The sequence below is a fragment of the Leiobunum rupestre genome, chromosome 8 (genome assembly GCF_980474605.1).
Source record: "Leiobunum rupestre chromosome 8, qqLeiRupe1.1.hap1, whole genome shotgun sequence".
In the NCBI taxonomy this organism is placed as follows: Eukaryota; Metazoa; Arthropoda; class Arachnida; order Opiliones; family Sclerosomatidae; genus Leiobunum; species Leiobunum rupestre.
Genome location: NC_143391.1, coordinates 7,466,173 through 7,538,086, shown reverse-complemented (window position 1 = coordinate 7,538,086; position 71,914 = coordinate 7,466,173). Strand labels below are relative to the sequence as shown.

At 38.4% G+C, this 71,914-nt stretch overlaps 4 protein-coding genes across 4 annotated transcripts; 2 read left to right on the top strand and 2 right to left on the bottom strand.

Annotated features, from left to right (window-relative positions):
• Positions 1-4,008: 4,008 nt before the first annotated feature.
• LOC149932269 (uncharacterized) lies at positions 4,009-5,169 on the bottom strand. The gene is made up of 3 exons (XM_090157093.1): positions 4,495-5,169; positions 4,336-4,428; positions 4,009-4,107 (listed from the first exon to the last, which is right to left on the bottom strand). The coding sequence occupies exons 1-3, from the start codon at positions 5,167-5,169 to the stop codon at positions 4,009-4,011; spliced, it is 867 nt and encodes a 288-aa protein (XP_090013219.1).
• Positions 5,170-41,599: 36,430 nt separating this feature from the next.
• On the top strand, positions 41,600-45,057 carry Cdc5 (cell division cycle protein 21). Its single transcript, XM_090155475.1, has 12 exons — positions 41,600-41,756; positions 41,822-41,925; positions 41,986-42,147; positions 42,213-42,343; positions 42,412-42,740; positions 42,806-42,955; positions 43,016-43,177; positions 43,250-43,427; positions 43,494-43,844; positions 43,903-44,225; positions 44,284-44,694; positions 44,755-45,057. Exons 1-12 carry the CDS (start codon positions 41,712-41,714, stop codon positions 44,869-44,871), a joined length of 2,463 nt encoding a protein of 820 aa, XP_090011601.1. The 5' UTR covers positions 41,600-41,711; the 3' UTR covers positions 44,872-45,057.
• Positions 45,058-55,264: 10,207 nt separating this feature from the next.
• On the top strand, positions 55,265-58,563 carry LOC149932267 (growth factor receptor-bound protein 10-like). Its single transcript, XM_090155576.1, has 12 exons — positions 55,265-55,616; positions 56,068-56,212; positions 56,303-56,456; positions 56,522-56,745; positions 56,812-56,946; positions 57,026-57,118; positions 57,174-57,272; positions 57,337-57,408; positions 57,488-57,610; positions 57,682-57,851; positions 57,911-58,004; positions 58,066-58,563. The coding sequence occupies exons 1-12, from the start codon at positions 55,588-55,590 to the stop codon at positions 58,228-58,230; spliced, it is 1,503 nt and encodes a 500-aa protein (XP_090011702.1). The 5' UTR covers positions 55,265-55,587; the 3' UTR covers positions 58,231-58,563.
• A 2,989-nt stretch (positions 58,564-61,552) lies between these two features.
• On the bottom strand, positions 61,553-63,182 carry DCTN4-p62 (dynactin subunit 4). The gene has a single exon (XM_090156601.1). The coding sequence runs from the start codon at positions 63,096-63,098 to the stop codon at positions 61,752-61,754; it is 1,347 nt and encodes a 448-aa protein (XP_090012727.1). The 5' UTR covers positions 63,099-63,182; the 3' UTR covers positions 61,553-61,751.
• Positions 63,183-71,914: the final 8,732 nt, after the last annotated feature.

The following is a 71,914-nucleotide window of genomic DNA, read 5'->3' as shown; positions in this document are numbered from 1 at the left end:
TATTCGGGGTTTTGGTTCGAAGATATGAGAATTCTACGTAATGGGAATTCGGAGTTATGGGAATTCGGAAAAATGGGAATCGGCGATATGGGAATTTATGGGAATTTTGTATTCGGAGTTGTGATTTTCGAAATTATGAGTCGTTCCCTTGCTACCTAGTATTAAAAATCGAAACTAATTAAAAGCTATACTATCGCCATCTGGACTTGAGATTCTGTACCAACATTATAAACAAAATTTATCGTGCTGCCATGTCAATTTATGGAAGGTAAAGAAATTAACAGTTTGTCTTGCAAATGAAATTGTACGATAAAAATAAGATTTAGAATAAGGCTCAACAATTTATCCTAGTTTATTTCCTTTATTACTGATACAAAAATAGATTTATTATAATCATGTAAATAATAAAATGGTTATGAAGGAAATTGTACAACGTTGAATGTATTCTTTTGTATTGCCACGTGTTGAAACCATAAAATTATTTACGCTGAAGATCAAAGAATAAATTTATTTACGAAAAATATGCACAAAATTTTGTATACTGTATACAAAATATTATAACGAGCGCTTAGTTTTAGTTTCTTCAATCGAAAGATGGCGCAAATAGTAAATTTCAGAAAAAACTTACTAGCGGCTAGCCTTGGAAATAAGGTTTTTTCTAATCTGGTCCCTATGACCCCATAGATTTTTAATTATTAAATGGTCTTTGTGACTCACAATTGTGAGCAGTGAAACCCTAGCTTATTAATTATTAAACTGGGGAAAGCGACACTAGAGGATTGATGGTTTGAGGTAGAAACCTAGAATTAATAAAATAGCCGTAACCTTTATTTTTTGGGGAGGTTTCGAATAAAGAATCTGGTCACCTATTTTTTTGTTATTATTTCGAATTAATAAACTGGTCACGTTGACCAGTGATTCCCCAAATTTTTTAATTATAAATTGGTTAGAGCAGTTAATAAACACTGGTCTTTGACCACCTGACCACTGTTATTAATTTCCAAGACTGCTAGCGGCCCCATCTCAAGAACGCCACAGGTAAATCGATTTTTTTATTTTCGAGGCTAGGAACACCAGGAGGAATACTTGATTTCCGCATGTTGTCTTCGACGCATGTCAAAGAAAATCGACTGTAGAAAAATTGGTGCGCTTACCGCTAAAGACGTATTCACAAACAAGATCGGTATTTGATTGGTCGGTTTCCGTTGTTAAAGTAGGTTTTTCTAGCATCTAAGCAAATCCCTTGTAGACACCTTATTTTTGATTACTGCTAAAGATATATTCACCATGCTGCACAGTCAAATGGATATTTTGTTCCCAAGGCTAGGAACCCTTGTGGTATATTTATATTAAAAACAGGACCACAAATCCAAAGGTGGTTTATTTGTGGTCAGACATAGTATAAAAGGCACGAATAATAGCACATTAAACAATGTTATACATGATTTACACATTAATATTAATTTCGAGACCGATCGGTGTAAGTTGGGGACAATGGATTTGGATACGGGAAACAGAATCATCTAACCATGAAGCAATCGCTTTTCGGAAGGTAATTGTAATATTTTGGGTGGCATATTGCATCAGTCGTTAATTAGTTGACATATAACAAGTTAATGTATACAAAGTGGCTTTTTAATTGGCTTGATGTCCCCTTGTACGAGTATTAGAAGTGACCAAGAGGAACTTCCTTACCAAAGATTAGAACCCCAACATAAAAATTCAGTAGAAAAAACATGTAGTCTTCGAGGTGTTCAAGAAAATCAATGGTAAAAACGTTAGTTTACTTATGGCTAAAGACTTACTCGCCATTGGCCAAGAGGAACTTCCTTACCAAAGATTAGAACCCCAACATTAAAAATTCCGTAGAGAAAACATGTAGTCTTCGAGGTGTCCAAGAAAATCACTGGTAAAAACATTAGTTCACTTATCGCTAAAGACTTACTCGCCACTGGCCAAGAGGAAGTTCCTTACCAAGGATTAGAACCCGAACATTAAAAATTCCGTAGAAAAAAAACATGTAGTCTTTGAGGTGTCCAAGAAAATCCCTTTTAAAAACGTTAGTTTACTTATCGCTAAAGACTTACTCGCCACTGGCCAAGAGGAACTTTCTGAACCCCATATATATAGCGCCGAGCCCTCCGCTTTGCTGCCAGCGTTGGCTTCGCGTGGAGTACCTCCATGCCGAGGGCCCTTCGTAACTAGAACACCCTGACTGTGCGCCGCCGTCTAAAGATCTGAGGCTTGACACAGTGACGTGCATTGCGTTTCGGGATTTTGGTTACACTCAACGTTCGCGTGATATGACGTCAAGGTCGAAAGCTCAGCCTATTGGGGAAAACGAAATAGATGACCCGCGCGAACAAACATTACCCCTCAAAAGCGTTGCAGTTAATGCACTACGTTTACATGCAGGCGGATAGAACGATCTTAAGTAGAACGTTCTTCGCAAGAACGATCTAGCAGCATGTAAACAGGTTGGAACGATAGTTGGATCGTGATTGGCAAAAACGATAAAACGAGGTAGTCCAGCGCACTTAGAACGATCTTAGAAATACATGTAAACAGCTTGGATCGTTCTTGGAAAGAACTTCAGGGGGTTTAGAGGTTTTTTCCTCCTGTTTTCTATGATAAAATTAAAATGTGTAACAAAATAAATTCAAATTATATTCTAAGCTCTATTCCACAACTAAACATTGAATAAATACTTAATTAAAATTATATTTGAATTTAGCTGGTAACTTACACCTTAGATTACTTTTAATTTATCTGTGTGACAGAAACAATAACTCACGAATTAAAAGTACCGAACATTAATCTATTGATTAATCATGTCTACTTCGAATATTAAACAATACTGTCCATAAATTGAAAGGCCATGATATTTATACAGAAAATAGGAAAATAAAAAATTAATTTTAGTCTTTTTTAGATAACAATCATCTTACTCTGCGATTAAAAAACACATGACAAACAATAAAAACGTGTAGTTGCGAACATCCCGGTGTCCCTAAATTCTCATTTTAACTATTCAGAGGACTTATTCCATTGGTAGTAAGCCTAATTTATTGATGGGTCGCTGCAGCACACGGCCAGTTGTCTAGACGGTGACCACTTTTACACAACCGTCTGCGCCAGGATGTATCTCCTGTATTCTGCCCAGCTTCCATTTGTAAGTTTCGTTTGACTGAAAGCCATTTAGGGCGTTGTTGTAATCGGGTGAGGTATTCATTGTTCCATCTATGCCAAAAGTATAGAAGGATTTGTGGTCCCAACTGCCATCGTGTGAGACGGTTGGTTTTGTTAGTCGTTATTTCAGGTTCTGGGATTGCAGTTAAGGCGTCACCAATCAGGAAATGTCCGGGTGTTAAAGCCACAAGGCTGTCGGGATCAGTTGATAATGCTGACAAGGGTCTAGAATTCAGGCACGCTTCGATTTGGCATAGTAAGGTATTCATCTCTTCTAATGTCAAAGCAGTCAGTCCCTTCAACTTCATTGATCGTACTCCAAGCTCCCAGAGACCTCCAAAGGTTGACGCGCTGGGTGGATTAAAGTCCAACGAATACCTTCATTCGAGGTCCACCGTGAAATTACACTGCAACTACTCTGTGTTGTCGTGAACTTTAGAAATTCCATAAGTTCTCGATTTGCACCGTGGAAGTTGGACCCACAGTCGCTATAGATGTCGGAGCTCTTTCCCCTTTGAGCTGTGAATCGTCTCAAGGCAGCTAGGAAGGCATCTGCAGTCATGTCGCTGACAATATCAAGGTGAATCGCTCGGGTTACAAAACAAACGAAGAGAGCTACATATGCCTTGAAAGTCCTCTGTCCACGAATTTTCATTTTGCTGGTAAATCTGCCATTTTTTGCTGGAGGGTGGTCGCTTTCTGTCGGACTCATGGCATGCAACGTCGAATATGAAATCTGACCGCATCTCGAATGCCGAATACCCAGAAGCGTCTCTGAATGACTGATATAAGCAGCTGCGATTCGGCATGTAAGTGCCTTTAATGTTCATGCACGAGTATCAGATCTGTTTCTTCGGATGGAGTCGATCGGTATTCAATTTTATCTTCGAATGCGACCTCCAACTTGAAGTAATTCATCTGGATTAAGAAATGCATTTAATTACAGTAATTTACTTTTTGACGGAATTTGTGAAGATGTCTAAGGACATCTTATTTCCTCACTGAAGTCGATTTTGTTGTAGATAACGGACCAGTTGTCCTGTTAGTTTTGGACGTTCGAGTGTTTTTCAGGAATCGATGGATGTACGCCGAAACTCGGAGAAACACGGACAATGATGAGTAATTATCAAGTAAGGACGTATCTACCTTACCCAGCGTAGAAAGTGCAGAGATAGGTCGAGCTTCGAGTAGGCACTCTTCAGTTTCGTCTGGAATGACTTGATGGTGGAATTCCGTAGCCTGATTGAGTTAAGACGGCCCATTCCAATATTAATGAATAATTGTGGAGTTCAACGGTGGACATACCCTAGAGGCGCAGTCAGCTGGGATGTGTTTACCTTTGACATGATGCCATTGTACTCCAGTGACCGAACCTTGGATCTCTGATACTCGGTTAGCGATAAACGTCTTCCAACGTTGTGGTGGTGAAGCAAGCCATCCCAAGACCGTCATCGAGTCTGTCCAAAAGTGAGTTTCTAAGGTGGTTTTCTTAAGTGCGTCATGGAGTGTCTTGACTAGACGAATGAGAAGCACGGCAGAACAAAGTTCGAGCTTCGGTAATGACACTTGTTTCAGGGGTGCTACCTGGGGTTTTGCTGCGATCAAATGCGTTTGTACTTTACCATCCTGATTTCTGGTCCGTAAGTATACTGACACAGCGTAGGCCTTCTTGGACGCATCGCAGAAACCTTGGAGACTAAATTCTTGAGCTCGCTGTTGCGAGATGTGACGCTTAATGTTTAATCGTTTGATATTCTTCTGGTCTATCTGAAACGCCTTCCAATTTTGGTTAACACCATCACGAAGATGATCGTCCCAATCCAACTTGAGTTTCCTTAAATCTTGAAGTAAGAGTTTCGTTTTGATGATTATCGGGGCTAAGAGTCCCATCGTATCAGAGATCTTAGCTTCTTCAGAAATAATGGTTTGTCTGTATTTACCGTGACTGAGAATGAGAATGTATCTGTTTCCGGTGTCCATAGAAGACCGAGTGTTTTGAAGCATTCGGCGATCTACGTACTACTAATAGACTAAAAACGTTTTTTTAATAGTACTTAAATGGTTTTTACTCTGTATATAAATATATAGAACTAATATGGCAATTACGTTCAGTTCTCAATAAACCTTTGTTTTTATAAGTTCGTGTCTTAATTTATGCCAACGTCATAATTCTAACAGGTCATCGGTCCAGCGTTTAGCTTCGTATTATGCTGTAATTAGGGTATTATAGTTTAGCTTAGGTCCACTTCTACGCGTCTTCAAGACATAGTAGCAGTATATGTCGCCCTCATGGCTTCAAGCTCAACAACTCTAATTATCAGCTTTGGAAATTTAAGGTAAAGTTACTCCTGGCTCGAGACAACTTTGGGAAGTGGTGGACACGGCCAAGCCCTCAACGAACCCACCAGCGGACTGGGATAAAAGAGATCGTCAGGCACAATCAGTAGTTGCTCTCTCAGTGGAAGATGATCAGCTCGTACATATCATCAATAAGAATTCGGCTAGAGATATGTGGCTCACCTTGCAGAAACTACATGAACAAGCGAACATGACGAACAAATTATTTCTTCTCAGAAGACTTCACAAGATGAGACTAAAAGAAGGACAGACGATGCAACAACACATTACTGCCATGCTCGAGGTCTCAAACAATCAACGCGAGCGTGGAATGAAAAAGCTAACAAAGTACTTCTCGACCAAGGCTTCACGAAGATCAAAGCGGATCCTTGTTTATACTGCAAAGAAGAAAAGTATGGCACCTGGGTTTACATACTGTTATAGGTCGACGATCTTCTGGTTGCTAATAAGAATGAAAATACAATAAATGACCTACAAAGAAAGCTGAATCATCACTTCGAAATCAAAGACTTGGGCGAAATTTCTTACTACCTTGGAAACGAAGTTGAAAGAGCCAGCGACGGAAGTTTTAAAATTCACCAGGCATGCAAAATCAAACAAATGTTGTACGACTTCGGTATGAAAGATGCCAAAACATCAAAAACGCCCATGGATCTCGAATACCCTAAGTTAAAAGGCGAGGAAGACCACCTACCGAACAATACGCTCTATAGGAAAGCAATCCGAGTCCTCCTTCATATCACAACTGTAACCAGACCAGACATTGCCAACGCTGTTGGTATCTTATGCAGAAGAGTGTCTAACCCAAGAGAACGTGACTGGACTGCAGCAAAGCGTATCATAGATTTAGCTCTACATATCTAATCTGATGGAAATCTCGCATTGGATGGTTATGTCGACACAGATTGGGCTGGAGACCATGCAGACCGCAATTCAAAAAGTGGGTATCTCTTTCGCTACGGCAACAGTACCATTCTATGGTCCAGTCGAAAGCAGAGTACAGTAGCGCTGTCATCGACGGAAGCTGAATACATTGCCGCAGCCTGTGCCACGCAGAAGGTGATCTGGTTGCGACAACTACTACAAGAATTCGGTTTCCCGTCAACCAAACCAACAGTCATCTTCGAAGACAATCAAGGATGTATAAAGCTGAGCCTGTCCGAACGTACGAATGCAAGAACGAAACATATCGATGTTAAACATCACCTACTACGTGATATGCAAGAGAAAGGCATCGTTGAAGTGAAGTATTGCCCTACAGAGAACATGGCTGCCGACCTGCTTACTAAACCATTACCAAAGACCAAATTTGATCATCTAATGACACAAGTTGGATTCATAAGTACCTGACGCCGTAGAGAAGGGGTGTTCGAATAGGCGAAGATAACGACGGCGATCTACTACTACTAATAGACTAAAAACGTTTTTTTTTATAGAACTTACATGTTTTTTACTTTGTATATAAATTTATAGTACTAATATGGTAATTACGTTCAGTTCTCAATAAACCTTTGTTTTATTAAGTTCGTGTCTTAATTTATGCCAACGTCATAATCCTAACAGTAACGAGGATCCGGCTCGACGGACCAATAAAGTTGCGCATACCAGCCCAGGAAGTGACATAAATAATAACTCACGAATTAAAAGTATCGAACAGTAATTTATTGATAAATTGAAAGGCCATGATATTTATACAGAAAATCGGAATATAAAAAATTAAGTTTAGATAACAATCATCTTACTCTGCGATTAAAAAGCACATAACAAATAATAACAATTTGGCAAGAATTGTCCCTAGTGGTATTAATCTCTCGAGATGACCCTTAAAGATATCTCCGCAATTCAGAGTTATTTGCTAAAAACGTAATCCCGGTTCAATCCCGCCCGGTATAAAATTTTAATTTTAATTTAAATAATTGAGACGAAACAACCGAGTTTAATTTATTCAGAATAATATAAATTAAGTAGTTACAACAGCGAGTGAGACGTACTAAAACAATGCACAATTGAATTTATCCCTATTTACAGAACAAGTTTATCAGTTAAATATAATACGAAGCAAATTTTAATGAAAGAAATATCTACAGAGGCTATTTCAATTTTTCTCACCCAGGAAATCAATGACAGCATTAGGAATCGTAGATATCCAAATTTCCACACCAAATGTATTAACAAGAAGCAAAAACCTTACCATCAACAATGCACAGAGCCACTTAACGAAACGACCGCTCTTACATCAATACACATTGAATAAACGCTTTTGCATTATTACAACTTTTTTAAAGACGATAAGAAAACTCGTAAATAAATAACAAAAAACCCACCGGTTCTACCCTTTAACCTTCTTATCTCTGCTGACTGCGCTAAAACAAGATTTGACCTTTAAAATTTCATACGTAAAAAATGTAGACTTTAAAAACCATTAATATACTCTTCCGCTAAGCTGAGTTTATAATTTTCAAATAAATGTTACATGTATCGGTGGTTCTGTGGTAGAACAATAGCATGCCATGTAGAAGGGTTCGGGTTCAAAACCTGGGCGGCGCATTCTTTTTAATCAACAGAGAAGACGCTACATGGTAATATCTTCGATGCAATAATTTAAATGGAACACGAAATTTCGTTCTATTTTAATAAAAACCGAAATTTAATACTGTGTTAATTTGTAATAAACGCTTCCGCTTAAGCTGAGCTTATAATTTTCTGTGAACTGTTACATGTATCGGTGGTTCTGTGGTAGAACACTCGCCTGACATGCAGGAGGGCTCGGGTTCGAATCCTGCCCGATGCTATCGCAAATTGAAACTAAAACGATAACCGTAAACGATTGGTGGAAACTCTGCCATTGGAAGTTGAGAGGTTGCCATGACACTCAACACTCGGTTTGTCCCAAAAGTCAATAAGAAGGAGTTGGAGAATACGCACCTATAACAAACGTAGCGACGGTGGGCGTTAACAACGCAATCGCAAATTTATCCGTTAACGCTTACCGTCACACAGTGGTTTTGCCAACCTTTAAACTGCTGAAACGGTTGTTCGACTGCGTACGCAGTGATTACCCTTTGCCCCGAAAATGCGAACGCGTTCGCAGCTCGGTTCGCAGGCCACACACACACACACCGACAGACGGACACGCTGGTTGTATAACCCCTCCTAGGGGACTTTGTCCCCTCGGAGAGGTAAAAACCAAGATATAAAAATAAAATATTTAGTATAGTCATAACGACTATATTAAATATGGTAGAAAGAATAATTTAAACCAAATATTTACAGATTTAAATATCAAGTATATTCAAAATAAATTAAGTAATATATAGTTGCAGAGTTTTACTAAATTAGGAATTTTGGTTTCTATATTTTTAAATTTTCACGAAAAATGTCCAGAATGTGAAGATGAAGTTATAAGTAATTTTAATAATAAACTAACATGTTATATTTCTGAAAAGGTTTGAATACAGGTTAAATAACACAGGACGTTTAATCATAGAAAATGAATGTGATAATCGTAGTAATAACATCAGTGCCCCCGCCAGCAGTAGGCACAAGTAGGCACGTGCCTATGTTCAAAAATTTTAGGCCTATTTTAGGGGCCTCTAAAAGTTTAAAAAAATTGCCTCTGGGGCCTCCAAATGTGATTTTTAAATTTTATTTATTTTTAAGAATTGGTCATCTAGCCCCCTAAAAAAAGAACTCCAATTCAATTCCAATTTCCAAGAGTCCTAAATGGCCCTAACAAAACGTTCCCTTTTGAACCACCTATACTCGAAATCAATATTACTTGAGTACACAAACAAAGGCAGCGAACTCTGTGGTTTCTGCTTTTGGTAGTGTACTCTGTTAACATTGATATAGAGTATATGACAAAAGACTGGCCCGGGACGGGGAAGTCCGTCGTGCAAGGAAAGCAGCAAAAAAAACCACCTGTTCGCCTCAGTAATAACTTAGCTCCAACAACACAATAAACATAAGCTTAGTTTCTAGGAATTCTACAAAAGGGGGCATAAAGTGAGAAACTGGATTTCTTTAATACGACTTAAACCGTTGCAACGCTTAAACGAAGGGAAATCCCAGCGGAGCTGAAGTCGAAGCGTAAAGCATCGTACCAGTCACTACTTTGAATAGAGAGCGTCCTGGGGATTAGGGTTTTTTCTTTTTTACTCCTTGTCCCTTTTGCGAAATCACGTGATATCAGTGACCACTGATCGTAGAGAAAGGACCCAGATAACGCGCGTTTCTTCATTTCGTTTTCTGCTCCTGAACAAACAGGTAGTTCTCAATTTCGATTCTCTCCCAGCCAAATTTTTTCTAAGTCTCTTCCGGGACTAACTTTGCCAATACAGCCTTTTTAAAGGCTATTTAGCTGTTTCAAGCTAATTTTTAAACAGCCTTTTTCAAGGCTAATTAGCTATTCTAGCTAAATTATTCAAAATGCCCTTTTCAAGGCTAATTAGCTATTCTAGAAAAAATATTCAAACCGCTTTTTTCAGGGCTTTGATATAGCTGGTATTATTAAAAAGTCTGTTTGAAGACTACATAGCTTTAACTAAGCTTTATTTTCTTAAACCTTTTCAAGGTTATTTCGCTATTAGTATATAATAGTAGCATTTACAAATATGAGTACCAGAAAATTTTTATCTGGGTCCCAAAAATGAGAAAAATGGAAAAGGGAAGATAGTTTCGTTAAAAATCAGAAAGGTGCAATGGCACGTTTTTTGAAATCGTCGGCGCAAAGCCATAAGGGTTTAGAATCCTTGGAGACTGATAACAGTCACTGTTTTAGTAATACTGCTAAAGTTCTTCCAAACGTCAGTACTGATATGGAAATGGAACTGACTCATGAAGGAGAAATTGCAGAAGTAATTGCAAACCCCAACTCTAACCATGCACAAAATACATCAAACAACGTGTCCAATTCAAAATAAATGGGCTTACACGCGTTGAATAACTTGGATATTAGTCTAGATAAAGATTGCCTTCCAGTTCAGCCTAAACTAAAACCTTTTCCTAAAAGATTAATTGGCGGTAAAAATCGAGGTTTCAATTCTTCTTGGTATGATAAATATCAAATGATTGAATATTCAGTTGCAAAGGATGCAGTGTATTGTTTTTGTTGCCGTCATTTTTTAGGCAGTAGAAACACTGCATTTCTAAAGGGATTTTCGGATTGGAAAAACATGGGGACACAATTCGAAGAACACTTCACTTCCAACAAATCTTATCACCAACTAGCCTACAAAATGTACTTAGACTACATGGAATCCAAATCCCGTGGATCAATAGTTTGCCAGGTTAACGACCACCATAGACTAGACGTTATTAGAAACAGAGAGGTCCTATCTACACACGTGGAAGTGATTATTTTATGTGCCCAACAAGATTTAGCACTTCAGGGGAACACTTACACATCCGCCGTCAATATTGGGAATAGGGGAAACTTTATTGCAATATTAGATATTTAAAAAAAAATTTCGTGATTTAAAAGCAAGTTTAGTGAGAAAAATTATTGTTCAAGAGGTCAACTACTATAGGGTAGTTTGGGCGCTTGCCCAACGTGTTTAGCTCCGGGGGTCCGAATTAAAACGTAATAATTAGATTACTTTGAAATTTAAAATTGTCAAAATTATTTTAAGCACTAAACAAGAGGCTGTTTTACACATCAATATTAATTTAATAAGTTAAAACACAACAATAAAACAGTTCAGCTTGAAATAGCGCGAAACTAGACAATGGCCACTGTAGTCTTCCCCCTTAACAATGGGGGAGACAAGCCTAAATAAGTAGTTGATGAATTTGGGTAAAGAGGACGATAATCGTAGGGTGGAATTCTTCGATTAAAAGTAAAGTTGGTAATATTTATTTGTAAATAATATACTTAATAATAAAAAATTTATTAATTTAATAATAATAAAACTTTTATTAATTTAATAATAATAACATTTTTATTAATTTAATACTGATAAAAATTTTATTAATTTATTAATGATAACATTTTTATTAATTTAATAATAATAAAATTTTTATTAATTTAATAATAATAAAAATTTTATTGATTTAATAATAATAAAATTTTTAAATAATTATATACAATTTGGCTAGTTAAAGAACAACAAAAATTACAAAGGAGTTTTTTATGGGGGCCTCTTAATCACGCAGTTCCTACTCGCGAAAAGTACGTCCAACTTCGATTTTTAGCGTGATCGAAGCTGGTCGCGCCGAGGTAACGATTTGAAATTGTTCTGGTATTTTTCTACGGGGAAAATTTATTAGAAATTTACACACCCTTTATTCCAGAAAAATGATATACGAAATAGAAGCAAGGGGCGCCCTGGCAAGTTGAAAAAAAGAGGCAGGGCCCGACCTGGCAAAATGTAAAAACCAAGGTGGGGCGGGGCCCTGCCTTTGAAAAAAGTACCGGGGCGACGCCCTGCACCGCCCTGGCCCGACTACACCACTGCAAATAGGACGACTACATGAAAGTGAATCAGTAACGGGAAAAGTGAGGCATGCCTCTTTCAGAGCAAATTAGTGGTTTTGGTCAGAAAGTCCAGAAGAGAACGAGGAATATTTAATCGTCGGTTCGAAAATTGACGCCGATAATTACAACGAAATCGATAACTTTTTAGTTTTTACTTTACCTTATTTTGTAGGTTCTCTTCAGTTTATCTACTTTTGGTCCTTCATTACTTTTGGTAGTTTGACAGATTTATTTTAGTCAATTTCAATAGATCTTAAAAGAAATTGATTTGAAAATCTTCATCGGTTCATTGTGTAAATTGGCGCGTGCTTGCTCGGAAGGGATAATCTTATTGGCTAAGACAAATGCAGATAAATATTGCTAAGCCCACGTGATTCTATTTTATTATCAGAATAAATAATTACACGTGCGACGAAAAAATGGGCGATATCATCGAGATTCACGCGTTTTTAATTTAAAAACCCTTCCTTTTGACGGTTTTTATTTTGGAGCGAATAATTTCTTTTAGCGTCTATTGATTTAAGACGATTGTAGTCGAAACTTATTTATTTTAGTCAATACAATTAATTCAATATACGATTGTAGTCAATTTCATTTATTTAACTAAAATTCCGGTTGTTTAACTTAATTTCTTTCATTTTATTCAATTTTAATAATTTTTAGTCACGTTTTTGGCTGTTTTACCCAAAGTTTTACCATTTTACCCAATAGTCGCCGATATTAGTTGTTTTAACACTATTTTACCAAATTTTTGTCATTTGGACGAGTTTTGATTATTTTACCCAAATTTTATCTAATTGCCCAATTTTGGTCTTTTCACCCAATAATTGTGGTCAATTTATCCAATTTTTGACGATTTCAAAAGAAATTATTTGACAATACCCTATTTAGTTAAATATTTTTCAAATATTCCTTTATTTATCAAATTCATTGTCAATTTTATCCAAATTTGCATGCATTTCACCCAAAATAGTTCAAATTTAGCATTTTAGTTGAGATTTGAAATTTAATTTTTTTTATTTTTCGAGAAATGGGATTTTCAATGTAGATTTTTTAATTTTAAGTTGTCAAAAATATTTTCGGTTGCCATAGCAAAACGGAAACCCAGCGTAACCTTTCCCTTGGTGAAAATCCATGTTACCCCAAGGTCTACATACCCCCGAGTTTCATAAAAATCGGTGATTAACACCTCGGGTACACTCCCCGTAAGTATTTGTTTCGAGTTCTTATATTTCAAAAGGGAGCTTGCCTCCGAAAGCTGGCACAGTTTTGAAATTAAAGCCATTTTTGGTTCATGTATGTTTGTTATATTTAAATTTAAAATTGTGTATATTTGCCTCGTTTAACATGATATTGTTCGCCATGTTGTAAGCAACTTCGAAATGAGTTAACTTAATTAACCTGTTTGACATTTTGTTAGGTGAAAACTATTTATCAGTGCGGGACCACTCTAATTGAGCTGTCTATTCGCCGGGAATAATTGGCATTGTTTTTGAAAGTTGAAAGCGAATGTCTGGATATTGGAATGACGAAGTTATCTCAGTCCCAAAGCGTAGAACGCCACCGAAGGTTATTTGGGAGACGATAAAGACTTATTTTTCAATTCAATTTTAAATTTTTATTAAATATTTCATTTGAAATAACAATTGCTGTAGGACTAAGTTATGTCTGACTTGTAGTAATTACTCATAATTATCCACTAACTAGCCTGATATTTAAAAAGTTAAGTTAATTTCAACTGTAAACCTTAGTGTAAACTAAAACTATGCAACTCATTTTCATATTCCACAGTCATATCAATTTGTTTTGGAATGAATTTTTACATATTGAACTATTTGAAGAACCCCTTAGTTGGTAGAATTTTTAGTTGTATTTCCGGTATTTTATACCCCAAAATTTCTACTAAAAAGTTAGAGTTGGAGAAATGAGAAGTTGGTGGTATGAGCTGCTCATTTCTCCAACTGCTCGTTACACCCACTCCTCAAGACACGAGGAGTTGGAGAAATGAACAGTTGGAGAAATGAGCAGTTGGACAAATGGGTAGTTGGACAAATGAGCAGTTGACGTTATGGACATTTTGTAGTTGGAGAAATGAGCAGTTGGACAAATGATACTTTACCATAAAAATTCCCACCAAATCAACGTTTTGGAAAAAAAAATACCTTTTCCCACAGAGCCAAAATGGACCCTAAAAATTCCCACAATATGAAAATTTCCCACAATCTGGCAACACTGCCCATAGATCCATGGTCCATCATTGGCGTGATAGGGGGTTATATAAAAAGAAAGATTCTTTATTGATAAAAGTTAGTTTGCGAAATTTCGACCGACGATTATGGAACGCCAAACCGGACAAAATCGAGTTTCGTTTGCGCGCGTCGATTTTCTCTTTTGTGCGTCGAGTTTCGATTACGCGCTTCCATTTTCTCTTTCGCGCGCTTCGAGTCTGTTTCGCGCGCTTCGAGTCTGTTTCGCGGGAGTCGAGTCTGTTTCGCGCGCTTCGAGTCTGTTTCACGCGCTTCGAGTCTGTTTCGCGCGCTTCGAGTCTGTTTCGCGGGAGTCGAGTCTGTTTCGCGGGAGTCGAGTCTGTTTCGCGGGCTTCGAGTCTGTTTCACGCGCTTCGAGTCTGTTTCGTGCGCTTCGAGTCTATTTCGCCCGCTTCGAGCAGTAACCCCGCCAAGAATTTTCTGCACATAGGCCCAGCCTGATTTAGAGGCCCCATCTATAATGTTTATTTCAAAAATGTCCTGACTTTTAACGATTGTTTTTAAATTTTGACATGATTTCTAAAAGTTTCCCCTGCAATGGATTTTTTTATAGGCATTTTAATCAAGGAATGACATTCGTCGATTAGATTTTTCCGAGGGGCAGGTCACTTCCATTTTGGCTGCGTCTTAATCATAGTAAAATGATTAAATCAGGGTAATCGTGATTAAATCAGGGTGACCGTCATTAAATGAGGGTAATCAAGATTAAATCAGGGTAATCAAGATTAAAAAATCTAATCTAGATTTAATCAATCTGATGTGTTTGTTCTTGTTAATTAAACATTCTCTATTGAAGCTATAAGATTTATTTCCATGATGATGATGATTTTTACATATGAAGTTTTAAGTAAGAGTACCGAACATGTCGGCAGCCGGTAGACCACTGTTTAGGTGGTCATAAAACTAGAGCTCCCTCAGCTTCCCCACCCAGTGGCGCCCCCTGGCTATTATAGTTCATAACATCACCTCTTTTTTAAATAGACTGATTAAAGTGTATTTTAACTACATTAATGATTAAACATTTCAGTTCATAAATTAAGTCTTTTAATTGATTTACGTCTTCGACTGGATCTTCGTACGTGTGGTCTGTGTCTACTCGACTGAGGCTCTTTGTCGAAATCTTGTCTAATAAGTATCCTTGATCGGGCTCCTTCTGATGATGTAGCTACACTAGGAATAGAGATGCTTGTGGTAGGATGTTGCTCTGGTCTCGAGTCTTGTCGTGGTAATAAGATAGGATTGCGACTCGGTGATCGATTTGGTGATGATTTGCTACTCCAGCTTGGAGATTCATTGCCAGGACTCAGGATTGGTGGTTGCTGATGACTCTGGATCGGTGGTTGTTGATGACTCTGGATCGGTGGTTGTTGATGACTCTGGATCGGTGGTTGTTGATGACTCTGGATCGGTGGTTGTTGATGACTCTGGATCGGTGGTTGTTGATGACTCTGGATCGGTGGTTGTTGATGACTCTGGATCGGGGGTTGTTGATGACTCTGGATCAGTCACTTTTGGTTGTAATACTGATCTGTAACCTGCATCTGGATTTGGATTCATTTTACTGGCTCCAGTTGTTGATGTCTCAGACACGGTTGGTTTTAATAACTTCTCACTCCTTAGTCTCAATTGGTTCTGATGTTTTCTAATAATACCTCTCCCAATATCAATCCCATACATCAAATTTCCGATAGATTTTTTACAGTTCCCTCTATCCAATTTTCTCCCTTACCATAGCTTTTACAAAGACTTTTTGATTAGGATGAAACTTATAGGTAACATCACTAATTTTTACTAATGGTTTTATCGCTATTATTATTTACTTCTAGCATTTCAATTATAGGTTTATCGATGTTGATATTCTCATTACCCCTCTCCTCTTTAAAGTTCGTTGGATGGACCATGTCAAGTTTGGTGCTAATTCGTACCCTATATAATTCCCTAATTCTCCCCCACTTGGATTTCTGTTCCCCAATCTGGCGCCCTCGTCTCCAATCGGATATCCTTGCTCTCCAAAAAGCTCAAAATGCCTTCGCTAAGCTTCCCCACAAAATTTCGTCTCTCCCTGCCGCCTCTCGCTTGCAGTACCTTCGCATCGACCCGGTACATCTTCGACACCGTGTTAATGATCTCTGTTTGCTTCACGATTTTTTTATAATAACTTAAATCTAAATTTTGACGATTTCTTCTCTCTTAGTTCCTCCCATACTCGGGGTCACTCACTCAAACTCTCCAAGCCCCGAGTTCGTACCGCTCAGCGTCTAAATCATTTTTCCTGTAGTGTGATTAATGATTGGAATTCCCTTCCCCAAGAGATTGTTTCTATCCCCAATCGCCACACGTTTCGCCGCCATGTTTCTGCCTTTTTTCATTTTAAAGATACCTCTCGCGTTACTTGATTTTTAACCAATATTTCCAAATTTACTCATTTGTTTTCGTCTCTCCCTTTATTTAATTTTTTTTAAAATTTTTTTGGTTTTGCGTCTTTCTGTAGCGATGCTCAAACAAAAGCCCACCTGAGGCTTATTGAGCAATTATATAAATAAATAAATAAATAAATAGATTTCTCTTCCAAGCATGATTTCCGCTGGAGATTTACCACTAATTTGCGGAGTGCGGCGATAGTTTATGAGAAATCTTGCTAGTCTTACGTCGAGAGATCCATTTGAGAATTTTTTTAAACCTTCGTCAATGACATGAATGGCAGAGTTAGAAGTACCATCTATTTTTTTTAAGGATGTCTTCACGGTACGCACCACCCTTTCAGCCTGACCATTTGAAGCAGGGTGATACGGTGCAATGGTCAAATGCTTGAAGCCGTTATTCTGCGTGAAGATTTGGAACTCGTTACTTGTGAAACAAGTGGCATTGTAGTGTCTTACGATATATTAATAAATGAAACTTCTTGATTCGGTTAGCTTAAAGTTTGTTTTCCACTAGCGCGCGTCATAATGTTATTTTCTTTACGCGCGTAAAAACGTTTGAACGTTTCAAAGCTGAGAAACGCGTCGTTGCGCGCGCCAGTGGAAAACAAGCTTTAGAGATTTTATTGCCTTCCGTTACAAATGTTAGGCCCAAACCGTTTTTAATTATCCTATTTTTACTTCAAAAGCGTAGCGCGAGCCACGTAACAAATCCCGCGTGTTTTCTTTTTAAATTTAAAAAACCGAAGGTATTACAGGCATTATCACTCACCAGGGTCTTCATAATTCCATAACGTGCCAAATTTTGTCGTAAGAATGTGATGACTACGGCTGAACTGGTTGTTGAAGTGACTCCGATTTCCATCCATTTCGAGGTAGAGTCCACTAATATTAATAAATATTTCCCATTTACCGGTCTGGCAAAGTCTATATGGACACGAGTCCACGGTTGGATCTCCTCGGGCAACTTCAAGTATTCAGCCTTTGGCCTGGTTGCATTTTGCTGACAACTTGAACGTGCTCTAATTCTGTCCTCAATGTTGGTGTTCAATTCTGGCCACCAAACTTTGCTCCTGGCTAATCGCTTTGTTTGCACCATTCCCTGGTGTGAACTATGCAGTTCATCCAGAATAACTTCTTGGCAAGTTTTCGGTATGACATCCGATCGGTAGCTAATAAGACTCCTTCATGAATAGTCAAGTCATATCTTCTCTTCCAGTATGGCTTGAAATGTTCTTCTAATTTGTTTGGCCACCCTTGTTGAACAAATTTGTAGATTTGCTTAAAAATATGGTCTTTTGCTGTTTCTTCAGCTACTTGTATCGAGTCGAGAGGTCCTTGATTGAGTTGGCTAATTGCGAAGACATACTCGGATGGTATTGGTGGTGTTATTGGTTGGGATAATAAAGGTAAACGACTTAGTCCATCGGCGTTAGAATGATTTATACCTTTCTTATATCTAATTTCATAGCTGTGCGCTCCTAATGTTAACCATTCTTATTTGCAATATACATCAATAGTTTACCTTCAGCTGTCGACCATTCTTTCCCCAGTCTCTTTGCAGATGACACAAAACTTTTCAATATTCTTAGTACAAACACATCTAACGCCGAGTTACAACAGGATCTCTCTAAAGTTGAATCTTGGCAAAAAATTCCGGTTTATCCTTCAACACCTCAAAATCCAATGTGTCTTGAAAAAGACTGTTTGTAATAGCTTAGTAGTCTTGAAAAAGGAAATGCGCGACTTTTGACGGGTTGCGTTATCCTTTTGTGGGGTGCTGTGGTTGTTGCTTATCGGTGTAACACAGTGTGTTGTAGCTTCTCACTGACACCACGGCAAACAGGTGTCAGGTGCACCTTTCTGCCTAGCATGTAGTATTTCAGTCGATTCAAAAGATCAAGTTTTTAAGGGAAAAATCTGGAATCGCGGTCATTCATTCTAACCCTCTTGAAATTGGCAAAGAAACCTGCTTTCTAAATAAGCATTTTTAGAAGACCCAAATGTAAAAATCTTATGAACCGAAAGTTTATTTCGATTTTGGAGGCCCAATCATAGGCACCTTTTTTAAAAATTTGGAGGCCCCCAAGTAGGCCAACACTTTTTCAACGTAGGCACGTGCCTACTTGTGCCTATTGCTGGCTTCTAGTCTGTTTCGCGCGCTTCGAGTCTGTTTCGCGGGCGTCGAGTCTGTTTCGCGGGCGTCGAGTCTAATTCGCGCGTTTCGAGTCTAATTCGCGCGTTTCGAGTCTAATACGCGCGTTTCGAGTCTAATTCGCGCGTTTCGAGTCTAATTCGCGCGTTTCGAGTCTAATTCGCGCGTTTCGAGTCTAATTCGGGCGTTTCGAGTCTAATTCGCGCGTTTCTAGTCTAATTCGCGCGTTTCGAGTCTAATTCGCGCGTTTCGAGTCTGTTACGCGGGAGTCGAGTCTGTTACGCGGGAGTCGAGTCTGTTACGCGGGAGTCGAGTCTGTTACGCGCGTTTCGAGTCTAATTCGCGCGTTTCGAGTCTAATTCGCGCGTTTCGAGTCTGTTACGCGGGAGTCGAGTCTGTTACGCGGGAGTCGAGTCTGTTTCGCGCGCTCCGAGTCTGTTTCGCCCGCTTCGAGTCTAATTAACACGTTTCGAGTCTGTTTCGCTCGCTTCGAGTCTGTTTCGCGTGCGTCGAGTCTGTTTCGCGCGTTTCGAGTCTGTTTCGCGCGTTTCGAGTCTGTTTCGCGCGTTTCGAGTCTGTTTCGCGCGTTTCGAGTCTGTTTCGCGCGTTTCGAGTCTGTTTCGCTCGCTTCGAGTGTGTTTCGCTCGCTTCGAGTGTGTTTCGCGTGCGTCGAGTTTGTTTCGCGTGCGTCGAGTCTGTTTCGCGTGCGTCGAGTCTGTTTCGCGTGCGTCGAGTCTGTTTCGCGTGCGTCGAGTCTGTTTCGCGTGCGTCGAGTCTGTTTCGCGTGCGTCGAGTCTGTTTCGCGTGCGTCGAGTCTGTTTCGCGTGCGTCGAGTCTGTTTCGCGTGCGTCGAGTCGCGCGGCTTGAGTCTATTTCGCACGCTTCGAGTTACTTTATTTTTAATCCTTTCACATAGCAGAATTAAGGTAAAAACTATTCGTCCCACCTAGAGGTCGGCATTATCTGACCGTTAACCACTTTTTTGATTATCTATACAATTTTATATTCTTCGTTCATTCAACGGTCTTATAATTTTTCTAATTAGTTTAAATACTAATTATTTAAACAATTTAAAACCCCAACCCAATCAATAAAAATTAAAAAAGGTGAAGTTTTCGATAAATTTTTTCCAATAGACCAAATAATTCAACCAAATACCGCCAAATGAAAGCCTAGTATTTGTGAGATGGTAAATAACATGATATAGATTCGGAAAAGTGGTAAATAATTATATATAACGTTATGAAATAGCTTTAATCCCGAGGGGCAGTTCACTCCTCTTTGAGCGCATAATTAATCGGATTAAATCTGATTAAATGTATTAAATCGATTTTATCGTGATTAAATTTTTAATCCGATTTAATCACGATTGAAATTTTTAATCCTAATTTAATCAATAAAATATTATTAATATTGATTTAATCAAGATTTAATCGGCTTAATCATAATCTAATATTTTTATCGGCTTAATCATGATTAAAATACGTAATACTATCCATCCATCTAAACGTAAGATATAACACTAGAAATATTGGAAATTGTTATGTAGCAATAGAGAAAATGCAAAAAAGCTTGGGACAGAGACATGTACTATATTTGGGGCCAAAACTGTATAACAAAACTAAAGTAGGAAGGTAACGAACTATATTTCATTTTAGACGAAACTATGAGTTCCATTTGAAATTTTAATAAGAAAGGTGATTAAGTTTTCCGAGTATTTTTATTCTCAAAACGTAATTTAATCAGCTTAATCGAGATTTAATATTTTTCGCGATTTAACTAATATGACCGTCTCATTTATTATGTTATATTAAATGGTTATAACTTGCTAATGAATTGTTGTCCCCCTCCACGCACGAGCTATCGCTTATGTGGAATCGGGGGAGATGAAGATATATTGGACAAAACAAAATGTAACAAATAATTTCATCGATAAATTATTATTAATAATAATTGGCTTACTCACGATTTAATCGACGTAATCCGTTTAAACCAGTGGGGAGAGAACTTGCAAACTCAACGCACTGCCCTACAGATCAGAAACGCATTATGTTCCATAGATTAGTTTCAGTATATATGATACGATCAGCGATAGTTATCTTAATTTTTATACAATCACTTTAGAAACCATAAAATTGATAAATACGAGTTTTTTATATGGTTATTTTTTATTCGTGTTTGTGAAAGTTTGTGTAATTATTTTCGATTTGACTATCGCTACTCGTATCAGATATACTGAAACTAATCTATCGAACATCTTGCGTTTCTGATCTGTAGGGCGTACGCAGTCGAACAACCGTTTCAGCAGTTTAAAGGTTGGCAAAACCACCGAGTGACGGTAAGCGATAACGACCAATTTTTACGGTAATCGTCTTAGTTTCAATTTGCGATAGCATCGAGCGGGATTCGAACCCGAGCCCTCCTGCATGACAGGCGAGTGTTCTACCACAGAACCACCGATACATGTTACAGTTCACAGAAAATTATAAGCTCAGCTTAAGCGGAAGCGTTTATTACAAATTAACACAGTATTAAATTTCGGTTTTTATTAAAATAGAACGAAATTTCGTGTTCCATTTAAATTATTGCATCGAAGATATTACCATGTAGCGTCTTCTCTGTTGATTAAAAAGAATGCGCCGCCCAGGTTTTGAACCCGAACCCTTCTACATGGCAGGCGAATGTTCCACCACAGAACCACCGATACATGTAACATTTATTTGAAAATTATAAACTCAGCTTAGCGGAAGAGTATATTAATGGTTTTTAAAGTCTACATTTTTTACGTATGAAATTTTAAAGGTCAAATCTTGTTTTAGCGCAGTCAGCAGAGATAAGAAGGTTAAAGGGTAGAACCGGTGGGTTTTTTGTTATTTATTAACGAGTTTTATTATCGTCTTTAAAAAAGTTGTAATAATGCAAAAGCGTTTATTTAACGTGTATTGATGTAGGAGCGGTCGTTTCGTCAAGTGGCTCTCTGTGCATTGTTGATGGTAAGGTTTTTGCTTCTTGTTAATACATTTGGTGTGGAAATTTGGATATCTACGATTCCTAATGCTGTCGTTGATTTCCTGGGTGAGAAAAATACAAATACCCTCTGTAGATATTTCTTTCAATAAAATTTGCTTCGTATTATATTTAACTGATAAACTTGTTCTGTAAATAGGGTTAAATTCAATTGTGAATTGTTTTAGTACGTCTAACTCGCTGTTGTAACTACTTAATTTATATTATTCTGAATAAATTAAACTCGGTTGTTTGGTCTCAATTATTTAAATTAAAATTAAAATTTTATACCGGGCGGGATTGAACCGGGATTACGTTTTTAGTAAATAACTCTGAATTGCGGATATATCTTTAAGGGTCATCTCGAGAGATTAATACCACTAGGGACAATTCTTCCGAGGAGAGGTATATTTTGGCTTGCCAACTTGTTTAATATCTTATATCAGTTTTGTTATACAGTTTTGGCCCCAAATATAGTACATGTCTCTGTCCAAAGCTTTTTTTCATTTTCTCTATTGCTACATAACAATTTCCAATATTTCTAGTGTCATATCTTACGTTAGATGGAGGGATAGTATTACGTAATTTAATCATGATTAAGCCGATTAAATCGTGATTAAAAATAATAGATCATGATTAAGCCGATTAAATCTTGATTAAATCAATATTAATAATATTTTCTTGATTAAATTAGGATTACAAATTTCAATCGTGATTAAATCGGATTACAAATTTAATCACGATTAAATCGATTTAATACATTTAATCAGGTTTAATACGATTAATTATGCGCTCGAAAGAGGAGTGAACTGCCCCTCAGGATTAAAGCTATTTCATAAAGTTATATATGATTATTTACCACTTTTCCCAATTTATATCATGTTATTTACCATCTGACAAATACTAGGCTTTCATTTGGCGTCCAGCCTTTTTCAATACGCACCCTTCCCCAACGAAGTAATCGATACGTTTATATCTTAATTCAGTCAGCACTTTGCGGTTCTTCCCTTCGAAGAACGTCCACTGCAATGCCGTCAATGTCTCCGATTTGGACACTTGGATCGTAATTGTCGTTCGTCACGTCGTTGCTCCCGTTGCGGAGACTCTCATGAGACTGTTGCATCGCATTGTGTTCATTGTAATGGTCACCATTCCAGTACATCCCGTTCTTGCCCGATGTTCCGGAAGGAAATGGAAATTAAACGGGTACAGTCGGAACGTCGGATTTCGTTTCCTGAGTCTAGGGCTTTTATGTCTTATGCCTCTGCAGTATCCTCGCGGCAGCCGGCTCCGAAGGTTACGGACAGCAATTATCCCACTCTCCCAAAAATCTCTGGAACACCTGTGCTCCCTTCCGTCGCTTCAGTATCTCCACAGGCCCCCCAGAGACTCCGTCTGGAGCTGCTTCAATCCCTCCGGCCTTTTTGTTGAACCTTATTTCATTCCTTGGCGCGGTTCTCATGGAGAACCCGTCGTCGGGTGCTCCCTCGAAGAAATCCATGCACATAGCTGTGTGTGCGGATAAGTATCTGCGCTCCTCTCCATGGGGTAAGCTTCTTTGGACTGAGCTTAATGCGGTTTTGTTTCCAATCGACTCCACCTCGGGTGGGTCGGCTGACGGTCTTTACGTTTAAATTATGGAAGGTTCCCCACTATCAGTGTTGCAATGGAATGTGGCTGGAATCGGTACTCATTTTGGTGCTCTGGCTAACCTTGTCTTGGAGGTTTTGCCTACTGTAGTGGGGTTACAAGAGACTTATCTCCACAGCGCGTCTCGGTCCAATTTGAGTTTTGGCATGTATCAAGTCTATCGACAAGACCGCCCACAGCGTACGCATGGCGGGGTGGCTCTCCTTGTTCATAATCATTTCCCGCAATACCGTTTGCCTAGCCCCCCTCTTCAGATTCTGGAGGTGATTGCGGTCCGAGTCCATTTCTCTTTCGGCTGGTGTACCATTGTTAATGTTTACAATCCTCATGGTACTGCTCCAGCCGCAGACTATGCGGCACTAACTCCTTTTTTTGACTGGAACGTATTGTGATTTGGGTGATTTTAACCTGCACAACTCCTTTTGGGGAGATCCGCATGATGATTTAGCGGGCCGTATTCTGATTGATTGGTATCTGGCCCAGAACTCCATGGTGCCCCTCAACAATGGGTCCTTTACCCGTATCGGTCAATATGGTCCGAGAGATTCTTCCATTGATCTAACGTTCGTCAGTAGTGATCTCGCCCCTCGTGCTTCTTGGAATCTCTTGCCGGCCTCTGGCAGTGATCATTTCCCGATCTCTGTTACTTTGGGTGAGATATCTTCTCCTGAGTTATCCACGCCATTGCGCTGGGACTTCTCTGGGGCCGATTGGGTTCAGTATCGGTCTCTCCTTCACGCAGTGGACTGGTCTCCAATATTGAATCTGGAGCCCTGTCAGGCGGTGAATTTGTTTATCTGTACACTCATTGGGGTGGATGAGCAAGCTGTCCCCCGTTGCGGTGGTGCTTCTCCGTCTGGCCGTCCTCGCCCACCTCCCTGGTGGTCCGCGGCATGTAAGCGAGCTCTTCGTATGGCCGCAGCTGCTCGTCATCGCGCTTCCCGTTCTCATAGTGATGCGGCTCTCCTTCTTGCTCGCCGTTTGACAGCCCGAGCTAAATGTCTCGTCCGAGACACTCGTACTCGTTCCTGGCGAACGTTCTGTTCCACCATATCTAGTACTTCTCCCCTTCCAGTCCTTTGGCGTCGTGTTCGTTGGTTTAAGGGTGCCTCCGTTCCTCAGTCTCTTAAAGCTCGCCTGGACTGGTGGCTGGAAGCTACTGATAAGCGTACGCCGTCCCAGTCAGGCTTCCGTCGCGGCCGTCGGGGAGCTGACAATCTCATGTATCTCTTCCACACCGCTCGACACTCGGTCTCTCTCAAGGGAGCTTGCTTGGCAGTCTTCCTGGACATCAAGGACGCGTTTGGTAGTGTCCGCCATTCACATCTTCTCCTCAAGCTTACGATGTTAGGACTTTCCGATCACTATCTTCGCTTTTTCGTCTCTTACCTGACCAATCGGTCGTCTCGGGTCAGGGTGGCCGGTACTATGTCTCCTGATTTTGCCATCACCCGGGGTGTTCCGCAGGGGGCGGTTCTTAGAATAATTTCTTTTAGCGTCTATTGATTTAAGACGATTGTAGTCGAAACTTATTTATTTTAGTCAATACAATTAATTCAATATACGATTGTAGTCAATTTCATTTATTTAACTAAAATTCCGGTTGTTTAACTTAATTTCTTTCATTTTATTCAATTTTAATAATTTTTAGTCACGTTTTTGGCTGTTTTACCCAAAGTTTTACCATTTTACCCAATAGTCGCCGATATTAGTTGTTTTAACACTATTTTACCAAATTTTTGTCATTTGGACGAGTTTTGATTATTTTACCCAAATTTTATCTAATTGCCCAATTTTGGTCTTTTCACCCAATAATTGTGGTCAATTTATCCAATTTTTGACGATTTCAAAAGAAATTATTTGACAATACCCTATTTAGTTAAATATTTTTCAAATATTCCTTTATTTATCAAATTCATTGTCAATTTTATCCAAATTTGCATGCATTTCACCCAAAATAGTTCAAATTTAGCATTTTAGTTGAGATTTGAAATTTAATTTTTTTTATTTTTCGAGAAATGGGATTTTCAATGTAGATTTTTTAATTTTAAGTTGTCAAAAATATTTTCGGTTGCCATAGCAAAACGGAAACCCAGCGTAACCTTTCCCTTGGTGAAAATCCATGTTACCCCAAGGTCTACATACCCCCGAGTTTCATAAAAATCGGTGATTAACACCTCGGGTACACTCCCCGTAAGTATTTGTTTCGAGTTCTTATATTTCAAAAGGGAGCTTGCCTCCGAAAGCTGGCACAGTTTTGAAATTAAAGCCATTTTTGGTTCATGTATGTTTGTTATATTTAAATTTAAAATTGTGTATATTTGCCTCGTTTAACATGATATTGTTCGCCATGTTGTAAGCAACTTCGAAATGAGTTAACTTAATTAACCTGTTTGACATTTTGTTAGGTGAAAACTATTTATCAGTGCGGGACCACTCTAATTGAGCTGTCTATTCGCCGGGAATAATTGGCATTGTTTTTGAAAGTTGAAAGCGAATGTCTGGATATTGGAATGACGAAGTTATCTCAGTCCCAAAGCGTAGAACGCCACCGAAGGTTATTTGGGAGACGATAAAGACTTATTTTTCAATTCAATTTTAAATTTTTATTAAATATTTCATTTGAAATAACAATTGCTGTAGGACTAAGTTATGTCTGACTTGTAGTAATTACTCATAATTATCCACTAACTAGCCTGATATTTAAAAAGTTAAGTTAATTTCAACTGTAAACCTTAGTGTAAACTAAAACTATGCAACTCATTTTCATATTCCACAGTCATATCAATTTGTTTTGGAATGAATTTTTACATATTGAACTATTTGAAGAACCCCTTAGTTGGTAGAATTTTTAGTTGTATTTCCGGTATTTTATACCCCAAAATTTCTACTAAAAAGTTAGAGTTGGAGAAATGAGAAGTTGGTGGTATGAGCTGCTCATTTCTCCAACTGCTCGTTACACCCACTCCTCAAGACACGAGGAGTTGGAGAAATGAACAGTTGGAGAAATGAGCAGTTGGACAAATGGGTAGTTGGACAAATGAGCAGTTGACGTTATGGACATTTTGTAGTTGGAGAAATGAGCAGTTGGACAAATGATACTTTACCATAAAAATTCCCACCAAATCAACGTTTTGGAAAAAAAAATACCTTTTCCCACAGAGCCAAAATGGACCCTAAAAATTCCCACAATATGAAAATTTCCCACAATCTGGCAACACTGCCCATAGATCCATGGTCCATCATTGGCGTGATAGGGGGTTATATAAAAAGAAAGATTCTTTATTGATAAAAGTTAGTTTGCGAAATTTCGACCGACGATTATGGAACGCCAAACCGGACAAAATCGAGTTTCGTTTGCGCGCGTCGATTTTCTCTTTTGTGCGTCGAGTTTCGATTACGCGCTTCCATTTTCTCTTTCGCGCGCTTCGAGTCTGTTTCGCGCGCTTCGAGTCTGTTTCGCGGGAGTCGAGTCTGTTTCGCGCGCTTCGAGTCTGTTTCACGCGCTTCGAGTCTGTTTCGCGCGCTTCGAGTCTGTTTCGCGGGAGTCGAGTCTGTTTCGCGGGAGTCGAGTCTGTTTCGCGGGCTTCGAGTCTGTTTCACGCGCTTCGAGTCTGTTTCGTGCGCTTCGAGTCTATTTCGCCCGCTTCGAGCAGTAACCCCGCCAAGAATTTTCTGCACATAGGCCCAGCCTGATTTAGAGGCCCCATCTATAATGTTTATTTCAAAAATGTCCTGACTTTTAACGATTGTTTTTAAATTTTGACATGATTTCTAAAAGTTTCCCCTGCAATGGATTTTTTTATAGGCATTTTAATCAAGGAATGACATTCGTCGATTAGATTTTTCCGAGGGGCAGGTCACTTCCATTTTGGCTGCGTCTTAATCATAGTAAAATGATTAAATCAGGGTAATCGTGATTAAATCAGGGTGACCGTCATTAAATGAGGGTAATCAAGATTAAATCAGGGTAATCAAGATTAAAAAATCTAATCTAGATTTAATCAATCTGATGTGTTTGTTCTTGTTAATTAAACATTCTCTATTGAAGCTATAAGATTTATTTCCATGATGATGATGATTTTTACATATGAAGTTTTAAGTAAGAGTACCGAACATGTCGGCAGCCGGTAGACCACTGTTTAGGTGGTCATAAAACTAGAGCTCCCTCAGCTTCCCCACCCAGTGGCGCCCCCTGGCTATTATAGTTCATAACATCACCTCTTTTTTAAATAGACTGATTAAAGTGTATTTTAACTACATTAATGATTAAACATTTCAGTTCATAAATTAAGTCTTTTAATTGATTTACGTCTTCGACTGGATCTTCGTACGTGTGGTCTGTGTCTACTCGACTGAGGCTCTTTGTCGAAATCTTGTCTAATAAGTATCCTTGATCGGGCTCCTTCTGATGATGTAGCTACACTAGGAATAGAGATGCTTGTGGTAGGATGTTGCTCTGGTCTCGAGTCTTGTCGTGGTAATAAGATAGGATTGCGACTCGGTGATCGATTTGGTGATGATTTGCTACTCCAGCTTGGAGATTCATTGCCAGGACTCAGGATTGGTGGTTGCTGATGACTCTGGATCGGTGGTTGTTGATGACTCTGGATCGGTGGTTGTTGATGACTCTGGATCGGTGGTTGTTGATGACTCTGGATCGGTGGTTGTTGATGACTCTGGATCGGTGGTTGTTGATGACTCTGGATCGGTGGTTGTTGATGACTCTGGATCGGGGGTTGTTGATGACTCTGGATCAGTCACTTTTGGTTGTAATACTGATCTGTAACCTGCATCTGGATTTGGATTCATTTTACTGGCTCCAGTTGTTGATGTCTCAGACACGGTTGGTTTTAATAACTTCTCACTCCTTAGTCTCAATTGGTTCTGATGTTTTCTAATAATACCTCTCCCAATATCAATCCCATACATCAAATTTCCGATAGATTTTTTACAGTTCCCTCTATCCAATTTTCTCCCTTACCATAGCTTTTACAAAGACTTTTTGATTAGGATGAAACTTATAGGTAACATCACTAATTTTTACTAATGGTTTTATCGCTATTATTATTTACTTCTAGCATTTCAATTATAGGTTTATCGATGTTGATATTCTCATTACCCCTCTCCTCTTTAAAGTTCGTTGGATGGACCATGTCAAGTTTGGTGCTAATTCGTACCCTATATAATTCCCTAATTCTCCCCCACTTGGATTTCTGTTCCCCAATCTGGCGCCCTCGTCTCCAATCGGATATCCTTGCTCTCCAAAAAGCTCAAAATGCCTTCGCTAAGCTTCCCCACAAAATTTCGTCTCTCCCTGCCGCCTCTCGCTTGCAGTACCTTCGCATCGACCCGGTACATCTTCGACACCGTGTTAATGATCTCTGTTTGCTTCACGATTTTTTTATAATAACTTAAATCTAAATTTTGACGATTTCTTCTCTCTTAGTTCCTCCCATACTCGGGGTCACTCACTCAAACTCTCCAAGCCCCGAGTTCGTACCGCTCAGCGTCTAAATCATTTTTCCTGTAGTGTGATTAATGATTGGAATTCCCTTCCCCAAGAGATTGTTTCTATCCCCAATCGCCACACGTTTCGCCGCCATGTTTCTGCCTTTTTTCATTTTAAAGATACCTCTCGCGTTACTTGATTTTTAACCAATATTTCCAAATTTACTCATTTGTTTTCGTCTCTCCCTTTATTTAATTTTTTTTAAAATTTTTTTGGTTTTGCGTCTTTCTGTAGCGATGCTCAAACAAAAGCCCACCTGAGGCTTATTGAGCAATTATATAAATAAATAAATAAATAAATAGATTTCTCTTCCAAGCATGATTTCCGCTGGAGATTTACCACTAATTTGCGGAGTGCGGCGATAGTTTATGAGAAATCTTGCTAGTCTTACGTCGAGAGATCCATTTGAGAATTTTTTTAAACCTTCGTCAATGACATGAATGGCAGAGTTAGAAGTACCATCTATTTTTTTTAAGGATGTCTTCACGGTACGCACCACCCTTTCAGCCTGACCATTTGAAGCAGGGTGATACGGTGCAATGGTCAAATGCTTGAAGCCGTTATTCTGCGTGAAGATTTGGAACTCGTTACTTGTGAAACAAGTGGCATTGTAGTGTCTTACGATATATTAATAAATGAAACTTCTTGATTCGGTTAGCTTAAAGTTTGTTTTCCACTAGCGCGCGTCATAATGTTATTTTCTTTACGCGCGTAAAAACGTTTGAACGTTTCAAAGCTGAGAAACGCGTCGTTGCGCGCGCCAGTGGAAAACAAGCTTTAGAGATTTTATTGCCTTCCGTTACAAATGTTAGGCCCAAACCGTTTTTAATTATCCTATTTTTACTTCAAAAGCGTAGCGCGAGCCACGTAACAAATCCCGCGTGTTTTCTTTTTAAATTTAAAAAACCGAAGGTATTACAGGCATTATCACTCACCAGGGTCTTCATAATTCCATAACGTGCCAAATTTTGTCGTAAGAATGTGATGACTACGGCTGAACTGGTTGTTGAAGTGACTCCGATTTCCATCCATTTCGAGGTAGAGTCCACTAATATTAATAAATATTTCCCATTTACCGGTCTGGCAAAGTCTATATGGACACGAGTCCACGGTTGGATCTCCTCGGGCAACTTCAAGTATTCAGCCTTTGGCCTGGTTGCATTTTGCTGACAACTTGAACGTGCTCTAATTCTGTCCTCAATGTTGGTGTTCAATTCTGGCCACCAAACTTTGCTCCTGGCTAATCGCTTTGTTTGCACCATTCCCTGGTGTGAACTATGCAGTTCATCCAGAATAACTTCTTGGCAAGTTTTCGGTATGACATCCGATCGGTAGCTAATAAGACTCCTTCATGAATAGTCAAGTCATATCTTCTCTTCCAGTATGGCTTGAAATGTTCTTCTAATTTGTTTGGCCACCCTTGTTGAACAAATTTGTAGATTTGCTTAAAAATATGGTCTTTTGCTGTTTCTTCAGCTACTTGTATCGAGTCGAGAGGTCCTTGATTGAGTTGGCTAATTGCGAAGACATACTCGGATGGTATTGGTGGTGTTATTGGTTGGGATAATAAAGGTAAACGACTTAGTCCATCGGCGTTAGAATGATTTATACCTTTCTTATATCTAATTTCATAGCTGTGCGCTCCTAATGTTAACCATTCTTATTTGCAATATACATCAATAGTTTACCTTCAGCTGTCGACCATTCTTTCCCCAGTCTCTTTGCAGATGACACAAAACTTTTCAATATTCTTAGTACAAACACATCTAACGCCGAGTTACAACAGGATCTCTCTAAAGTTGAATCTTGGCAAAAAATTCCGGTTTATCCTTCAACACCTCAAAATCCAATGTGTCTTGAAAAAGACTGTTTGTAATAGCTTAGTAGTCTTGAAAAAGGAAATGCGCGACTTTTGACGGGTTGCGTTATCCTTTTGTGGGGTGCTGTGGTTGTTGCTTATCGGTGTAACACAGTGTGTTGTAGCTTCTCACTGACACCACGGCAAACAGGTGTCAGGTGCACCTTTCTGCCTAGCATGTAGTATTTCAGTCGATTCAAAAGATCAAGTTTTTAAGGGAAAAATCTGGAATCGCGGTCATTCATTCTAACCCTCTTGAAATTGGCAAAGAAACCTGCTTTCTAAATAAGCATTTTTAGAAGACCCAAATGTAAAAATCTTATGAACCGAAAGTTTATTTCGATTTTGGAGGCCCAATCATAGGCACCTTTTTTAAAAATTTGGAGGCCCCCAAGTAGGCCAACACTTTTTCAACGTAGGCACGTGCCTACTTGTGCCTATTGCTGGCTTCTAGTCTGTTTCGCGCGCTTCGAGTCTGTTTCGCGGGCGTCGAGTCTGTTTCGCGGGCGTCGAGTCTAATTCGCGCGTTTCGAGTCTAATTCGCGCGTTTCGAGTCTAATACGCGCGTTTCGAGTCTAATTCGCGCGTTTCGAGTCTAATTCGCGCGTTTCGAGTCTAATTCGCGCGTTTCGAGTCTAATTCGGGCGTTTCGAGTCTAATTCGCGCGTTTCTAGTCTAATTCGCGCGTTTCGAGTCTAATTCGCGCGTTTCGAGTCTGTTACGCGGGAGTCGAGTCTGTTACGCGGGAGTCGAGTCTGTTACGCGGGAGTCGAGTCTGTTACGCGCGTTTCGAGTCTAATTCGCGCGTTTCGAGTCTAATTCGCGCGTTTCGAGTCTGTTACGCGGGAGTCGAGTCTGTTACGCGGGAGTCGAGTCTGTTTCGCGCGCTCCGAGTCTGTTTCGCCCGCTTCGAGTCTAATTAACACGTTTCGAGTCTGTTTCGCTCGCTTCGAGTCTGTTTCGCGTGCGTCGAGTCTGTTTCGCGCGTTTCGAGTCTGTTTCGCGCGTTTCGAGTCTGTTTCGCGCGTTTCGAGTCTGTTTCGCGCGTTTCGAGTCTGTTTCGCGCGTTTCGAGTCTGTTTCGCTCGCTTCGAGTGTGTTTCGCTCGCTTCGAGTGTGTTTCGCGTGCGTCGAGTTTGTTTCGCGTGCGTCGAGTCTGTTTCGCGTGCGTCGAGTCTGTTTCGCGTGCGTCGAGTCTGTTTCGCGTGCGTCGAGTCTGTTTCGCGTGCGTCGAGTCTGTTTCGCGTGCGTCGAGTCTGTTTCGCGTGCGTCGAGTCTGTTTCGCGTGCGTCGAGTCTGTTTCGCGTGCGTCGAGTCGCGCGGCTTGAGTCTATTTCGCACGCTTCGAGTTACTTTATTTTTAATCCTTTCACATAGCAGAATTAAGGTAAAAACTATTCGTCCCACCTAGAGGTCGGCATTATCTGACCGTTAACCACTTTTTTGATTATCTATACAATTTTATATTCTTCGTTCATTCAACGGTCTTATAATTTTTCTAATTAGTTTAAATACTAATTATTTAAACAATTTAAAACCCCAACCCAATCAATAAAAATTAAAAAAGGTGAAGTTTTCGATAAATTTTTTCCAATAGACCAAATAATTCAACCAAATACCGCCAAATGAAAGCCTAGTATTTGTGAGATGGTAAATAACATGATATAGATTCGGAAAAGTGGTAAATAATTATATATAACGTTATGAAATAGCTTTAATCCCGAGGGGCAGTTCACTCCTCTTTGAGCGCATAATTAATCGGATTAAATCTGATTAAATGTATTAAATCGATTTTATCGTGATTAAATTTTTAATCCGATTTAATCACGATTGAAATTTTTAATCCTAATTTAATCAATAAAATATTATTAATATTGATTTAATCAAGATTTAATCGGCTTAATCATAATCTAATATTTTTATCGGCTTAATCATGATTAAAATACGTAATACTATCCATCCATCTAAACGTAAGATATAACACTAGAAATATTGGAAATTGTTATGTAGCAATAGAGAAAATGCAAAAAAGCTTGGGACAGAGACATGTACTATATTTGGGGCCAAAACTGTATAACAAAACTAAAGTAGGAAGGTAACGAACTATATTTCATTTTAGACGAAACTATGAGTTCCATTTGAAATTTTAATAAGAAAGGTGATTAAGTTTTCCGAGTATTTTTATTCTCAAAACGTAATTTAATCAGCTTAATCGAGATTTAATATTTTTCGCGATTTAACTAATATGACCGTCTCATTTATTATGTTATATTAAATGGTTATAACTTGCTAATGAATTGTTGTCCCCCTCCACGCACGAGCTATCGCTTATGTGGAATCGGGGGAGATGAAGATATATTGGACAAAACAAAATGTAACAAATAATTTCATCGATAAATTATTATTAATAATAATTGGCTTACTCACGATTTAATCGACGTAATCCGTTTAAACCAGTGGGGAGAGAACTTGCAAACTCAACGCACTGCCCTACAGATCAGAAACGCATTATGTTCCATAGATTAGTTTCAGTATATATGATACGATCAGCGATAGTTATCTTAATTTTTATACAATCACTTTAGAAACCATAAAATTGATAAATACGAGTTTTTTATATGGTTATTTTTTATTCGTGTTTGTGAAAGTTTGTGTAATTATTTTCGATTTGACTATCGCTACTCGTATCAGATATACTGAAACTAATCTATCGAACATCTTGCGTTTCTGATCTGTAGGGCGTACGCAGTCGAACAACCGTTTCAGCAGTTTAAAGGTTGGCAAAACCACCGAGTGACGGTAAGCGATAACGACCAATTTTTACGGTAATCGTCTTAGTTTCAATTTGCGATAGCATCGAGCGGGATTCGAACCCGAGCCCTCCTGCATGACAGGCGAGTGTTCTACCACAGAACCACCGATACATGTTACAGTTCACAGAAAATTATAAGCTCAGCTTAAGCGGAAGCGTTTATTACAAATTAACACAGTATTAAATTTCGGTTTTTATTAAAATAGAACGAAATTTCGTGTTCCATTTAAATTATTGCATCGAAGATATTACCATGTAGCGTCTTCTCTGTTGATTAAAAAGAATGCGCCGCCCAGGTTTTGAACCCGAACCCTTCTACATGGCAGGCGAATGTTCCACCACAGAACCACCGATACATGTAACATTTATTTGAAAATTATAAACTCAGCTTAGCGGAAGAGTATATTAATGGTTTTTAAAGTCTACATTTTTTACGTATGAAATTTTAAAGGTCAAATCTTGTTTTAGCGCAGTCAGCAGAGATAAGAAGGTTAAAGGGTAGAACCGGTGGGTTTTTTGTTATTTATTAACGAGTTTTATTATCGTCTTTAAAAAAGTTGTAATAATGCAAAAGCGTTTATTTAACGTGTATTGATGTAGGAGCGGTCGTTTCGTCAAGTGGCTCTCTGTGCATTGTTGATGGTAAGGTTTTTGCTTCTTGTTAATACATTTGGTGTGGAAATTTGGATATCTACGATTCCTAATGCTGTCGTTGATTTCCTGGGTGAGAAAAATACAAATACCCTCTGTAGATATTTCTTTCAATAAAATTTGCTTCGTATTATATTTAACTGATAAACTTGTTCTGTAAATAGGGTTAAATTCAATTGTGAATTGTTTTAGTACGTCTAACTCGCTGTTGTAACTACTTAATTTATATTATTCTGAATAAATTAAACTCGGTTGTTTGGTCTCAATTATTTAAATTAAAATTAAAATTTTATACCGGGCGGGATTGAACCGGGATTACGTTTTTAGTAAATAACTCTGAATTGCGGATATATCTTTAAGGGTCATCTCGAGAGATTAATACCACTAGGGACAATTCTTCCGAGGAGAGGTATATTTTGGCTTGCCAACTTGTTTAATATCTTATATCAGTTTTGTTATACAGTTTTGGCCCCAAATATAGTACATGTCTCTGTCCAAAGCTTTTTTTCATTTTCTCTATTGCTACATAACAATTTCCAATATTTCTAGTGTCATATCTTACGTTAGATGGAGGGATAGTATTACGTAATTTAATCATGATTAAGCCGATTAAATCGTGATTAAAAATAATAGATCATGATTAAGCCGATTAAATCTTGATTAAATCAATATTAATAATATTTTCTTGATTAAATTAGGATTACAAATTTCAATCGTGATTAAATCGGATTACAAATTTAATCACGATTAAATCGATTTAATACATTTAATCAGGTTTAATACGATTAATTATGCGCTCGAAAGAGGAGTGAACTGCCCCTCAGGATTAAAGCTATTTCATAAAGTTATATATGATTATTTACCACTTTTCCCAATTTATATCATGTTATTTACCATCTGACAAATACTAGGCTTTCATTTGGCGTCCAGCCTTTTTCAATACGCACCCTTCCCCAACGAAGTAATCGATACGTTTATATCTTAATTCAGTCAGCACTTTGCGGTTCTTCCCTTCGAAGAACGTCCACTGCAATGCCGTCAATGTCTCCGATTTGGACACTTGGATCGTAATTGTCGTTCGTCACGTCGTTGCTCCCGTTGCGGAGACTCTCATGAGACTGTTGCATCGCATTGTGTTCATTGTAATGGTCACCATTCCAGTACATCCCGTTCTTGCCCGATGTTCCGGAAGGAAATGGAAATTAAACGGGTACAGTCGGAACGTCGGATTTCGTTTCCTGAGTCTAGGGCTTTTATGTCTTATGCCTCTGCAGTATCCTCGCGGCAGCCGGCTCCGAAGGTTACGGACAGCAATTATCCCACTCTCCCAAAAATCTCTGGAACACCTGTGCTCCCTTCCGTCGCTTCAGTATCTCCACAGGCCCCCCAGAGACTCCGTCTGGAGCTGCTTCAATCCCTCCGGCCTTTTTGTTGAACCTTATTTCATTCCTTGGCGCGGTTCTCATGGAGAACCCGTCGTCGGGTGCTCCCTCGAAGAAATCCATGCACATAGCTGTGTGTGCGGATAAGTATCTGCGCTCCTCTCCATGGGGTAAGCTTCTTTGGACTGAGCTTAATGCGGTTTTGTTTCCAATCGACTCCACCTCGGGTGGGTCGGCTGACGGTCTTTACGTTTAAATTATGGAAGGTTCCCCACTATCAGTGTTGCAATGGAATGTGGCTGGAATCGGTACTCATTTTGGTGCTCTGGCTAACCTTGTCTTGGAGGTTTTGCCTACTGTAGTGGGGTTACAAGAGACTTATCTCCACAGCGCGTCTCGGTCCAATTTGAGTTTTGGCATGTATCAAGTCTATCGACAAGACCGCCCACAGCGTACGCATGGCGGGGTGGCTCTCCTTGTTCATAATCATTTCCCGCAATACCGTTTGCCTAGCCCCCCTCTTCAGATTCTGGAGGTGATTGCGGTCCGAGTCCATTTCTCTTTCGGCTGGTGTACCATTGTTAATGTTTACAATCCTCATGGTACTGCTCCAGCCGCAGACTATGCGGCACTAACTCCTTTTTTTGACTGGAACGTATTGTGATTTGGGTGATTTTAACCTGCACAACTCCTTTTGGGGAGATCCGCATGATGATTTAGCGGGCCGTATTCTGATTGATTGGTATCTGGCCCAGAACTCCATGGTGCCCCTCAACAATGGGTCCTTTACCCGTATCGGTCAATATGGTCCGAGAGATTCTTCCATTGATCTAACGTTCGTCAGTAGTGATCTCGCCCCTCGTGCTTCTTGGAATCTCTTGCCGGCCTCTGGCAGTGATCATTTCCCGATCTCTGTTACTTTGGGTGAGATATCTTCTCCTGAGTTATCCACGCCATTGCGCTGGGACTTCTCTGGGGCCGATTGGGTTCAGTATCGGTCTCTCCTTCACGCAGTGGACTGGTCTCCAATATTGAATCTGGAGCCCTGTCAGGCGGTGAATTTGTTTATCTGTACACTCATTGGGGTGGATGAGCAAGCTGTCCCCCGTTGCGGTGGTGCTTCTCCGTCTGGCCGTCCTCGCCCACCTCCCTGGTGGTCCGCGGCATGTAAGCGAGCTCTTCGTATGGCCGCAGCTGCTCGTCATCGCGCTTCCCGTTCTCATAGTGATGCGGCTCTCCTTCTTGCTCGCCGTTTGACAGCCCGAGCTAAATGTCTCGTCCGAGACACTCGTACTCGTTCCTGGCGAACGTTCTGTTCCACCATATCTAGTACTTCTCCCCTTCCAGTCCTTTGGCGTCGTGTTCGTTGGTTTAAGGGTGCCTCCGTTCCTCAGTCTCTTAAAGCTCGCCTGGACTGGTGGCTGGAAGCTACTGATAAGCGTACGCCGTCCCAGTCAGGCTTCCGTCGCGGCCGTCGGGGAGCTGACAATCTCATGTATCTCTTCCACACCGCTCGACACTCGGTCTCTCTCAAGGGAGCTTGCTTGGCAGTCTTCCTGGACATCAAGGACGCGTTTGGTAGTGTCCGCCATTCACATCTTCTCCTCAAGCTTACGATGTTAGGACTTTCCGATCACTATCTTCGCTTTTTCGTCTCTTACCTGACCAATCGGTCGTCTCGGGTCAGGGTGGCCGGTACTATGTCTCCTGATTTTGCCATCACCCGGGGTGTTCCGCAGGGGGCGGTTCTTAGCCCTCTTCTCTTCAGCTTGCTCCTCGATGACCTTCCTGAGGCCCTCTCTGATGGTACTCTGATTGCAATATATGCTGATGATATTGTCTTGTTCCTGACTGGCTTCTCTCGGTCTCTGTTGCGTCGACACATGCAGGAAGCTCTGAATTGTGCTGTTTCGTATTTACATGCCTTAGGCTTTGTCCTGTCGCCTGATAAATGTGTATGTATGTGTTTCTCGAAGAAGCGTGATATCTCGGAAGCAGGTCCCTAGCGTATTTTCGGTGTTGCTCTCCCATTTCGACCTCAGTGCCGCTACTTGGGTGTAATTTTCGACAGTCATCTCACTTGGCGTCCTTATATTGATGACTTGAAGGCTCGTTGTCTTCGACGTCTGTCTCTTCTTCGCACCATTGTCGGGGCTCATTGGAGCCCTGATCAGCTCACCATGCGGTTACTTTATTCTGCGTTGATTCGCAGCCCCCTTGATTATGCTGCGGTAGTCTATCGTACTGCGGTGCCTTCTGTTCTCCAGCGTCTGGACGTTCTGCAAAATGTGGCGCTACGCCTGATTTTAGGTGTCCCGCGGTCGACGGCAGTGTCGGCTTTGGAAGTGGGATCGCACATCCCTCCGCTTTCTCTTCGGCGAGATTCGCAGTGTTTGCAATACGCCTTGTATGGTCTTCGTGCCCCACCTTCCCATTTGACTCAGAGTTGGTTTCGTGAACAGGCCTTGCCGTACCTGCATATTCGGGGTACTGTCACACTCCTGGCGCAAAGGTGGGACCCGGAGGACCTGTTCCACAGCGTTGTCCCGCAGTCTTTATGCTCATCCTGGCCTCCGGGTACACAGTCCCCATTCGTCCTCGATTTACGTTGGTTGCCAGGGCCAAAAGCAGATTATACTTCCCACTCTTTGGTTACAGCCTTTTACTGTCATCTCGATTCTCTTCCTTTAGAGTGGTGTCATGTACATAGAAATCTCATAGGTAACTAGAATGCTGCCGCCTACGGCCGAGCTTGACGCCAGTTCGCCTTGAACCTTCAGCCAATGAGAGGCCATAGAGTGGTTCCGCCAAGGAGGATAATAATCCTCCTTGGTTCCGTTACTATAGCGGGAGATAGGTGACGTCATTCTCTCTAGTGACATTAAATTCTTGGCAGAACCGCTCTTTGAGCTCTGATTGGCTGAGATCTGGCTTCGTCTGCCACGGCGTTTGGGCCATTTGCCAGTTACACGGCAGCATTCTAGTTACCTATGAGATTTCTATGGTCATGTATATACGGATGGCTCCCTCGTCCCGTCCTCCGATTTTGGAGGATTCGCTTTTGTTATTCCGAATTTGGGTGTTAGTTGTCGTTATCGATGCCCCTCCCACTTGGCTATCTCTCGGGCCGAGCTGTGCGCCTTGTACATGGCGGTGTCATGGCTTGTTGCTCATGAAATCTACACTGCGATTATATGCTCGGACTCTCTCTCCGCTTTATCTATCTTTGCGGACGGCTCTTCTGTGGATCCCTTGGTCCAGAATATTTTGGGGAAGCTATTGGGTTTTCGCAATGCCCGTTTTCATTTATTGTGGACGCCTTCCCATGTTGGTGTAACCCATAATGAGCAGGTGGATGCCCATGCTCGGGCTGCTTCTACTGACACAGCGGCTCCTCTGCATATCCCGCCCCCAGACACTTTGACAATCCGTCGCCGTTGCTTCTCGGCGTTGCTCCGTTTGTGGCAGCAGGATTGGGCAGACGCACAAACGGGCCGGTTTCTCTTTTCCGTGCAGGATTTTCCGGCCCGCCCCCAGGTTTGGGATTGTCACTTGTCTCGTTTCCAGGAACGCCTCCTTTCTCTGGCTCGGGTTGATCGCTTTCCAGTTCCAGCGGTGTTGCATCGGTTCGGATTGCGTCCCTCTCCTCTTTACCCGCTGTGCCGGGAACAGGGTGATCTGGTCCACTTTGCCTTCTCCTGCCCCGGTTCAGCGGTTTCTCGCTTGGAGTTTCGGGGGGTTGGCTTACCCCCATCCTTTGGAAACCCCCTGTGCTCTCTCCTCTCGTTCTCCGCTCTTTCGGAAGGTAGCTCCCGTCCGGGATACTTCCGCCTGCTGTCGGGATTCTTGCGATCTCTTCCGCGCTTCTAACGTTGGTGTGACTCTCAAAAAAAAAGTCTTTGGACGATACCCGTATTCCCGTAACCAGCGTTGCCAGACGTACGATATTTATCGCACAGTGCGATAATTTAATCAAAATTTTTAGGGCGTACTATAATTTTCATCGCGTACGATATCGTACCATTATTTCGATAATTCTGCCTCAACGTTCTATAATGTACGATAATCTTTAGATTTTTTTAAAAACCTACGAACGATTTATATTTTATTATTAATTTATATACCTTTTCTACTTAAAAATGAATGATATACATTTTCTGTACGTGTAGTCCAGAGTGTGAGTTTATTACTCCTAGCTATTACCGCATTTTTTAAAACATTTTTGAACGTATTAAGTTCAGTTAATAATGATAATAGACTTTTTGTTTATTTCCCTGAAATAAAACTCATGTAGTGCTTTAAAAAATCATCTAAATTCAACGCATTTATGTATGAATTAAAATTTATCGCCAAAAAGAAATGTACGATAATTTTCCAGGAAAATCGATAATTTTGTGGCCTAGATACGATAATTTCAGATTTTCGATCTGGCAACGCTGCCCGTAACCCTTGACTATTTTGCCTCAAAAATTGTCACTAAGTAGTCTATACAGTGTTTCCACATTGCGGGAATAAATCCCGTTTTCGGGGAAAACTGACTAAGAGCGCTACAAAATATTCGAAACCGGGAAAAAGGGAAAAAAGCGGGGAAATTCACTCGGAACGGAAAATTTCGCGGGAAAAGTTAACGATAGAGAAAACTATAGTACAGGCTTATTTCTAGACCTTTTCGTTTATCGTACTTATTTCTAGACCTTTTCTGAACTCGCTAGATTCACGGCGCAAAGTTGTTAACTGCTTCCTCGAATCAGCTCTTGATCTAATTAGAATCGTCTGCTTCAGCCCGGCTTGCCGTTACGAACCATTGAGTTGGGAATATTAATCTAGAGGTCCAATCAAAACGTCGGATTTCAGTATTTCGAGAAACAAGTTTTTAAAAATAAGAATACTGTCGTCTGCTCCCATCGGCGTCCCAATGACGAGAAAACGTTATCATTCTACCCGTGGCGCCGTCTATCTCTCAATGGTTCGTTCAAATAAGACGCGTTTTCTAGCAAAAAGATTGTTTTTCTTCAAAATAATGGATGGCGCCACGGGTCATATGATAACGTTTGCTCGTCATTTTAGAGCAGACGGCACATTCGTATTTTTCAAAAACTTCTTCCGCGGGGAGCAGATTTGATTGGATCTCTAGATTCATATTCCCAACTCAATGTTACGAACTTACGGGCCATATCATTTATTCATTTCGAAGCATGGCTGCCAGTCGGGTGGTTTTCCAGCCCAATTGGGCTACTTTTGAAAAAATACAATGAACCAATGTTCACTCAGCTTCCAAAACTAGTGAGATTCTTTTTGTGCTTGCCTAGTAGTTTAATATCTATTAAAACTGAAAAAAGGAACCGATTAGGGAATTATACCATTTGTGGCATCCTTTAACTTAAATATGGAATGAAAAGATCAGGAACCAAAGCAGAAAACTTTGAACTAAACGAAAACATGGTTAGGCGGTTAAAAAAAGTGCAAGCTAATGCTCAAATTGTTAGAGAAAATTTTTCAGATTTGTTTCTGATATAATTTTAAAGTTCCTAGTAAGTTGTTAACAATATTGTTGTTGAAATACTGACAACAATAAGTGATAATTTAAAAATCACCATATGTTTTGTTGGTTTTGCAATAAATGCAGTCATTTTTATTAGATTTTGTCATCATTTAGTCCACATTTGGGAAAAAATAAGTGCCGTCGGTTAGAATTTAGCGGGAAAAATTGCGGGAAAAACGGTTTTCGAAAACGGGAAAAATTCATTTATCCGCTCCAAAAAAAGGGGAAAATTAAGTCGCCCGTGTGGAAACACTGAGTCTATAGCAAATGAATTGGTAAACAGAACAGAAATCTTTAAAACTAGGATACAGGTATCAAGAAATGAAATAAATGGTGGTTCGGTAGATAATGGAATAAACGCATTGCACATCTCTCAATTAACTTCTTTTAAAAAATTTAATAATTGAATTGGGTACTCGATTGAAATTTTAGAAAATGCCTCGCATTATGATAAAGGGAGGTGTTTGGAGGAACACAGAAGTAAGTATATGAATGAAGGCAGCATACTTTAGGCCTTGGCTAAATAATGCATATCCCTTCTGCAGGATGAAATATTAAAAGCTGCTGTAATGAAATATGGCAAAAATCAATGGTCCAGGATAGCATCTTTGTTACATCGTAAATCGGCCAAACAATGCAAAGCCCGATGGTATATATTTGGTTTTGCTAATTTGCTATGAATATGATATCTGACTTTCATATTATGAAGGTATGAATGGCTCGATCCAAGTATTAAAAAGACCGAATGGACAAGGGAAGAAGAAGAAAAACTGTTGCACTTGGCAAAACTAATGCCAACTCAGTGGAGAACTATTGCTCCCATTATTGGACGTACTGCAGCGCAATGTTTGGAGCACTACGAATATTTATTGTAATTGTTCCCTATATCTCAGAAGGGTAATTTTAATTCTTAACTCGGGGTCTTTAATCTTTAAGAGATCAAGCTCAAAAAAGAGAAGAAGATGGAGATGTAGGGGATGATCCTAGAAAACTTAAACCTGGTGAAATTGATCCAAATCCTGAAACTAAGCCTGCTCGACCTGATCCTAAAGATATGGATGAAGATGGTAATAATTGATTATATTTAGGTCATTGCAACTTATAATGCATTCAAAATTTTTTTTTAATTTTTTAGAGCTCGAGATGCTTTCCGAAGCTAGAGCTCGCTTAGCCAATACTCAAGGAAAAAAGGCTAAACGTAAAGCTAGAGAGAAACAATTAGAAGAAGCTAGACGTTTGGCAGCTTTGCAGAAGAGGAGAGAGTTGCGTATGGCTGGTATACGTTTAGCACCCAAGAGGAAGAAGAAGAGAGGAGTTGACTATAACACAGAAATTCCTTTTGAAAAAAGACCCGCTCAAGGTTTTTATGATACTTCTGAAGAGATTTACGAACCAATGGATGCTGATTACAGAAAACTCAGACAACAACAATTAGATGGAGAACTTCGTAGTGAAAAAGAAGAGGTAAAAAAGTCTAAAGACTCTTCTGCGTGGTTTCTATAATCTCCCTTATTCCATTATGTATTTAGCGTGAAAGAAAAAAAGACAAGCTGAAATTGAAGCAACGTAAGGAAAATGATATGCCAAGCGGAATGATTGGGGACAGTAATGAACCTTCGAGGAAGAGAAGCAAACTTGTGCTTCCTGAACCTCAAATTTCTGACATGGAATTAGAGCAGGTAATTAAGTAAACAATCCCCCAGTCTGAAAGTTTTCATATGGTGTTTTTCAATTTGTAGGTTGTGAAATTAGGCAAAGCCAGTGAAACAGCTCGTGAAGCTGTTGAAGATGGTGGCAACAAAGCTTCGGAGACTCTTTTGTCAGATTACAATGTTACACCAGGAGCAGTTAATTTAAGAACACCTAGAACACCGGCGTCAAGCAGAGATACTATTCTCACTGTAAAGTATTATTTTACTTTTTGTTATTCTATTTAGAGGTGACATTTTATCCTTAAATATATTGTTTTGTAGGAAGCTCAAAATATAATGGCTCTAACTAATGTTGATACGCCTCTCAAAGGTGGCCTGAATACACCATTACACGATTCAGATTTCACTAGCGTCACTCCTAAACATGACACTGCTCAAACTCCAAATAGTTTGTTTCTGACACCATTCCGCACTCCTGGTCAAGCTGGAACCAGTGGGGGTTAGTTTCATTTTCTTTTTTCATATTATTTGTACCATTTATTATAATTTTCTTGGTAATTTTTAGATTTGACTCCAAAAGGGAATAAAACTCCAGGCTCTCTAAGCGTTGTTTCAACTCCTGGTAGCCAGACTCCCGCTAGCACTCCGCTTCGTGATAAGCTGAATATCAATGCAGAAGAAAACCTATCATTTGACGATAATTCAACTGCAAAGCAGTTTCATAAAGAAAGCCGTAGCATGTTAAGAAAAGCTTTGTCAACTCTTCCCCAGCCAAAAAATGATTACGAAATTGTTGTACCAGAAGATGAAAAGGATGCGAGCCGGCAGTGGGAAGACTCTGAGATTAGGGATGGAAAGCTAGTGGAGGACCAAGCTGAAATTGATGACCGTAATGAAGCTGAAAGACAAGCTTTAGGTAAATATTGTTAATGTAATTGTAGGTAAACTATTCTTATATCAAATTCTTCGGACAGCTGAAGCGGATCGTAAAAGACAGGCTCAAGCTGTTCAAAGAGAGCTCCCCAGACCACTCGACGTCAACATGTCTGTTCTACGTCCCCTTAACACCGACCCTCCTTTGACTGACCTTCAGAAAGCCGAAGAGTTTATTAAAAGAGAAATGATCATTATGTTGCATCACGATGCCCTCTCCAATCCTACTCCAGAGCAGACTCAGTTTATGACTCAAGGGGGAAGGAAAGGAAAAGCCAGTCTAGCTCAAACCACCCAAAGTCAGCATTTGGCCTATTTAGATAAAAATCCCTATGAAAAATTTGATGATGAAGATTTAGAAATGGTAATATGAAGTTATTGGTATTATGAGATGTATCTAACAACGGTTTATAATATTTCAGGCCAAAAATATCTTGAATGAAGAGATGCAAATTGTAAAAGAAGGCATGAACCACGGAGAATTAAGTTTGGAATCTTACAGTCAAGTCTGGGATGAGTGCTTGGCCCAGGTTTTATTTCTACCCTCTCAAAATCGTTACACTCGGGCTAATTTAGCAAGCAAGAAAGATAGAATAGAGTCTTTGGAAAAGAGACTGGAACAAAATAGAGGCCACATGACTAAAGAAGCCAAAAGAGCTGCAAAAATGGAAAAAAAATTGAGAATTTTGACTGGAGGTTATCAGTCAAGGGCTCAAGCTTTAATGAAACAATTGCAGGAGATTGTTGAACAAGTTGATCAAACTTGCTTGGAGCTTCGCACTTTCCAAACCCTCCAAGAACATGAAAATTTGGCTATTCCAAAACGTGTTGAGGTAAATATTTTTTATAATCATTTTAATTTGGTTCCAATCTCATTGTTAATTTTTTTCTAGTCATTGACTGAAGATGTTAATAGACAAGTGGAAAGAGAAAATGCTCTTCAAAAGAGATATGATGAGCTGTTGCGAAAAAAAGAACAACTAGAAGACCAATTAAGCGATCTTTTATAAAGGGAAAACAGTAAAACCTAAAAAAGTTTAGTCTTCTTAAAATTCTAGGCTGAATGAAATATTTCATTAGAGACAACAACAGTAATTTGTGCTTTCTTTTAAACCCTGTTATAATCCTATTAGCATTTGATTGAAACTATTATCCAAGTGTAACATGTAAAATAAATTTTAAAATTAACATCACAAGATATTTTTAACAACTTCGGTTTTATTTCAGTTCATTTTCTTAAGGGACCTTGCATTTCGGTCTAAATAGACGCCGTCTGCTACTTTGAATTATCTTATTTAGGTTTCAATAGACATTCGAGCTCTTATTTCTTGTTTAGTGAGGTGATTTAAGTTAAAGCAGCGTTGCCAAACGTAGGATCAGAACTCATTTTGGGACGTACGATATTTTTAATGGCATACTACTGTAACATAGTACGGAATTTTCGATAATTCAGCTTTCGTTTACGATATTTTATTTAAATCGGGCTGAAAACTAGTTTTTAAACATGAGTTTTCAATCGGTCGAACTTTGTGTTTTTTTTTTAATTTTAATTAAACCAGTTTAACGTCAATATTTATGGCAAGCCAAACCGGGATTTTTTAACAATAGGTACTTTTGTTTTTTTTGTTTTTTGGTTTGTTATTTGTCAAGGATTACAGTAATGCAAAAAGTTTTAACCGCAAGTTATTATTTAAAAAGATATGATCAATGTAAAATTGCTACTTGCTAACAATTTTTACAACGGAAAATACGACATATTTCGAGATTTCTGTACGTGTTGGATAAAGTAGGACTGATGACGAAACATAAAAAGGCTCAATTGCAAAACAGTACTAACTTTTAAGGGTTGGGAATTTTTCCCGTATTTCAACGCATTTTAGCCTTTTTTTTACCATACTATGTCATATTATATGTCTTCTGTGTGATGTTGACTTATACAACGTCGAATTTATTCTAAGTATTGGCGCCGCGCACTCGCTTCGCTCGAGCGCTGGGAGCGCGCGGCGCCTCCCCAACCCCATACTAAAAAAAGCTATGGGCCATCTATAACGCAACCTAGAGGACAGTACCAAGCCTGACGCATCAAGTATCGTCAACCCGATATTAATCCAACTAACCTAATAATATAAATAACCTAACCTATTACCCGCGCCAAAACCCCTAAAATGCATTGAAATACGGCGAAAATACCGAAAATAAAAAGTAGGTTAGTATGTTTTGCATTTACACATTTTATTTTTCGTCATCAGCCCCACGTTATCCACAACGCATTAAAATCTAGGAATTTAAAGAATCGTCCTAGGGAAAATTCACTGCAAAAGGCCAATGTTTAAAAATTCATATCTTTGTTAATATTCATTTCCGCCAAAAAAAAAGAAAAAATTAAAATAATCCCCATCTTGCCCTCTATGCAAAAAAATATATAAAAAAATCAGGCGGGGGGCAGCTATTCTACACGTAACCCAAAATTGCTTTCAAGTAACAATTTTAAATTTATCATATCTTTCTAAATAATAAATTGCGGTTAAAACTTTTCGCATTACTGTAATCCTTGACCATTAATAAACAAAACCAAAAAAAGCCGTATTAAAGTAGAAAACACATTTTCGGTTTGCACACGTTTTAAAAATTTAGTAATATCTTGTCATTAAATCTAATTCGTCCTCAGTCCTACCTCATCCAACACGTACAAAAATCTCGAAATGTGTCATATTTTCCGAGGTAAAAATTGATGGCAAGTAACAATTTTAAATTTATATCTTTCTAAATAATAAATTGCGGTTAAAACTTTTTGCATTATTGTAATCCTTGACAAATAATACATCTAAAAAAATAAACATAACCCAAAAAAAACCAAAGTACCTATTGTTAAAAATAGCCGCCAAACCGGACAAAATTATCACTGTGTGATTACCATACTCAAAACTCACTCTCTAGTCAAGTGACAAGTCTCTCACTCTCCCTAGTCGTTTTTCTCGTTCTCTCCCTAGATGAGTAGCTTGCACTTAAAGTCACACCGGAAAAAATTGCATACTTAGTCAAGTTTAATGGGAACGTGACGAATTTAAACAATATGGACTAGCCACGATAAAATTATATGAAAAGCACGTTCCATTTATTTATAATAGTTAGAAATGCATTTTAAATTTTTAATAAATATTCAGGGAGTCCCAAGAGTCCGCCCCCTTTTATTTCGAAAAATATTTATCCGATCGAAATAGAAAAAAAATTGAATTTAACTTAATAATTGAAAATTACACACTGGTTTTTCACAGTGACACCTATCTTAAAATCTTTCAGCGGGAACCTATCTTGAGTGTGGTGTCGTGGAAATGTCGTTATTCTGAGATTATTGGTGCCATTTTTCGTTACACATATCTCGCGTTACAATCCCGAAATAAAAATAAAATAGCAAGAGCGTATTTAACCCCCCCCCCCCTCTAAATGCTTAACGTAACATTACTTTTCAATATCAAGAGGAGGGTGCAAATCGAAAGTTAGGTTTAGGTCTCAAAGGGGGGCGAAAGTTAAAACCACTCCCCGAAACTAAATCCTGAATACGCCCTTGTGAAAAATAAGAATAAATTAGTCACGAAATGCCTAGAAATAATAATATTAATAAATATAGACTGATGGGAAAATTTCCTATACATTGATGTATCATTTACTTTTCTAACACAGATGGTTGAAGAGTTCAGTAGAAGATGGTCGAAACCACAATTATGGGTACCGCCTACGTTCGGGCCCCCCGATCGCGGAAATTAATTTTGGGCTGTCAAGGTTTTGTACTTTGGAATAGTTTTACGCATCATTTTTGTCCATTCGCTAGCCCAGTGTTTCCCAAACTGTGTACCGCAGAACCCTTGAGTTCCGTGTCATGGTTCCAGGGGTTCCGCGGAACTATTTGGGGGGGGGGGGAATATAAAAAGCTAATAACCCAAAGGGCTTAAATTTGTAGCACGTAAAACCATAAGGTCCCCATAAGCAAAGGTCTAGGCCAAATTTCTGAAGATCACATACCCGTTATTAAGAGGTAGGTATTCAAAATCTACACCTCATAGTGGCTACGTCCTCAACTATGCATTTCTGAAATAAATTTCGCGAAATGCATTATGAATGCGCACAAGCCGTACGCGAACGTTTTTAAACTTATAGCGTTTTCCATTTGACTGCTCTCAAGCGTTCTAGATCGCTCTGATCAACATTTTATGTTCCATTTGCGTGCTCGGATCTGCTCCGGTCAAGTTTCTCATGTTCCATTTGCCGCTCTCGGGTGCTCCGAGATCGCCCAAAACCGATCTGCTGATTTCGACAGATCAACGGATCGAGATCGAGATCGGAGCAAATTTTTGCGTGTTCCTTTTAGATTTTTTTGGCCAAATTGGCAGACCAGGACGCGAAAATTCAAATTACTTGAAAAACAACAAAGCGCGGAAATATTTTAATGGAATGTTCCATTTGCGGTTTTACTCTAGTCGATTGGGGCGAGATCTATTACGTCAGTGACAGACTCGGAGCGAATCTCGAGCAATCAAATGGAAAACGCTATTAGAACCTAGGAATATAATACTGCGTACCTGGAACAGAAATTTGTATCCCCCCATCACGGACTCGCTGTTTTAGCTTCGGCAACGCGAGCAGTGGCGTAGCTGAGAACTCAAGGCCCCCTCAAAAATCTCTATGAGGCCCCCCTTTTTAATTTTTTTTATGTGGACCATCAGCTACGCCACTGAACGCGAGAGCTATACAATTTCGGACATACGAGCGTAGCGCCATCGTAAAAATAGGCGGAATTTTTTGTCTTTATAAATTTTGCCTACTTTTCATTCTATTCACAAGGATTTTTTGTACAAGTTGAAACACGAATATTCTACCTGGATTCTGCGAAACTAATTTCGGAGATGTTTATTTAACACGATTTTAAAACCGGCACGCATTTCTAACTAAGTCCCAACGAACACGCGGACTAAATTTTGACTACGGTGTCCGCTAGGTGTCTCTAGTATCTTATGTCCGAATTCCCCATGAATCCCATATTTCGCCTCCAGTATTTCCATCCTCCTAGTTAGAACAAAGCGGGAGAAATCTTCGCCGCGAGTCCTTAGCACCGTAGCCAACTAAGCCAAGACTTATTCACAATTTTATCGCGTTAAAACTTAAAATTAACACTTATCTTTGCAAAATGATCATTAGAACCTAAAACTAGCTATTAGAAATAAGAGTTGTGTTTCTGAAGGTATTTATTTTTCAAATTTGAGATTGAGACGCGTTTTGTGTGGCATTTATCAACCCGAGCGTGGCTACTCTACCAAGAAAGATAATATTTTAGATGGAGACATTTTGAAAACGAAGATGTCGCTACTGCTCTATCGTCGTACGTTCATTTTCTTATCTCCAGGATATCGCCGTTACCATGGGCACCTATGGTAGACCTTTACTTATGGGGACCTTATGATAGGCTTATGGTAAAACGTATGCTGTTTATTTAGGTTTTATTTTAATGCTATTTATTTGTTGTAGTTAGACGGCGAGCACATACTATCTTGGGTATAAATTATCTTCCGTTTTCGTGGGAGCTTATTCATTTTTATTTTAGTCTCATATTATATTCCATTTTCGCGAGTCCTGTTGCACAATTTCATTTAAAAAATTTAATCCGGCGCTTTTTACGCTATAAAAATGCCATAACACAGATTGCTAACCTTTGACGAGTTATATACGTTTCGGTTTTGCCATTGGCTACACTGTATGTACGTGCACGGCCAACTTTGATCTCTCGCGCTACAGCGGCCATCTCATTCGTTGACGTTTCTGTGTTAACCTATGAGCAAAAGATGTGTATGACGTGAGCGCCCCTAGCGGATTATTTTTTTTTAATAGATTTTACATTGAAGCCAATATAAAAACCGAGCGTGGCGCTGAACTCCTACACGTTATAGTACAGTTTATAGGGGGAAAATTCTTGCTCGCGGAATTTCGACGAATGTGTTGGCCGCTGTAGCGCGAACAGCACGTGATCTAAGTTGGCCGTGGTACGTGAAACTATTACACGCAAATCCTTTTGCGATTGTGCGTAAAAGCGTTATACCCCTGGTTTAGCACCTATAGCACTCAATTATGGGCTAACCTTTTATATTATTTATAATAGATTAATGAATTCGCCTTTTCGTTTACATAGAGCAGGAGTATAAGATTTCTATGCATAGAGCGAGGCATAGAGCCAATCGCCAGAAGATAAATAAATCAGTGGAATTTCGTCTGCTTAGCCACGGCCCACTGCGCATGCGCTCGTGTTCTCTCGCCCCATAGCGGCCCGCTCAATCAGCCCAAATTAGTGAATTCCATTTGTGGCCGCTACGTAGGCTGTGGCGCTATAATCTGACCCCTCTTTAACATTGAACCCTACGGAGATATGTTGGTTTTTGATTTATTATGAAAAAGATTTAGAATTAATCGGCATTTTCAAGGAAATGAAAGGTAAATCAAATCTTTTTAGACGTTATAATCACTTTTTAAAAAGTTTTTGTTTTTCCCGCCGAAAATAATATTTTAAAACCAAGATGTTAGCGGCTCTCGCTACTCAAGGTTCGTAAAAAAAACTCGCTATTGAGTCAGCTGTTACAGTTGACAACACGTCCATGAAAAGAGATTGCTTGGATAATCACAATTTACGCTTGTAGCTTAGCCGATAGTAAATATTTTAAGAACTGAGAAATTGAAAGTAAGTTATTATTTAAACGGGGCTCCAAAGTTCGGTGGAAAAAAAAAGGAAAATGAGCATGCTTTTCATCCCCCTCCTCCAACCCCTCACTCGGCCTTGGCAGAGGCGGGCAGAGTCAACCGTAAATTTCGCCCGTTACTGACTTTACACACATTTTGCTCCCGAACTTTGGAGCCCCTTTAAATATTTACAATCCATAATATGGAGAAGTTTAAACCAAGTTATTATTTACATATTTCCAGGAATGACTGCCGTAAATATTGTATTGAACGTTACACATTTTGAGAAACTTTCTCGATTGCGGCTTAAAAGTAAGTTCTTTAAAGGGGCTCCAAAGTTCGGTGGCAAAAAAAAAAAAGAAAATTGAGCATGCTTTTCCTTCCCCGAACCCCTCACTCGGCCTTGGCAGAGGCGGGCAGAGTTAACCGTAAATTTCGCACTTTACTGACTTTACACACATTTTGCCACCGAACTTTGGAGCCCCTTTAAGTTTCTCGTGTTATATTAACTAAAGGTGGAATTATTTTGTCACAGATAAATTTTGCAGAAGTTGAAGCATGAGTGTCATTGCAATCACACTGTAAAAGAGGACATTTAGAAAGTTTCGGCAATAGGCAATATTCAATTTTGTTACAAATTCCAGGAGTTTCTCGTTAATATAGAATCGCTCCCTCTATGAAGGCCAAAACAATTGAGATAATCATGACAAACTTCTGCTTTGGGTATTTTAAACGACCTCTGTCTGATAGTTAAATTAAATTAAGGAGTGGAGAATAGTAAGTCCCAATTCGAAATTTTATTCCTTTTAAAAATAAATCTAATATTATTTCTTTGAATTTGGTTACTGGATTTTTAAGAGGCAAGAAAATGACTAAACATTATTTACATTTTTGAGTGGCTACTATGAGATTTTTAGGGTGGGCTATAATTTTTAATTTTAGGTCAATATATCCCACCCCCAAGGGTATGGAGACTCCAGTGTATTTATATCCAAATTGTTTACAGGTTTTACGAAAATGTCAAGCCCCACAATTGTCATTTAAAGATTAATTATGTACCTTTACGATAATCTGTGTCACTAAAGTGTAAAATACACTTGATGCTGATGTTGTAGGGGTACGTGAGGTCAAGGTTTGACCGTTGAGCTCCGTTAGACAAACCGAATTATTATTATTATTATTATTATTCACCAAATGATTATCTTTTAAAAAACTCTTTATTCAGCCAGCCGATTAATGCGAGTACAGAGTAAACTCAGGAAATACAGGAGGTAAATTGATCGTTGATCGGTCTCCAGATTCACAATGACCCGCGGCCTCCCTTGAACGCTCGTTACGCTCCTTATATAGCTTCCAAAAGAACCCGCCGCCGCTGACCGTTGAACCCACGATAAGCCGGCCGCCGCCGGCGCCATCTCTCCCCTCATGAACGAACTGTAAACATTAACAAACCCACCGAGGCTTCCCGATACAGTGTCATTTATGTGTCATTTATTTTGTATTTATCACGAGATATCATTTTCAGCCATCTTTCTCGCAGAGTTTCATCACTTTTTTAGATTTGAAATAAGGAACGTAACACAAAAGCATTTTAATCTAATTAAGTAAGGGTAACTAAATTGTCGAATAAAAATTATTTAATATCTAATTACCTGTAAACTGTATTACTACGCTTCAATAGTTTGTATAATCTAGTGAATCCATTGACTTATTGAAAAATGAAATTCACAACCATATAAATATATGTTGGAACTTATTATTAAAAGGATTTCAAACAATGTAAATCTTAGAACATGATTATAATAAAAATTAACAAATTACACCTATATAAACATTTTATTTTCTTTAGAAGATAATTAAGTTTATATAGTTATATGTATGGAAAAATGGCTCCAAGACAAGGTAAAGTTGTAACTAAAACTATCTAGGGTTAACTTTCTTGCTTAACAATTTGAAAAAAACTGAACTGAAAGTTAATTTTTTAAGTTATAAATGGAAATATTACTTTCAATTATAATTAAAAAATTAAAAAAATTCGCTTTAAGAATATTTAGGTACTTTTTAGCAGCACGTACTCATCAGTTGTTGAGTTTCCCACCACAGAGTATGATGTTAAATCGGTTGTAAAAAGACGCGTTTTTAGGGTTGGGACGAAGCGCTCTCGGCGGACGACGATGACACTAATCGCTAAACTTTAGTTTCGCGCCAATGCATTGATTTGAAATTCTTTGAGCGGGCCGCTATGGGGCGAGAGAACGCGAGCGCATGCGCAGTGGGCCATGGCTTAGCAGATAAAAATTCAGCAGTTTATGAGCTTCCCGCTTTGACCGCTACGTGGCTCTATTTAAATTGAAAAGGCTAATTTCACGTTATGATTGTAATTGAGGTTGTTCTCCAAATCAAGGACAGTAGATACAGGGACGAGAAAGTGTATTGGCGGCCTCTGTTGGAATATATCACCTAAAACGACCTGAACGCAAGGAGAGTTAGTTGTAAACAAAAAAATTGTGGTCACCTAATTTTAGCGGTTCTTAAAGAGGCTTAAGTGTTCAAAACAAATGGGCATTTTATTATTTACGCTCGTAGTTTTATTTTTAATTTAACATCAAAATGGTAAAAACTAACTACAATAACACTGTCCATGGTGAACCACGTCTTAACAATGGCCGCGGTTTGTTTACATCTAACTCCCGTGAATATGAAGACGTTTAAAATCGAAATTTTTTCCCTGCTTTATCGTCCCTGTATCTACTGTCCTTGCCAAATAAATCTCTTTTGTACTGTGGAATTTGGCGGGTGTCATTTAGAGACCCAAATTGGTCTGTGTTTCTACTTTTAGATTTATTATGGGCAAATTAATCTTTCTCTAGGTGTATTTGTGTAATCAAACCCACATAATTTATTTATTATTTTTCTTAAATTACGTGTTATTTAATGAAATAAATCAGCAATTTTTCATGACTTCATTCACTTCTTACACACCTAAGATCTGATCGTAGGTTATCACAAACTGCCCATAAACGTTTTTTAAAGGGAATATAACCTCAGGTATTTGGTGTGGAACACCAACGCTTGCAGCTCTGGCCGCTCTTGCCTTCGGCTTTAAAAATGTTTGGCGCCACTGTACAGGGACATTTGAAAAATTGAAGGGGTCTTCCGTAAAGATTGCTTTGCAAGTTATATTCCCTTTAAAAGTTGAAGTACAGACCAATTTTTATCTCTGAATCCGAATGACTGCCCAGAAAAACCGTAATTTTTATTTTCGAAATTCCATAGCACAAAAGCAGTAACGACATTATATTTACCTAATTATTATTTATAAATGGAACGCGCTTTTCTTATAGATTTTTATTGAGGAAGCTATAAAAGCTACAGACTAGTCCATCTTGTTTAAATTCGTCATGTTCCCATTAAACTTGACTAAAGCTGGTTTCACACTCGACGGAAAATTAGCAGCGTAAAGTTTAACGTAAGCGGTATATCGAATGGGAATCAATTTTCAGCTCGGCGTTTATTATCGTCTTTCCACCATATTTTCCGTCGAGTGTGAAAAAGCTTAAGTATGCAATTTTTTCCGGTGCGACTTTAAGTGCAAGCTAGTTGTAGCTACTCGACTAGGGAGAAAGTGAGGAAAACGCCTAGAGAGAGAGAGCGAAGAAAATGACTAAGGAGAGTGAGAGACCTAGGAGGATTTAAGTAAACCGAGTTTTCATATTCCTAGGAGAGACTTGACTAGAAGTGAGTTTTGAGTATGGTAACCACACGGTGAGAATTTTGTCCGTTTTGTCGTGCCATAAGTATTACCATAGATATAGGAAACGTATATAAAGGTCTAGATAAAATATTTCAAAGGGAGTGAATATAGAGGTGACAGCTAGCAGAAACGCGTAATTTCTGCAGGCTATCCTTATAAAGCGCTATCTATCGGTAAGAAAGCTCGTGCTATCGTCGCGAGAGCCATTGTCTCCTGCTTAAAAATTATACTAAAAGTCACCAACAGAATCTGATGGCGTCTAAAGACTACGGCACTTAGTACTAAAATGCTAAGAGACCTCGCGCTCTTGGTCACGTGTCTTCCTCGGTGTTTGGTGTCTGCTAGGTGTCAATTCCATTGAGTTGGGAATATTAATCTAGAGATCCAATCAAATCTGCTCCCCGCGAAACAAGTTTTTGAAAAATACGAATGTGCCGTCTGCTCTAAAATGACGAGCAAACGTTATCATATGACCCGTGGCGCCATCCATTATTTTAAAGAAAAACAATCTTTTTGCTTGAAAACGCGTCTTATTTGAACGAACCATTGAGAGATAGACGGCGCCACCGGTAGAATGATAACGTTTTCTCGTCATTTGGGACGCCGATGGGAGAAGACGACAGTATTCTTATTTTTAAAAACTTGTTTCGCGAAATACTGAAATCCGACGTTTTGATTGGACCTCTAGATTAATATTCCCAACTCAATGGTCAATTCCGTATTTTATGTTAGGCTTAGACACCCCGAAATTTATCTAGACCTTTATATACATTTCTTATATCAGCCGTCCGATAGTTTATTTCTGAAATCGATCATTTTTTGGCTCTGGTACGATAATTTGAGTTTCAGGTACTGGCAACGCTGCGCTTAAGCAAATGTTCCATTTGTTGTTAATTAGTCCATGATTTACCCGTAGGCTGAAACTGAAATTTAGGAAGTTGTTATCGTTTTTAAGTCACGCGTTGAAGCATAAGTTTGTTGATATACACTTATTTTCCTTTTTCTTGTTAATTGTTACGCTTTGTTTATTCGAGCATGTTTCGGAAACGGGTTTGTTTACGTGTGAAGGACCAACGTTAAACTCAATTATACCAATAGTTTTTAAGACTTGAATAGCATTGCTGCGCAAAAAGTCATTGGGATTAAGTTTCCCATTTTAAGAAATAGTTTTAATCATTGTTGGTAAAAAAACTGGGAGCTATTGCCAACTTTGCTATGATTTATTATGTTTTAGGCTGTTAACAACTCAACTATGATGGGCAAAGAGTGCTACCTCTTGGGGTAAGTATTGGAATCCCCTCAAAGAATTTTTTTTTGGATGATGAAATAATTTTCCAACTTTAATGTCATAGCTCGGGGGTCAGAAATTTTAAATCCCAGTTGCATAGTAGGCTATTTAACTTTAATTATTTATACCAATCCGTCCATGGTCATAAATTGAAATGGGTACCCCATATGTGTTATGTCATTTAAACTAAAATAATATTATAGACCAATTTTTCTGAAAATTTACTTATTTCAAAATTACATGACAGTACCTTTACATTGTGAGGTATAGCAGGCTTATTTACCTGCTTTTATACACTAACATGGCGGCGTATTTTCAAGCTCAAAATGAATTTTAAGATCCACCAATATCATTAAGGAACTTGGCAGGGGTCCCTAAAGGAAATTTTAATTATGGATCTCAACTTAAAACTTAATACTACTTTTTATTTTTTTGCATTTGTAGCTGTATAGGACAACAGAGAGATGAAGGCTCTGTCCAAAATCTGATGGGAACATCAGTCTCTTCAACATCATCCTTGGAATATGACCATAATTTTTTAATACATGACTTTGATACTGGACCGGAAATTGAAATTGGACCAAAGGAGGTAAAATAAAACCTATTTAAATACAACCCGTAACATTTAAAAAATTGAGATTATGGACAATTTATCTAATTTAAAAAACTAATTTTTTAGATTGACTTCTTTTTGGACAATGGTTCTGTCAGAAAAATAGTTGTTGAAGAGAATTTACGAGCAGTTGATCTTTGCCACGTTTTGGCTCTTAAAATCAATGTCTGCGAATCTGGTTCATGGACTCTCATAGAGCAAATGACTGATCTAGGAATTGGTATTTTCCATTTAATGATTTTTTTACAATTTAATTAATTTTCTAATATTGGCTTCCATTTGCAGAAAGGTTTATAGAGGACCATGAAGAAGTATTAGGGATATACGCTAGCTGGAAGACAGATTCATCTAGTTGCCAAAATAAGTTCATCTTCCGTCAAGATTTTAGGAAATACGAGTTCTTCAATAATCCCGGGAAAATATTTCCTTTTGAGTTACTTAAATTAAAACCCTCTGCTTACAATACACTAGCTGTAAATAAATCTGTAGCTGATATCGCTGCTCTACAGGTAAAAAAAAACACACATTTATAATGTTCACTCTTATCAGTTTTTATATGAATTTTTACATAAAAGAATGTCTTGAATGAAGGAGAAATGCCAATTGTAAGTGATTATATCTGGTGTCAAGAGTCTGAAAACCTTTGGAAGAGGATGTTTTTCAATGTAAATAGCTATAATCTGAACTTTGGAGCCACACCCGAATCCAAGGTGCCTATTTAAGAAAAAAAATAATATTTAAACGAATAGGCTTTTCAGGCAAAATATATATTACTACTTTATTTTCTAGTTTATATTATTCAGGGACCTTCGGGTTCATGATATTTGTTATCCGATTGAGGAGTCAAATGAGACAACAATGAAATTTAAATTTTGTTTAAAAGTATATACTTTTCAGACTGTTTGTTGTACCATGCTAAGCACCAGATTTATTACAGGCCTCTATGCCCGATGGTGCCCTGACTAAATTGTCTTGGTTTTATGTGGAATCAGAAAAACTAAAGCAGTGCTGGATAGCTACGTTAAGACTAGCTAAAGTAATTGTTGTTCCAAATAGTGGAAAATACCTTTGATTTAATAATAATAAATTTTGCTCTATAGTATGGAAGTAAAATTCGTTCGAATTATGAAGAAAATGTAACAAGGTTTTCAATGGAGCCTCGCAATTCTACTGTGGGTTTCTTTTCTTTGCACAAATTTTAAATCAAAACTTCATTTGAAATTTCTATTGATTCATTTTAATATGGGACAGAATTTTAGACCTATTAGCAGCGCGCTGGTTGCCATGGATTTCAGTGGGAAATATGGTGGTCGTGTTATCGAAAATGAAAAGGAAGTTGCAGTTATTGCTGCTACTGAAGGTCACACGTGGAGGGTGGGTAACGTTTTTTGTCACTCACTGATGGTGTTCCTAGCTCCAAGATTAATAATAACCTGATTTTACAGAGGAAAATCACATCTCTTCAGACATCACCTAGCGCTCAAAATTTCAGCCAAAGTCCAATTTCAAAGGCTCCCTTTGAATTTGGTGTTCACACCCTGCAGCCCTGGTTTTACAGTGATATGAGTCGATCCGAAGCCATTCGTAAGCTTAAAAGATACGGCACAGTTGATGGGTATGCTTAATCTGCACAAGAAATATAGGCGGTACTATTAATCTATCTTGTTTCTTCAGTGTGTTTGTGGTTCGAGAAAGTCACAGGCATTTGGGAAACTTTGTTCTAGATTATTCTTACAAAGATACCATTCATCACGCTGAAATAATTCCTGTAAGTTAATTCATTTTTTTTGCATTTTTTATTCTTTGTGCGAGACTTCTACTTATCTTAGATTGAGGAAAAAAATCATCTTTGTTACTCCTTGGATCATGGAAAAACTAAATTCTATGATCTTATTTCACTTGTGGAATTCTATCAACTGAACCTGGGTTCTCTTCCCACTAAATTAACGCATTTCTTAGTGCACCAACCCAAGAGCAAAGATCTTCCAAAGTGATGTGTTGAAATAATTCGCTCTTCCTTCCAAGATTACCACAATAGACCAAACTGTAAGCTGCAATAGTTTTATTTTCATTTTTAAGAATAGGCACTAGTCAGAAGCGTGAATGGACTATTTATTAATAATTTTTACACACTGGTACAATATATATATATATATACAGGGTGTTTCAAAAAGGGTGGTATGAGCGAAGACCTACGGGTTCTACAGTTTATTTTAAGACTAAAATGTTCTATGTCATTTTTTCGATTTGGGCCACCATTTAGAAGTTACGAAACACTTGATGCATGGATGACCCCTAATTTTAACGCTAGTTTTAATAAAATAATCAACGTAAATAAATAGTTTCATTCATGGCTCTCTGTACGCGACCAAAATAATATTTCGCTGTGAGTAGCGCGCAAACGTAAAGTTTTGAAGATGAATGAAAAATTAACGCGTCGGCTCGCGCTGTTCAAAACAGTTTTCGAAGCACGTGAAGTTTTCATTAATCTTCAAAACTTTACGTTTGCGCACTACTCACAGCTAAATATTATTTTGGGCGCGTGCAGAGAGCCATGAATGCAACTATTTATTTACGTTGATTTAAAATCCCTTTCTATACAGCCCATCCATATTCGCCACAAAATTAATAATTTATGTCTACTCCACAAATTTTTCTTTAACGGCCTCGATAGTACCTTTAATGATTTCTTTTCCTTAAATGTGGGGTCCACAACGCGCGGTAATTCCCTTAAGTTAATTAAATCAAGAGCAAAAACTGCATTTAGTCATAATTATTTTTCCCATAGTGTAATTAATCATTGGAACTCTCTCCCAACGCAAATCGTTACTGAAAAACACTATTCTAAATTTAAAACTCTAGTAGAAATTTTTTTTAATTTGGATATTTAATCTTTATCTCCCTTATCTTATTTTACGTCTTGTTCTTATTTTGTAATTGTCACTGTCCTTGCCCCATTTTGTATTGTATTACATTGTGTTTTGTACCATTTCAACTGTAAAAGATTGGAAGCCTGCATATAAGCCTATTACGGTTTTGTAGGCACAACATGTGATAATAAATAAATAAATAAATTTTATTAGAACTAGCATTAAAATTAGGGGTCATCCATATTCGTAACTTCTAAACGGTGGCCCAAATCGAAAAAATGTCATAGAACATTTTCATCTAAAAATAATCTGTAAAACCCGTAGGTCTTCACTCATACCACCCTTTTTGAAACACCCTGTATATATAACTTCTGCAAGAATTGCTTTTATTTTCATTGTTTATCTAATTTAAAAACATTTCAGTATCCCATATTTTAGATTTATTTTTTACTTTAAATTAGGGTTGGCTGATATTGATTTTTCTGATTAATTTTCTGATACCGATTATTGGCCGATTTTCACCAATACTAGAAAACACATGAGTCCCTGACCATGTGACCGAAGTTCGAATTTGAAACCAGGTTTTGCTAACTTTTTTCTAAAAAAAAATCCTCAAGGTTACGGCGCCATCTACTGCAGGATTGAGAAAATCCGATTAAATAATCCTGAAAAATTGGTATCAGAACCTTTTTTTGATAATTGGGTAAAATCAGTATTTTAAACGCGAATCGGGAAAATCGCGATATCGGTAACCGATACCCATTTCATATCGGTTTGTGCCCAACCCTACTTTAAATTATAATAACAGTATAATATTGTCTTAACCAAGTTGATCATCTGAAAAATTGAACTATATTGGAAAGTGTTTTTTTAAATCTGGTAGTACCAATTGTAAAGAGTTTTGGGTATAGATCTGTTACTACAATTAATTAATTGATACTCAAATACGTAATCTGCTACTAATTGTTGAATGCCGGTTATTTTTTTTAAAGATCTGCTGGGATAAATTGTAATTTTTAAGTAACTGTCACGAGCCAAACATTTTGGCTGGCAAAATTTAGTAGTCTGGCTCACACATGAGTTAGATCCTAACACATTTTTATGAGTAATCTATAAAACTTTCAAAAATTTAACTATTTAGTACAATTATTGAATTGGCATTCTCAGATAGCAATAAAATTGTCTTTTGCCCAAAACAAAACTACTCTTCCCCCAACACTATGGGATGACTTTAACAATTACCCGTATAATTTTTACTGTTAATATGACCTGGTGATTGTAATAAGGTACCGTGATTTTAGACACAGAGTTTTGTTAGAAACACAAAATAATTAAATGAAGCTGTGATTTAGCAGCCTACAAAAAAAATGGATGCACAATACAGAACTTAAAAATTGTAGCTGCTTATTATGCAAAACTTTTCAAACATGAACGTTAGGTTTTTACTGTCCCCTTTTATACAGAATGGGAGAGTAAAGAAATTTCTAAAAAAACATAATTGTACATTATTATAAATCAATTTTGGTTACGGTAAATATAATAAAAATTATTGGCACTGTTCATGAGTGAAATTACAGAATTAACCTCAAAAGTACTACTTTGAATAATTTAATACCATTTTTAATTTATTTTGACCCATCTTTGACTTAAAAGTTAAAATGAATTTACTGACCATATTTGTTACTCCCAATCTGTTGCTTGTGGTTCTGTACTCTCAAAATTATTTATACATCTTAAGTGCCATTTGAACATGTTTTTTAAGTGGTTAGTTTTGAGCAACATGTCAATTTTTTTTTAAACTATAAATATCCAATACTCAGGCTTCTAATATAAGAACGGGAAAGAGTCAATTATTGACTTTTTGGTAATTGTTAATATCAGTTGATAAATTTCCCAACCTTCATGACTGTGCAGCTAAGTATCGAAAGTAGTATCATTTCAATGAAGATGAATAAAGGACATTTAATTTCTGAAGGGTAGGTTATATTGACTAATGATTTTTTTTTGAAGTTATTGAGAAAAAGATCTATGCATCTCATATGAAAAAATCATCAAATATTCTGCTAAAATTACATGTATTTTACTATAGACCCTTTTGAAAGTTTGTTCCAGGTGTGCAGGTTTTACATTAATATTTTATTGTAAATATTTTTTCATAATGGATTATTGACCACCAAACTCTTTTTAATAAATTTATCATTCTTCTAATATTTGAGATAAATTCTTAGATACATCCCAAGTATACAACAAATCTTTTATGAGAGGAGTATTTATCTACCTATAGTGTTATTTGCTTGAACCATGTAGGTGTTTCATTTTAATGGCCTAAATGGAACTTAATCTCCATTCTAGATACACTTCTAGTTAAAATAAAATTTCGATGTTGTAATAAAAATTTTCTCCAGATTATAAAAGAATATTTTGAAGAAAGTTTGATTTTAAAGCGTTTATTAAATACATAAATAAATGGTACATTATTTTTTAAATGTTTCAAATTAGTCTCTTCCCAAGATTGATTATATTCTTACAAATTAAGGAATTATCAATATAATGAGTTAGCGAAAGCATTAGCATATGCTGCTGTGAATTGGGTAATCTATATTTGATTTAACTTTAGTTTAGATTCATCTTCCATGTTGAAACAATTAAGATACAGGCCCAAAATTCAACCAAATACTATGATTAAGCCAAACTACATGACTGTCACGATGCTGATCTTGAGTTTGAAGCTGAACAACAGCATTGATAAAGTCTTGCTTCAAATTTATCCCTACAATCACGTCTCCATTTACATTTTTAGGTGTGAGGGTTGCGTAAAATCCAATTTTGTTTCCTTTTTGAAAATTAACAATGTTTGGATCGTACCTTTGGCCCATTCCTGAATCTTGAACTTCATCAAATTCTGCTGTGTCATCTCTAGCTAAGATTGCAAATTCGCATTTTGGCATTTCAATGTGACCAGTTTGATTTCCATCTTCAGGGTCTTGAAAAGAAACATGGGCAACATGATTTGTGGGATTACACAAGGTCAAAATCACTTTAGCTGGTTCATTCGGAACTAATTTGGGAACCTTTTTTATTCTCAGCTCCACAATATGAAAGAATGCAGTTAGTTGTATTTTAAACTTTATCGATGACGGATTGAATTCTGGTTTGCTCAAATTATGCTCGCATTGTTTACATCTTTGAGACTTTTTTATAAGCAGACTCTTGTGTCGGGGGTAAAACTCCGTGGTTGAGAAAGGTTGAAATTCCGGTTGAATCAACCTTTGTTTTATAGTTGAGATGGTCACCAAATTAACTAGATTTGTAAGGATAGACTCGTCAAACATTTCAGTTTCTTCAAATGCTAGAGAGGGTGCAGGTTCTTCCATTTTATTTTCATCCTCCTTATAACTACTACTGGTACTTAATCCTGCCAATTTCTTGGCTACAGTAGCTGAAATTCCAAATGACCCAAATCTGTCAGAGAAATTGGCATATCCTGATCTTTGAACTATCTTTCGACGTTCCTTGTCTAGTTTTTCTTGTTGAGCCATTGCTCTGTAATATTCTAGAAGTTGACTGATTCTTTTAACACATGCATTTTCAGGATCAGGCCAGCTTCCAGTTGCAACAGTTTGATCTGGAATTCCAACATCTCTGGAAGACCAGCGACAAAACCCACAAACCAGGTAATAAACCTTCTTGGGGGTGGTTTTGTTTGGGTCTTCGGGATTAATAACTTGGATATTTGAAGCCCTAATAGACAAAGTATGCATGCAACTGGGGCAATCGAAGCAATTGGCGCACCTGTTTTTCTTGAGTCTGGCTTCGGGAGAAGGCATGTACTCCAGGCAGTTAGGGCAGTAATGAGAATCTACTTCATGAGAAACACAATCGCTACATCTTAGTTCGGTGCAATGACGACAAAAATAGATCTTGGTAATAGGACGTTTTTCGTTACACGAACATTTGTAAAGAACTTTCGAACTTTTTAATATTCCGGCCATAACAACCAGCAAGAAAGGTTTCAAATTAATGAAAAATTATGAAATTGACAACCTGACACAGGCCTAAAGGATAGATGGGCAAAATTCTTCCATGGGCAAACGCAACGCGTTTCAGAGTTGCCAGTTCCTGGAACTCAAATTATCATACCAGAGCTAAAAAATTACGGATTAGAAATAAGTTATCATACGCCTTAAAATTGGAGGTAAATTTGAATTTTGTATGAAATGCTGACGTTAAACTTCTTAAATCAAAATTTTAAAAAACACTTAAAGTTCAACCAATTGTTGGGGTTTGTCTACTATAAACTTAAATCCTGTAACCCTTCAGGCTCACCTTCCCCCGGTTACCTTCATTTTTGTTGTTGTTTGGATTGATTTTAGGTTATTTACTTTTGATATCACATTTACCCCCCCCCCCCACCCCCGCACTCTTGACCAATATTTAATTAGCCCTCGAGGTGCAATACATCCATCCCTCCCTTCCCAAGCCCAGATATTTCCCAAAACATTCCCGAGATATGCGCTGGACAAAAGACAAAACCATCAACTTTCGCTCAGCTCACAGCGATCCCATGAAACCAATTTCATTTTACCAGGTAACAAGACTCCAATCCAGTGGCGTCGCTGGGCTGTTTTAGGAGGCGCTTGAGCCACCTGTAATATTTCAGAAGCGCCACCTAAAATTTCTTAAAAGCGCTACCCAAAATTTCTTAAAAGCGCCACCTAAAATTTCTTATAAACGCCTCCTAAATTGAAACTATTGCTTCTACTAAAATTTCCGAAAAATTCTAGTAAAACCATCAAAAGTGTGTCCCGCTTCGCTCTTGAGTTTTTCAAATGTGTCGTTATATACCTTTATTTCTATGTTTACTGGCTACTCTCGTTACCCTCCTATTCTAAACAAAAGGAAATTATTTTTTTGTAAAGCCGGTTTACCCGGTGAAAGTAAATATTAAGAACCACATAAAACAGGGCGTACCGAGGATTCGAGGTATGCGCCAACTCCTTCTTAATTTAGGCGAAATCTTGGAATTTGTCTTGAAAAGAGTTAATTGGTCCAAAAAAGGTTCATCGAAAACTAAACTTTAGGGGTGATACTCCCACTCCCTCCCCCCAACGGACATCCCTCCAGGGTTTGTGGCTTAAGCGCCCCCAAACTTCCACCCCTGGCGACGCCACTGCTCCAATCAAAGCGCGATTAGATACTACCAGCTGCAGCTTTCCCCCCACTTGTACTCAATGTCAGAGCAGGGGCGGATTAACCCTTTCGGCGCCTTTAGGTACGGAATAATTTTCCGCCCCTTTGCATTGTCTAACGGGTTGGTCAGCTAAGTAGGGGCAACCCACGTGCTTCGACCGTGGGGTTTTATCACAGTTTTGGTGCCCGTAGAAAAATGGTGCCCTAGGCACGTGCCTACTAGGCCTAATGGTTAATACGCCCCTGTGAGCATGTACGATTTACGAACCTTGGGTGCGCCACAAGTTTCCGCTTGGAAACGATACTAAATGTAACCCCTTGACCCTCTAAGCCCCCCGCAACCACGTAGAGGCAACCTCGCAACCACGCACGAATTTTCCTAGGTCAGATGACGTCATCCGTTCTATTTAAAGCGCTGAATGTCTTATTTCGAAATATATAACCATAGAAATCTCATAGGTAACTTGAATGCTGCCGCCTACGGCCGAGCTTGACGCCAGTTCGCCTTGAACCTTCAGCCAATGAGAGGCCGTAGAGTGGTTCCACCAAGGAGGATAATAATCCTCCTTGGATCCGCTACTATAGCGGGAGATAGGTGACGTCATTCTCTCTGGTGACATTAAATTCTTGGCAGAACCACTCTTTGAGCTCTGATTGGCTGAGATCTGGCTATCGTCTGCCACGGCGTTTGTCCCATTTGCCAGTTACACGGCAACATTCTAGTTACCTATGAGATTTCTATGTATAGAACTTACAAATTAAAATAGTTCTTTTTATAAAGTAACGTGGCCTTCTTGTTGAAATGTTGCTCTTACGTCAGTCTCTTACTTTGACAAGCCTACGAGCGCGCGCTACAGTCGCGAGGAATATAGCTTTTTCTAGAGCGCGTGCAAATCGCTCGTGCGAGGAATACACTAATAAAGCTGGGTCTTGTGACGTAAGAGCAACATTTTAACAAGTTGGGCAAGACCACTTTTTATTTTATAAAATCAACTATTCCGCTGCTAAGTTTTTTATTTTTGTGAAACTGAATTTTTTGCCCCCCCCCCCCCCCCCCGAAACCCAGAAAATTTGCACTTTCAGAGCACGAGCATAATTTTCCAACCCCTGACGTCACGGCTTAGTGGAGTCCGAATCTTATTATCTTACTACTGTCATAGAAGGATATTGAAGTTGACTATTTTCTACCGAACTAGAAGTTTTCAACCTATTGGGTGATCTTAAAATTCATTTTGCTCGTGAAAATACGCCGCCATGTAAAAAAACGTATTTTTGAAATCGGGCAATTGAATACGAGCGGCGCGCGTAATATTTTGCTTCAATCGCACGCGTTTTGTAGAATTAAAATCCGAAGAGTTTCCGCTTTCCTCAATATCAGAATTATCATTTTCACTTTCACTCGCCATTACAATAAATTATATCGTAGACGAAAGTTTCGCTTCCTTAAAAAACCTAATATTTGGGCCTAAAAATTTGACTTTTCAAAACACGCGCCGTTAGCTCGCGACAGAAAAACAACTTAAAAATTTCCTCTGTGGGAGGCTTTAGGATAAACTAAAATCCGGTTCTAATATCGGAAATTTTGAGGAAGATAAATAAGATTTTGTTTAGGTTCGCTTTGAAAATATTTAAGCCTAGGCCTGACATAGGCCTAACTTTTAAAATAGCAGGCAATGTCAATGGCAGTTTTGGGAGAAGCAGTAGCTGAAGTTCCTTAGTATTAACCTTTGTATTTAAAGGTTATGTCGAAGTGTTTTGGCTTGCCACCCCACTCAATAAGTAATATTATATTTTTATTATGTTTGTAGAAACTTAGATAAACAAAAACCTTATGAAAGAGAAAATATATCCCAGAAAAAATACATTACACTAACGAATGACACTTATGACGAATGGACGACAGTCATTGAATTAAACCGCAACAATCATACTGATCATTGTCTTATTTTTCAAAACTTTACCTTCTATTTAATAATATGCTTTTTCTCTTAGAAGCTTAGCCAAGATAAATGTCTCGCACTCTGCTTAAATTCAACATTCCGATTGTAACGTTAATTTTGGATTATTTTAAATCTCAAGATAATTTTGATAATAAGAAAATACTTTTGCTATTTTATGCCCTATTTGTTCCTACGCTCTCTCCCAAAGAGCTTTTAGCTAGGGGTCGCTCGTGCGCTGGACGCCCGAGCTTTTAACCCCTCTTTTATGGCTCTTGTTTTACAAGCACACCAAGATGGTGCTTGATAACCAGAAAAGGGAATGGGGGTTGTAACTGGCCAGATCTCCTCCATTTCCACCGAGCCTTCCTTCATTTCATCTGTGTGTCGTTGCCCAATTATCCAACTCGCTCTTCTTCTCTGTGGGACTGCCGAAGAAGCCCCTTTTAGTTTTATAACCCCTGTCGAATTGACAAAGAAAGTATTGAGGTTTGCCGACTTTGCCAACAGATGTTTATATCTTATATTTATTTGTGTACGCGTTACCAATCTTGTTGTATTCTATTTTTGGATTTTACGATTGCGCGAAATGCGGGTGGTGGTGATTTATCCTTTTGTAGATGCCGGACCTTGGTGATGATCCCAAAAAATAACTTCGTGGGTAGGGATTCGTCCCGGGATTCCAAGAGGGACGGGTCTTGATTGGTCCAAAAAGGATGCAATTCCAAGAGACTACGTGACCCCACTCATATTTAAACTGGACTCAAACTTTTTTTAAAGTGCTCTTACAAGTGCGACCGAGGAGAGACTTGAGAGAATAAAATTGAAGACCGCGGTTTGCGCGCAACTTGTCGGACTAGGGTTATAGTCCCGACGACGTGGAGTGCGTGCTTTTCCGAGAAGTTATCCCGAGAAAAGAAACGGCTTCGGATCCGTAGTAAATAAGACTAATGATGTTAATATTATTAAGTTCCCTATAAAGCTGCGCAGCTACTGCTCGCCCCCCCACTTGTGTGGGTATGTGTTTCTAAAAGTGTCCAATTTGATTTAATCGATTATTAATTGTTTTACTTTATCTATGATTAATTGTTTATTAAACATTGTCATGGCAAACCTCAATCCGAGTCTTCACTAGTATCTATTAAGCTAATTTAATTTAAATGAAATCCCCTAGACATCAAACTGACCATATATGGTAATTTCCTTATGTTAACTCGCCAACCCCAATAGTGAAAGTTGAGCGAGCACCCGGGCCATAATTTATTGATGTAGTCCTTACATGATTTGGCTCCTTCCTCCTTAAAGGAGCTTCCCGAGACCCGATACGTCCTACCAGGGCGTGCAAAGGCTACACACTGTTAAACAACATAAGATACAGTACTCAACGAAAACCGATATTTACAATGTTAAATAAAGTGTTTTAAAAAAAAGGATGTTGCCGTAATTATAGTCCTGAGTTGTTGTTCCACTAGGCTCACTGAACTTCCTGAAGTAATTTTTACCAAATCATCAATTTGAAAGCCCGCCGTTTGTTAACATTTCATTTTACCCCGAGGCTTAAGGAAATCCAAACTTTTACCTGTACAACGACACATTACCGTCCACCGCAAATCGTTTTCTACATGTGGAAATGAAACATCGAGGAGCCATAACAACAAACAACGCAATTAGTACGGGTAAAAGAGGCCCAAAAAGAGCTCTCCAGCGGCAAAATTCGTCCCAACTTGCAATGTGGCCTAAAAATTCTATTTTGATGTCTACTTTGAGGATCCGATGAGTCCGCAGCGATGCGGGGTGGACAACACAGTTTTTGGGGGGCAAGGGGGGCAGGAGGGGGCAGTTGCCCCCTAAATTTGCTTTCACTGAATTGAGCCGTGTTTGGTGTTGTTCCCGGTGTTACATTTCATCCTGAGTCGAATGCGACCAACCCCATGCCCGTAAGATAAACCGTTTCCGAGTTATGGCCGAATTTGTACTGAATCACGTGGTTTTTTCTCTAATATGGAAAAAAAATCCACAAATGTTAAATTTAGCAATCCGGTCAAGTTGGGTATCGTTTCTGTAGTATGTTTTAACGTTGAGTCGAATGAGACACGCCACGGATCGCTGGGACTAATAGTTTCGGAGGTATGACCAAAAGTACACTAAACAAAGGTTTTTTCGGAATTTCACTAAATGTTGAAAAGGTATATCAACCATTTGGCCAGGACCAACCGTACTTTCGTATCGTACGTATTATTTTGTGCCAAATCGAATGAGACCAACCGCAATTCCGTAGGATGAATAGTTTCCGAGATATAACGAAATATGTGCGAACCATAAATGGTGTTTTTTTCAAAAAGTTCGAAAATATTCATTTAAATCCCACCGGTGTCTACAAATTTCTCCCCGGACGACCACAATGTATTCATCTTACATACTACTAAGTGCTTAATCGAATGAGACCAACCGCAGCGCCGTGGAATGAATAGTTAACGAGTGATGACGGAATTTACATTAGATAATTGACATTTAATCCTTAAACAGGTTCTGAAAATATGTACCTTTAACAGTGCTAAATGCACGAACTGTCTTACCCCTCGCTTGTAAACATGAGTAGACGAACAGCGTTAAGCGTTTCGTTTCCCTCCGTATAAAAGTGTAAAGGCTTGTTCCCCCGAGTTATAGTTGCAATTATTCCCATACCCAGTGGTGTAGTCATAAAAAAAAGAACCGGGGCGCTACCTGGGTACGGCCAACTTCGATTTCGCGCGTAATCGAAGTTGGCTGTACCGGCCGCTACAATGTACGCATAGAAATCGGATAACAAACTAGAACGCTTAATCGAATGGCTGACAAGGCACCGATTAGATTCTTGGCTAAAACGACAGTAACGCCATATGCGCTGCCTCTAGAGGCGCGCTCGCGCGTAAGTTGATTAAAAGTTTTTCCCCGCCCCATTGAAATTAATGTAAAGTTGGCGATAATTAAACGTTAATTAACCTACCAAATGATATAAGAAATATTCCACTGACAATTTTTCCCGTTTATATGAACTTAAATGTAATATAAAATCGTCTTGAAAAATCGTTTATCGCTTTATAACATTCAAAAATAATATTTTCCCCGCACCATGTAGATAACCGAACATCTGCTCGTCTAGGTAAAGTTTGTGTTGTCAACGCGCGTATTAGAAAGCAAAATGAGATTTTAGAAAGTAGGTTGTAATTCGGAACGATACTTTTCGCGAATTTGGTCATCAGTGAATTATAAATATGACTTGAAATAAGTTTCAAGGTTTATTTAAAAGCTAGTTTCATAACTTTTCATCCATTGGTTCGTTCAAAATGTATCTTTAAAGTAGACGAAAATTTGAAGGCGCTAAATCTTGCCCAGTCTTAAGCCTCGGTTTAATCTAATGCGTATTTTGAAACGGAAAAACCCGATTACTATCGTTAAATCTTGAATTAATAATATGATATATTTAATACGAAACAAATAACGAAATACGTTCTAAGCTTATTTAACGCCAAAAATTCCACGTATTTCGAAGGCGCAAAGTTGTAAGACGCGTTTCGGGTACAACGTTAAAACCACGAATACGACACCACGATTGATCGTATGTAAAATGTTCATAGAACAATTTTTGTGGGAAATAGCCGGACCCTAATGTTCATAATTGGGTTTATAGCCGTACATACAATACTAACGTAGATATTCGCGATAAGCCATTACTGTGCACCGGTTTCCCCCATAACTATTGCTCGTAAAACAACTATTTCCGACAGTAACCTGTGAAAAGATATGTATTTGTTTGAGTAAATACTCCTAAAATATTTAATTACGGAATTTTGAACCATTCTTCATTTTTTATTTAAAAAAAACTATCTTTCTATGATTTGAAAGAAACGCGTTTTATAGTGCGTTCCTAGCGATTGGAAATTATGGTAAAAAGAAAACTATTTCTAACACTAACCTGTGAAAAGATATGTTTTCTTTTGAGTATGTACTCTTACACGATTTGATTACGCAGTTTTGAGCCATTCTTCAACTTTAATTAAACATAAGTTACTTTAAAGATTTAAACAAGCCGCGTTAGCGTCGAGCTAAAGTCGGCCATTTAATTTTAGGCGAAATAGAGTGTTAGTTCACCAGTTTGGCACCGAGGGCGTAACTTTCGTTGCCAGCCAAACGAAAAGCATGGGCAATAGGCAGGATTTTTTAAAAGTTCTAATCGGACCCCACGACAAAATTTCAAAAATCGTTCTAGTTTGTTATCCGATTTCTATAAATGTACGTTCAACAATACAACTTCGATTTTAGCGTGATTGAAGCTGGTCGTACCTAGGTAACTATTTGAAATTGTTATGGTAATTTCCTGCGGGCAAAATTTATAATAAATTCACACACCCTTTATTCGAGAAAAATGATTTACGAAATAGAAGCAAGGCGCGCCCTGGCAAGTTGAAAAAATAGTAGGGCGCGCCCTTGCAAAATGGAAAAAACCAAGGCGGGGCGGCGCCCTGCCTTTGAAACAAATTGGCAAGCCAAAATATACCTCTCCTCGGAAGAATTGTTCCTAGCGGTATTAATTTTTCGAGATGACTCTTAAAGATATATTTCCGCAATTCCGAGTTATTTACTAAAAACGTATGTCGGTTATTAAAATTGCAATAATATTTAACTATAAATTGTTTATTATAAGAATGAATATTGTTAGCTATGATTATGTAAAATTAACGTTTTTTTTGTTTTTATTTTATTTATATTTTGTTTAAAGAAAGGAAATGAAAGAAAAAAGTGTGTATATATATATATATATATATATATGTATATATATATATCTATCTATCGATGTAATCCTCAATACTAATGTATTAAATGCATTAAATTTGTAACACTCCACCACGCACACGCGAAACGCCTATGTGGTGGGGATAACCAATGCATTTAAAGAAAAAAAATACTTATAGAAAAAAACTGTATAAATTTATGCATTGAATAAACCATAATAATAATAATAAACCCGGTTCAATCCCGCCCGGTATAAAATTTTAATTATAATTAAAATAATTGAGACGAAACAACCGAGTATAATTTATTCAGAGTATTATAAATTAAGTAGTTACAACAGCGAGTTAGACGTACTAAAACAATGCACAATTGAATTTAACCCTATTTACGGTACAAGTTTATCAGTTAAATATAATACGAAGCCAATTTTAATGAAAGAAATATCTACAGAGGGTATTTGTATTTTTCCCGCTTACGAAATACTTGCCGCATCTTTAACGCTCATTTTATTTCAAATGAAACATCTTAATCAGTCGAGAAAACGTTTAAAATAAATAACGAAGTAATGACGACCCAGTTAAAAACCAGACCAACATAATTGTAAGCACACGATGTATACAACTCGATAAAAATATACGACTAAAAAAACGAAATAAAATACAAATAAAACGAAAGATAATTAAAATTGAAAAAACTGATCCTAATAAAACGTGAAAATACCCTCCACGTCACGCACATTCGAAATACGCAGAAGTAACGTTATACTATATCCAGTTTAAAATGTTAGAGTATCAAAATATAAAAATAACGAATAGAAAAATACGCAATAACAACCCAATCAATCAGACTTCAGAAACAAAACTCATTGAAAAATATTATAACGCAGTCAAGCAATCAGACTTCAGAAT

What these genes read in the sequence shown, in the direction of transcription:
- DCTN4-p62 (XM_090156601.1), bottom strand. Translation starts at nt 63,098, where the DNA reads ATGGCCGGAATATTAAAAAGTTCGAAAGTTCTTTACAAATGTTCGTGT.
- LOC149932267 (XM_090155576.1), top strand. Translation starts at nt 55,588, where the DNA reads ATGATGGGCAAAGAGTGCTACCTCTTGGG. An exon ending in GAGCCACACCCGAATCCAAG is followed by an intron (nt 56,947 to 57,025) that starts GTGCCTATTTAA and finishes TTTATTTTCTAG; the next exon opens with TTTATATTATTCAGGGACCT. An exon ending in TGGAGCCTCGCAATTCTACT is followed by an intron (nt 57,409 to 57,487) that starts GTGGGTTTCTTT and finishes AATATGGGACAG; the next exon opens with AATTTTAGACCTATTAGCAG.
- Cdc5 (XM_090155475.1), top strand. Translation starts at nt 41,712, where the DNA reads ATGCCTCGCATTATGATAAAGGGAGGTGTTTGGAGGAACACAGAA. An exon ending in TTCGTAGTGAAAAAGAAGAG is followed by an intron (nt 42,741 to 42,805) that starts GTAAAAAAGTCT and finishes TTATGTATTTAG; the next exon opens with CGTGAAAGAAAAAAAGACAA. An exon ending in AGCTGAAAGACAAGCTTTAG is followed by an intron (nt 43,845 to 43,902) that starts GTAAATATTGTT and finishes TTCTTCGGACAG; the next exon opens with CTGAAGCGGATCGTAAAAGA.
- LOC149932269 (XM_090157093.1), bottom strand. Translation starts at nt 5,169, where the DNA reads ATGGACACCGGAAACAGATACATTCTCATTCTCAGTCACGGTAAATAC. An exon ending in CAGCTGACTGCGCCTCTAGG is followed by an intron (nt 4,429 to 4,494) that starts GTATGTCCACCG and finishes TAACTCAATCAG; the next exon opens with GCTACGGAATTCCACCATCA. An exon ending in CACTTTCTACGCTGGGTAAG is followed by an intron (nt 4,108 to 4,335) that starts GTAGATACGTCC and finishes TTCTTAATCCAG; the next exon opens with ATGAATTACTTCAAGTTGGA.